The 72,089-nt window shown below is 33.3% G+C and overlaps 2 long non-coding RNA genes across 3 annotated transcripts; one reads left to right on the top strand and one right to left on the bottom strand.

The window, feature by feature from the left end:
- Nucleotides 1-22,895: 22,895 nt before the first annotated feature.
- On the top strand, nucleotides 22,896-42,531 carry LOC119877924. Of its 2 annotated transcripts, none has more exons than XR_005385692.1 (3): nucleotides 22,896-22,986; nucleotides 32,099-32,187; nucleotides 42,422-42,531. It is a non-coding gene; the product is annotated as an uncharacterized LOC119877924 (long non-coding RNA). The 2 variants fall into 2 exon arrangements; XR_005385693.1 differs by lacking the exon at nucleotides 42,422-42,531 and adding an exon at nucleotides 33,722-33,779.
- On the bottom strand, nucleotides 35,639-50,233 carry LOC102155451. Its single transcript, XR_005385691.1, has 3 exons — nucleotides 49,963-50,233; nucleotides 43,073-43,153; nucleotides 35,639-36,619 (listed from the first exon to the last, which is right to left on the bottom strand). It is a non-coding gene; the product is annotated as an uncharacterized LOC102155451 (long non-coding RNA).
- Nucleotides 50,234-72,089: the final 21,856 nt, after the last annotated feature.

Below are 72,089 nucleotides of genomic sequence, written 5' to 3'. Positions count from 1 at the left end.
TGCTTAAAAATTCATAGTTGCAGATATGACAAAGTAAGCAGACTCTCTCTCCCATTGAATATAGCAATAAAATGTGAAAAGAATGCATGGAGCTATCTGAAGATTCTGAAAAAAAAAATAGCAGGATGATTGAGGGAGAAGATTAATACTAAAAATACCACAGAACTTTTAATATTTTTTCATCTGATATTCCTGATATGATATAATTGTGATATAATCTATGAATAGATAGCTTTATCTCTTACTTTCCAATCTGGATGCCTTTTACTTATTTTTCTTACCTAATTACCCTGGTTGGAGACTCTGGTGAAATGATAAATAGGAGCGGTGAGAGAAGGCATCCACTTCCTGTCCCAGAATTTAGAGGGAAACATTGATTTCTTTTACCATTAACTATAATATTTTCTATGAATTTTCCAACGGAAAACACAGTTTTTTTTTAATTGAGTTGAGGAAGTTCCACTCTATTCCAAGTTTGTTGATTGTTCTTATCTTGAAGCAATGTTTGCTTGTTTCAAATATTTTCTTCTGTATCCAACATAATGATTATGTGCTTTTTTTGTTTTCTATTCTATAATTTATTACATTGATTTTTGATATGAAGCTAACTTTGCATTCCTAGGATAAATCCCACTTGGTCATGGTTTATAACACTTTTTAAGTGTCATTTTAATCTGTTTCCTAGTATTCTGTTGCCAAATTTTGTGTCCACATGGATAGATAGTATTGGTCTATAGATTTCTTTTCTCACGATGCCTTCTCTGGTTTTGTTACCCAGGTAATATGAGCTTCATGAGGGAAAGTATTCCCTCTTCTTCTATCTTTCTGAAGCCTGTGAAGAATTGGTGTTAATTATTCTTTAAATGTTTGGTAGAATTTACTAATGAAGTAATCTGGCCTTAAGCTTTCCCTTATATTTTAACGACTAATTAAATCTCTTTACTTGTTATACTATTGTCTATTCACATGGTCTATTTTTTTCTTCAGTCAGTTTTTGTTGTTTGCATCTTTCTAGAAATTTTTACACTTTATTTGTATAATTTCGTCATACAATTTTCATAGCATTTCTTCAGAATCCTTATTTCTCTAAGCTGGTAGTAATATCCTTTCATTTCTGATTTTGTTAATTTGAATTTTGTCTCTTTTATTCTCAATGTAGCTAGAGGTTTGTCGATTTTAATTTCTTCAAAGATCTAGCTTTTGGTTATATTGTTCTTTTTTTCTACTCTTTTTCTCTTCTCTGTTTCCTGTGTTTGAGGATTTATTCATTTTCTTCATTCTTTTTTCTTTCCTCTTTGGATTGTATAATTTCTATAAGTTTCAATTTAATGTCAATAGTTCTTTCTCTGTTTCAGTTATTGTTAAGGTGCTCTAGTGAATTATCATTTCAGTTATTGTAGTTTTTGACTTCCGAAGTTCCATTTATACTTTTTTATAATTTATCTCTTTATTGAAATTATCTATTTATGACATATTGTCATCATACCATTCTTTCCTTCTTCATTCAGAATTCAGAATTTCCTTTAGTTCTTTGAATATATTCATAATGGCTACTAATTTTTGTTGAAAGCTAGATGTCTTATATATTGATTAGGTGAGTTATTTTAGTGAAATCTATTTTCCCACTATAGCGCAAAGCATGTGCCATTATTCCTCAGTGGGCACAACCTTGAGTATATCCATAATTGCCCTATGATACCAGTGGTTTTGGCTAGGCTCTCTGACTAATTCTTTTCCTGGCCCTTCATAGCTATTAAGCTTCACTAATTGCTGGCTAATTCTTCTCATTTTCTACAATGCTCTGCCTCGTAAATTGCTTCATGGAGATACTCAACTACATTTGGGCTTTTTGGAAAGACTGTTTCCTGGGATTGGTGTTTAAGAATTGTTCTGGCCAAAGCAAGGTGATTTTAAGTTATTCTTTCTCCATTTCTCTCTAGTAAACTAGTTTACAGTTTATCATCCATTTTTCCTCATTCTTTTTTAATAGCTTTTTACCATAGCTTCCACTGTTGGTAAGCATACAATTAGGCTTGAACTTCTCTATACCCTGTGGCACATGAACTGAGTCCTTTTGGGGAAGGATTGGAGCTCTCTTCTAAGGCCTAACTCACACTTGAATCCACATATCTGAACCACTACTTTGGTGTCAAAGTGAGTACAATGGTACAGTTCTGACTGACACCCCTATGTTAGGAGCTGAGAGTTTGGTGGATAAGGGGCAGTAGTACCCTCAGGTCTCCTTGACTTGCCTCTTGGTGTGGAACCTTCACCTCACATGCCAAGACAAGGTGATTTGGGCTCATATTCTCAGCAGCATAACATAGTTTTGGAACAAGTGGAAACTGTGCAAAAGATGAGAACTCTTACTTCTTGGCTGAAGTAAACAGAATGTAATATCAATACCAGGTAGCTGGGTCCAGGATGAGAAATGTTGTCCTGCCCCACCCAGGATGTAGTCCTCTGACCAGGACCTGAGCATATAAGGAGCCTTGGCTTCTTGGTTGTATCATTCTAGACTGGAGTTTCTGTCTGACTGTGATGGGGGAAGGAGATGGGTTGGTGGATACAGGTATTGATTCAAATACAACAGAATATAAGGAATCACTTAGGAGTGATGAAAATACTCTAAAACCGGATTGTAGTCAATTATATATTTATAATGGGTGAATTTTTATGTTAAGTCAATTAAACATCAATAATGATGTTAAAAAGTTAACTTTGCAATATTTCAACACCATATGGCTCTAGATTTTATGAAGCAAATAATCCAGAATAGGGAAATAACCACTGACAATCTTCCAAATAGTTTTTGCGGAAGGAGTTTGGTATTATGCCTTTCTTTCATATCCTCAAAAGTGACTTTACAGACTTAATACAAAAAGCTTGAATCCTCAAAAGAGAATATTAACATTACAGATATATTCTATGCTACGGTCTCTCTTATTGCTCTCTCATCCTCAGGTGTCAGATTTAATAAGCCAAAATTTTGAAGAAAATAACAAACTTCAAATCCCAATCTTTAAAAGTTTACTTTCGGTTCACTTCATTCAGTTTCTAAATTTCCAAATGGCATTCAACTATAATAAAACTAAATGCCTCTGTCAGCAAATAAATATTTTAAAAACTGGTATTTCCAAGTAGTTTGAAACTTAGTAGACATTCTTTATAAAATGCATTTATTTATATATAATAAAATCATGTGGTATTTATTTCATCTTTCTTGTGGCCTTGTATTATTCTATTAGATTAGAAGAATAATATACAGTATTTCTTATAAAAGTTTACTGGTTTAGGGGATTCTATTTATGCTAAAGTCTTTTTTTTAATTGAAGATTTTATTTATTTACTTGAGAGAGTGCATGTAATAGAGAGAGAGAGAGCACAGCAGGGGGAGCAGTGAGGGAGAGGGGAAAGCAGACTCCCCACTGAGCAGGGAACTCAACATGGGACTTGATCCCAGGACCCTGGGATCATGACCTGAGCAAAAGGCAGATGCTTAACCTACTGAGCCACCCAGGTACCCTATTTATACTAGTTTCCAGATCTACTTGGATTCAATAAGTATAATATATCTCACTGATTGTCAATACTTATGTATAATCTTGCTAGCCTAAGCATTTTCATTTTTAAAATAAACATTGTTAGACTAGTTTACTTATTTCCTCAGAATTAACTAATTTTTTTTTCAAAAAAAAAAAGAAGTGCAATTTCTAAGTATATAAGCTTGGACAATATATCCTAAAATCCTACCCTATTGTGATGATTAAATAAAATATAGTTAATATATCTAGCCTAATACCTGGAAAAATTGTAATTACTCAATGAGTATTTAGCTTTTTTTTTTTGGTTTGCATTTTCTTTCTGAAGGTTCTAGCTGTACCTAGAAAATAACCCATATTTTTAAAATATGTTCTTTTAATGATACTGCTGAAATTAGATATTTTAAAATAGGTGAACTTTTAAATTTGAGGTTAGTTGAATCCATCACGAGCATTGCTCTTGTGATAAAGCTAAAGAGAAAGTATTTACTCAAAGACAACATGAATCAGTCTATAGTTTAGAGAGACCATGAAATCAACTTGAAGGAAAGTTATGGCCAGATGCAGAAAAAGAGAATTTCCTTTTTACCACTCCTGTGTGATGAATAGGTGCCAGAAATAAAAGAATTATGAAATTGGGTCAAAACCAACAAACAATACGGAACAATCTTTTAGGACTATTGCCATAACTGTGAGAAAATCTGGGGATGCACTTTGTTAAAAATTTATTGCCCAATATGTTATAATACAAACAAGTAATACCACTAAATTACTCATGGACTAAATAGACTCATTTTTCAGACCCGTGGGGAACTTAATAACTTCCCAAACTGTCTTTGCTTATTCATTCATTTTGCCTTCTATTTCTAATCGTCCAGATCCACATATCAGAATATACTTTGATACTAAAGCTTCCCTCATCGGATAAGCTCTCAACCTACACTGACTTCTGTACCAGCACTGTCTCCAACACTCCCAAATTTGGAGCGCTCACTATTTCTAAACTGAATAATGAGATATTCTTATTTTTGTTTGTAGTTTCTTTCTTATCTACACTTTTCCACATTACACAATGTCACAAAGTCTGGAATTTATGGTAAAAGATAAAAGTTCAAGTGATCAGTGTTTATATTTTGTGTTTGTAAATTAACTATAAATTTCATATTCAGAAGCTTCTTTCTAGAGTTTGATAAGGTAATATTACTTAAATTCTGACTAAAGGAACCTTTGTTTACATTAAGCATATTTAAAATGATTTATCATTAGATTGAATAGCAGTGTTCATGTTTTACAGTTGATTAAAGATTATTTCCAACCTCTACACTGCGATGAGTGGAGGGTACAATCTTTATTTTTTATTTTTTTAAATATTGTATTTATTTATGAGAAACACAGAGAGAGAGAGAGACAGACAGACAGACACAGGCAAAGGGAGAAGCAGGCTCCATGCAGGGAGCCCGATGCAGGACTTGATCCCAGGTCTCCAGGATCAGGCTCTGGGCTGAAGGTGGCACCAAACCACTGAGCCACTGGGGCTGCCTGAGGGTACAATCTTTAGATTGCATTTTATGTTTGATCTTCCTTTCAGGCTTTTAAGGATTTTGTCACCTGATCTGCCTAGGAACATGGTTAATTCTGCTATCAGAATATGTTGCATTTGTCTTAAAATGAACCTTCAGGTAAAATCTTGAAATAGCGAAGAAGAAGAAGGAGAAGGAGAAGGAGAAGGAGAAGGAAGAAGGAAGAAGGAAGAAGGAAGAAGGAGAAGAAGAAAGGAGGAGGAGGAGGAGAAGGAGGAAGGAGGACGAGGAGGAGAAGGGGGGAGGGGGAGAAGAGAGAGACAAAAATCTTTGTAAAAGTTAATAAACAGTCTGTATAACCTTTTGAGGCAAATTTTGGTCTGATACTTGTATTTACCATAATATGTCACTAAGCAAATCTAAAATTTCATTTACCCTTAATCATCTGAGACTACCAAATTGGTTTAAGTCAATGTAAACTTCATAAATGGCAATTTAGACCCTTCATCAAAGATATAAATAATATTTTTTGCATAAGTTCCATAATGTTCAAGGTTCTCCACACTTATATTTTGTCTAAATTGTTTGCTTCCTACCTCTCAGTTCACTATTAGGAAAACCTTTGAATAAAATTATTAATATGCTGATCACAATTTAAATTAGAACAGCTTAATGATGGGCACCTGGATGGTTCAGTGGTTGAGTGTCTGCCTTTGGCTCAGGGTTTGATCCCCTGGTCCTGGGATTGAGGCCTGCATCAGGCTCCCTGCAAGGGGTCTACTCCTCCCTCTGCCTGTGTGTCTGCCTCTCTCTGTGTCTCTCATGAATAAATAGATAAAATATATGAAAATAAAACAGTTAAAGGGTTTGGGGACATATCTACTCCATCCACAAAACTCCATATTTAAAGTTTGATTCCTCTGAAGAAATTTTCAGGCTAACTATAGCAGAACTCAATAGGACACTATGAACTGTCTTCATTCCCCTCACACATATATGTTCCTCTTCTTTTCTATCAACTATGGAAGAAAAATTATATATTAACCAAGCACAGGTAATTCTGTGTCAACTTTATCATTTCTACTGAAGATTATTTTTAATATACTATGTTCTATCATCTGTTTTATCTTCTATGTCTCTTTCCAAATTTAACTCTTGTTTTATAAACTAACAAAAAGTTATCTCTGTGAATGTTATTTCACTATTTTGTTTAACAAAATGATGGTGATAATAAAAATGATGGTGATGCTGATAGTAATAATTACTATAGGTAAAATACAGGTATACTATAATACATATAGTTTTATATGACTTGGTTATAAAATTTCTGTCTCAGAACTTTTGTCACTTCTGCTTTCCCTTAATTAGATCTGACTTCTTCCTCTGAACAGCCATAAAAATTGTATTTCTCTTGCAACACTTGATATATTACTTTAAATTTTTCATTATTCACATTCTTGTCACCATCGTAATATTTCCACCTCTTTAACATACATTCATGAAACATAATAAGTTCCCTTGTGTCAGTAACTGTAAAAAGCGCCCTTGGGAGCTTAGTCCTAATTAAAAATTTCATACCAGATATGGCAAATAGAAAAATTGAAGTAGGCACAGATACTCTCTTGCCTGAGGGTAAATTGTGGTTTCAAGATTGCATGGTCATAGAAGAAAGTTTTTTTTTTTTTTTTTTTTTTTTTTTTTCTATATAGATAGAATCAGGAAGAGTTAAATACATGGTTGTCAGTGGAGACAGGTAGGATACTATTTGCTATAACATGCTAGAGAGTGCCAGAACAGTTGGACAAATATATTCAGACCTAACAGTATAGACATTTATCAGTAAGTGGAAGGACTTAAGTCACATGTCATTAGTTCTGAGTTTTCCAGAGATAGTCAGGAACACTTTAGGTAGAACTGGTCCCTCAGTAAATTTTTTTTTCCCCCTCAGTAAATTTTAAGAGTAAGAATTTTTTTTAAAGATTTTATTTATTTATTCATGAGAGACAGAGAGAGAAGCAGAGACACAGGCAGAGGGAGAAGCAGGGTCCCTGCAGGGAGCCCATGTGGGACTCAATCCCGGGTCTCCAGGATCACGCCTTGGGCTGAAGGCAGCGCTAAACCACTGAGCCACCCAGGCTGCCCTAAGAGTAAGAATTTAAATGAAGTCTTCTCTTGGGATGCCTGGGTGGCTCAGCAGCTGAGCATCTGCCTTTCGCTCAGGACATAATCCCAGGTCCGGGGATTAGGTCTCACACTGAGGTCCCTGCTACTCCCTCTGCCTATGTCTCTGTGTCTCTCATGAATAAATAAATAAAATCTTTAAAAAATGAAGTCTTCTCTTATACCATTAAAGGACTAATAACAAAACAAGGCCTAAGACCGATTATTACAATCAGAGTAGACAGATGGTTCCTGAACATCAGCAAGAATGACTATTTCACCTGAGGTAACTTAATACTTCTTAATTTCTTCTGACTTAAGTCAACTGTGAGTCAAGGCAGTCTTCCAGAGCCTAAGGGATGGTCTGACTCTGGAGTGCCTAATAAAGACTCAACTGGTAGTACAGAAAAGCTTTGAGAGGTAGAATCGGTCAGATGTCTTTAAAATAAATCCTTTTGAAAAGGTCTATCAAGCTTTTATCCCTGTAATTCTTTAAAATGGCACCTGGGATATGGCAAAGTTTTTTTTTTTTTTTTTTTTTTTTGAAGGTTGAATTGCATTAACTTGAATAAAAAAAAAAGTAGGTATCATTGAAGATAAGCTTGCAAGAATATCTTTCCTTTTATTACAATTCCTTTCTAATGCATTTTTTTCTTTCACATTTTATTAAATATGAGTTTGCAGTAAAATACTTTTTGATCTTCACTTCTTATGCTTTTGAACACCTCAATTCTACTTCATCTTCCCCCTAAGGTTCCAGCCTGAATTTTTCTCACATATTAAGCAAAGTGAAATTGACATTAAAGCCAGGGAAACACATCTTGTCTCATTTATACTTAGTATTTCTATTCTTAAAGTCAGGGGAAAATGTACAGGAATGAAAGCATCTTCTTTTATTTTCTAATGCATCCACTAAAGTTATTGTAATTTCTTTTACATATTGAACAAGATTATAAGACTTTTTAACTTAAACTCTTATTTTAATTTCTATTTGTATTTTTAAGTAGTCTGGAGAATATGTCTAATGAAACTTCTAACTATGTGCTTTAATATATAGAAATTATGAACTTTGCACCTTCAGAGACAAGACTAACAGGAAGGAGGGCATAGAAGGATGGTTAAAGTTTGCTGATTTTTAAAATATAACACCAAGTTAACCTATATACAACTATTCATGAGATTAATATTAATCCCTTTATTTATCAAACCACTAAAACATTCACTTTTTAAAAAATTTATTTATTTATTTATTCATGAGAGACACACACAGAGAGAGAGGCAGAGACACAGGCAGAGGGAGAAGCAGGTTCCATGCAGGGAGCCTGACGTGGGACTCGATCCCGGGACTCCAGGATGATGCCCTGGGCCAAAGGCAGGTGCTCAAAGGCTGAACCACCCAGGCATCCCCAAACATTCACATTTTAAACAGGGTAATTTGAGTAAGAACCCAAAAAAGAAGAATTTATTGATTTCAAATAACTTCAACAATTCTTTGTAATAATTCTATGTTAATATTTGGTATCTGTTGCTTTATTGTTTTATCAAGACACTCATTTTTCAAAATTAATCCTGATGACTGCAATGTTTTTGAGTTAATTTTCATCATTTTGGCTTTATTATTTATTGTAATCAAAATTTCTAAGTTAAATTTAAATTTATTCACATTCAAAATGTTATTTTACTGTATTGTAAAAGTTAGTGACAACAAAACTAAGAATAAGATAACTTTGCTGATTATGTATTGGCTAGTATAAATTAGGAAACTTTAATTTTATCTACCGAATAGGTAAGATTCATTCTAAGATTATGTAATTTTAGAGTTTGCAGGACTTAGATTTTCTTAATTTCAACCCATTTCTTTTTATGGGTGAAATCCAGCCTATTGAAATTTCATCAAGTTTGAGAAAATTGCGCCAAATCAGTTAGTTAATTATCTGATTATATGAAAAATTGAGTTGAGGAACTTTTCATTTAATTAAAGCCCTAAAAATCATTACATTTTGTAAGTGTGGGAAGAGGTGAAATATGTCTTTTAATATTTGGAATAAAGACACTCTTCATAAGGAACAATACTGTGAAGAATGTATTACTAAGTAGCTCAGGGATGTAGTTGAAAGCCCAGAGTGTATTTGGGTAAGAAATGAAGCATCAGAACACACACACACACACACACACACACATGCACGCATGCACACACACGCATGCACCCAGGCACACACACAACCTCTATATCGATATAGATATAGTTACAGATATAGATACAGTAGTTAAGTTGCTCTATAAGACAGAGTTTGAAGAATTTGTAGAGTTTGGTATTCTGTTGTTTTGATTTGAACTGATGAAATAAATGAGGTAAGTCTGTTGTGGCAGACAAAGGAAAACAAGAAAAGAGATGGTATAGATCTGAGGCTTCTGTGAAACGAAAGGCTCAAGGAATGCTCTGTGTCGAGATGGTGAAAAAGAATTTTAATAACGTTGATATTGAGTTCCAAATTTAAATGCATGCTTAGATAATTAAGCCCTTCCTACACACACATGCATATAATCGTTTTATAAAAAGGACTTACAAGTGACCATAAAGAGTATTATGGCCATCAAAGTCCTCAGTTTACCTGGAGAGCTCCTGCACTCAGGTCCTTGGACATTACAGACCTTCACCCCTAGCCTTTGGCTTCTGATGTCTTTATGATGAATCTGAGGTGTTGCCGTGGAAAACAATCTGACCTGTGTGTACCAAATCCAGGCTGTTTTTAGGTCTGAGGCTGACTGATGCATACTATCTTGTGGCTAGGCTTTGCTATAACCATATTCAGAGATTCACAACACATACCTCATATATACAACATGAAATGTCAAATTAAATGGGAAACAGCTCCTGATGATATTATATGATTTTGCCCCACTCACTTGCTATTTTGATAAAATATGAGATTTGAAATTTAGAAATATTAACAAAGACTCTCCTGCTTTTTCCTACATCCTATTGCAGTACAGTCAACATTATATACTGAGAAGCTAGAAGAAACAAATAAGAAAAAGGAATTTTAAAGAAGGAAAACTATGGTTTAAAATAAAGATTCTAAAAGTGCCTGGGTGGCTGTTTGGTTAAGCATCTGACTTCAGCTCAGATCATAATCTTACCCTGGGATTGAATCTCACATCAGGGTCCCTGCTCAGCGAGGGGTCTGCTTCTCCCTCTCCCTTTGCCCCTCCTCCCTGCTTGTGCACGCTCTCTCTCAAATAAATAAATAAAAGATCTTAAAAAAAAAAAAAGTACAGATTCTATTCCAGTAATCGACCAAAGATCCATACGAGGACACAGATAATAATATAAAGGAATACACAATGATTTTAAGACAGTATCTTCTGCAGCTCCATAGATGAATATTTCAAAAATATTAAATTGGGCAAAAGAAGCCTCAAATAAAAGAATGCCCTATGTAGTTCCACTTATATGAAGTTCAAAATTAATTTGGTTTTGAATGAAAAAATTCAGAATTGCGGTTGCCTAAGGCAGGATGATTAAGTGGATTAATTTAAGGACCATGAAAGCATCTTTTGGAGTGATCAAATACTTTGTACCTTGATTTTGGAGGTGGTTACATGTCAGCAGTGGGCTGAGCATGGCTCCCATTATTCCAAGAGTCAGTTCTTATTTAATCAAGATAATTTTATGAGCCGCTCGTTAAACCATCGCTAGCTTGAAATCAGCTATGGTGGCAGTATTTAAACCATGAAAATCATTAAATGTTATATATCAGGCTGTTTTTTTTTTTTTTCTTCCAGAGAGCCAGTTTACCAGCACATCCCTGAATACATTTGTCAAATTCCATCACAGCATACACTTAAGATTCATGAAGTTTCCTGTGTATAAATTATGCTTTAATAAAACACTAGCAGCAAAAAAGAGGGGAAAAGGCATTGATACTCAGGAATGGGACCTGTAAATGTGGTGCTTGGGTTTCCTTGATTTTATAATACAGGAATGTAAAATAGCCAAAAAAACACACTGTTAAAGGGCCTGTGATTTAAATAAGACTGCCCAGGTTCAAATTCCTTTCCCATTTACATGATCTTCGAAAGTTATTTAACCACAGCTTAGCTTCCTCCTCTGCAAAGTGGGAATAAATTATTATAGATTAAAATAATCATGCATGTAAAGTGCTTTAGTATTTCCTGGCACACACTTAACCCTCAACAAATGTTATTTTATTTTTAAAGCCTGATTTCTCATGCTAGCTCAACCTGGAGTAGAACAGATCTAGCATGCATGTAAACAAAAGCCACATGTAGGCCTCACTCCCCTCTAGATTCAGGGAATTCACTAAGTTCTAATAAAGTCTTTGGGCCCATAACAATCAAGAATGCTGTCTTTTTTCCAAGGGGTAGAGAAAACTAGCCCAATGAATCACTCAGAAATTATTTTTTGTAATGTGAAAAAGTGTGAGTGTCAGGTATTCAAGTGTACCACCAATCAATAGGGTGAAAATTTCTGTGATATAAATGGATGTTAACTTCTATAGAAGCAGCTTAATGATTACCTGATTTTGGAATCAATATTATCTAATCAACAAATACATTCAATTTTATATAATGTATATTCAATTTTCATTTCAATATGTATACTAATTATATTATATATTAATTATATCATATATGATATTATATATTACTGCATATTAATTCTATATTTAATGTTTCATATCAACATTAAGAGACCTGAAATATAAGACTCAGTTCTATTAATTTGATTTATAATATTGATGTTACTGAAAATTCACTGAATAATGATATAATGCTAATAACTGTGGTAGACACTATAATATGCCAATCAAATTCTGTCAACAAAGAGCTTATCTCACTTGCACAGATGGCTCTTGTAAGTCATTCTTCTGCTCTCTGAGATGCCTCAGCTGCCCAAAGCTACCTTGCCAAGACCATTCCCCTTCCCAGGCAAACCACATCTCATAAGTACTTGAGGATGAGTAAAGCCTGACTTGGGACAACTCTAAAGGGCCAGTTTGGCTCTAGAACTCCTACTAAGATTGCAGAGGTTGACACTAAACCTATATTACAGCTCAACTTCATCCTGTACCCACTCCTTTCCACTTACCCTCAGTTCCATAGAGGTTAGGTCCAAGAGCATTCTTTTTAAAAATATTTATTTATTTATTTGAGAGAGCGTGAGAAGGGGCAGAGAGGAGAGGGAGAGAGAGAATCTCAAGCTGACTCCCCTCAGAGCACAGAGCCCAATGTGGGGCCCCATCCCAGGACTCTGAGGTCACGACCTGAGCTGAAATCCAGAGCTGAAGATTAATCGACTGAGCCATTTAGGTGCCCCAATCCAAGAGCATTGTTAAGGAATCATGCTTAATGCTGAACTTCTCAGACTGCTTCCTGGGAAATGCAACCTGCTAAAACAGCTTTAGTAAGAGCAATTATAAATCCTTGTATTTACCAAATGATGATCATGTACCAGATACCTTGCTATTCACTGTAAATTTTATTTCTAAATCAATGCCCAGAGAAACCATACCCTGTTTGGTTGGGAATGAGTATAATACTCATTTTGTAGATGGGAAAAATGAGGATTAAAAGGATTAAGCAATTTTTCTAAACAACTTAGATACATACCTAAGTAGTCTGAAATCAGCATATGGATTCTTAAGCTATTTTTATTATTTGTAAATGTTGCCTTTTAAAAGTAGAAAAACTTGGGGCACCTGGGTAGCTCAGTCAATTAAGCAACTGACTGTTAGTTTCAGTTCAGGTCATGATCTCAGGATTGTCCAGCTCCACACTCAGTGTGGAGTCTGCTTGAAGGTTCTCTATCGTCCCCCCATTCATGTGTGCAGACTCTCTGCCCCCTCTCTAAAATAAATAAATCTTTACAAAATTAAAAGAAAAAATAAAAGAAAAACTTTTCTTCAAAAAGCGTTTTACTCATATAAAGACAGAGTAATTTATGCTGTAGAATACATGAATAATTTGGCACAGTATTACCATCTGATGAGAGCTTTTCAGATGTAGATTATTAAAGTATGCAGAATTTGATTCTATTCATTTTATGCAAATCTAAATGTATAGCTTTGAGACCATAAATGAGAGCATAAATATTCCCTTTACATTTTTATAAATAATTTTTAACATGATATATTTAACATTTTCTTCACACCTTGGTTTTGGATTTACAAAACAACATGAATATTTTTTGAAAGCTGGCAAGCTTTTATGTTAAATGATGTTAGTGGCCTGTGGTCTTAAATTTTGACGTGAATATTTGAGGCTTATACAATAGCAGATGGATTAGCGACCACTGCACTAAAACTCATTAGTTTAAAAATAAAGGGAAAAACAATAGAAAAAAGAGGAAGAAATCTTCAGCTTACTGTTAAGACTGTTTGTTTATTTTTGTCAATGTGAAAATGCAACATTTTTTTCTCTTTTTTTTCTTTCATAAACCACCAGATTGTGGAAAGAATAATAGCCCCTCCTGGGATTGCTATCCTTATTAACTAGATCTCTAGTATTATTATAATGACTTTAAATTTCATAATCACAAATAATTTTCTAAATTTATTAGTTTATTGACAAATGTCATGCAAAACAAAGAAGGAAAATGTAAAAACTATCTTTTGATTATAAAATTGAGTTCAATTGCCATCTGTGTTGAAAAAAAAATCCTTTCCAATTGCATACATTTCTAATGCTAAACTTATTGTAAGATGCACTCGTGTTCTACAATTCATTATTATTAATCTTTAAATTAAAATTTCCAAATAAAAACACTTAGCAAAGATTTGTGATTAATTTCTTGAAATGATATTTTCCAGGTTCTTATAATTCATTTTAATTCTTTATTATTTATGTATGTTTTCAGATTCTTGTTTCTATTTATGTTCTCGTTCAAGAGGAATTGAGTACTGGACCAGTGGAAATTCATTTGCATAAGAACAACCTAAATCCTCAAGAAGAAAGTGATGAGGAGAGATTTTGGCCTGTCAGTTAAACCTTTAAAGTACCAGTATCAAGTGGCTTACAAAGCCAAAATAGAAAACACTACAAACAAAACTGATAACTGGGGATCCAAGACACTTCAAGAAAGTATGGAGATTATCCTGTATTGTGTACAAAGTAATAATAGATCTGGAAGTAAGAAAGAAAAGTTAATATTCCTATTAGACAATTTTCTCTATATTTAGTACATGCCTTAACCTGCATGACGAAGACACTAATATTTAACGAGACAACTCCTTTCTAATTGCCAGGTAGAGAAATGGGTGTTTTACATTCTTTACCTTGAATAAATGTGGTCATCCTGACAGGATAACCTTGTTTTAATTCACTAATCCTCCCCACAGGGGATCAGGAACATACATAAAAACCTAGCTTTAGGTATCCTAGTTGAGATTTAAACATGGGTCATTGTGAATTCAAAGTTTAGGGTATTTCCTTTGTAGCACATAGCACCATGTAACTAGATTGTCCTCAAAATAATAAGCACAATGAAAAGAAAAGCAATGAAAATCATTAAAGTTGTTTTGCTTAGATCATAGTCTGGGGTCTGATTACTGGGCTATTGATCATGCAGTAATTTCATACCCTGTTTGGTTGGGAACATGAGACACCATTAATGAGTACACAGTTTTGATTGACTTGTTATGTTTCCCATAGATTTGCCTTTGTCAAAACCATAAATCCTAGTTAGCATTTTCTTGCTTCTTATGTATGCTCCACTATAATTTTGATCTTACACTTTTTTTTACAAATAATAAACGTTTGCTAAAAATGACAATTATAATGATCTTTATGGTAAATTTATGACCTGTCAGAAAATACAGTTAAGAACAATTCTAGAAAAGGATAAGAGCAAAGAAAATACCAAACACTGATCAGATTCCTTTGATTTGTACGCTGTTTCAGAATGAAATGATCCCATGTTATTTTCCCTCTCACAAATTTTCTAAGCAAAAACCAAGTAAAAAATTTACTTCTACCTGAAATTTAATTCTACCTGATATATTCTGTAACCAACCCTCTTCTTGCTCTCTTTATATATATGTGTGTATATAACTATTATATATAGTATATATAATTTCACCAGCTTTATGTATCTTTCTGCAGCTGTAAGCTTCACTCATCTACTTGTGAAGATTCTATTTCTTTGGATATTTTCCCTAAACAAAATGAGCCAGATGAGTTAAGAATATCTTGAGGGTTTTTCTTAAGAAAAAGAAAATCATATCATGGCAGCAATAACTTCTTAAAATTATGAGTCTAGAAGGAAGATCTATAGGAATTGAAACCCTAATCTGAAATGATGTTCAATCTTATATTTAAAGAATTTCCAAAGCCAAAAAAAAAAAATAGTGTAAAATCTTGCTTCAGAATTCAGGATTCAGCTAGCGGCTTTTGGTCTTAGACCATAAGATTTATAAAAGATAGTTGACTTCATTATTTATTAACTCAGATAGGAAAAAAATGTTTAAATAAAACAAGTTAGGATATACAATTATACCCCAGCCATGCCTAATTTAAAAAATCTTCATAGCACGAGAAAAAATAATAAATACACAGCATAAAGACATTTCAGAAGCTTTTATCTAAGGGTAAACTGGTTAAGTTTCAAAATTACAATAAAACAGATAAATCAGTAAGAGTCTTCAATATTAGACTCTGAGAAACTATAGTACAATATTTTGCTGCATAAAATACTGATAAGATAAAAGAGGAATTTCTGGTCTTTTTTTTTTTTTTTTTGGAAATACCTTCAGGCTTGAAATAAGGGATTTAGTCAGGAAAAGTAATAAATATATTGGAAAAGGAAATCACACAATTAGAAGGTCTCCTCTATGTGCTAAACACTTTCAAATAGCCCTAAACAGTAAATGTTATTGTTTAAAATCAACTAATCATCTTTACATAAAACACCTACTTCTCCATCCAAAATATCTGAAGGTTCTCTTTTCTCTAAGCATTGGAAAAGAACAAATGAATCATAGACTATGTAAATATTGCAAGTATACTCCAAAGATTTACTGAAATTCAGGGATACGTTTCATAAACCTAAAACTAGAATTTTATGGATTTGCAGTATCCTTGTGGGGGTACTCTGTTAAAATACATAGAAATCCTCTCTTAATGTTGTATTAATATGGATAAATCTAAAATCAGTTCTGGTATTCATTTCCTATTGTTGTTATAACAATGGCCACAAATTTGGTTTATAAAGGTACACGTTTATTCTCACAGTTTGGGAGGTTAGAGAGTCCAAAATCAGTCTCACTGGGCTGCATTTGAAGTGTCCTCAAGGGCTTGTTACTTTCAGAGACTCCAGGAGAATTCATTTTCTGCCTTTTCCAGCATCTACCACTTGGATTCCTTGTCTCATAATTACCTCTTCCATCCTCAAAGTATATTACTCCTCCCTGCTTCCAGCACCACTTCTCTCCTCTGGATTGTGACCCTCTTATAAGAACTCTTATTATTTTATTAGGACTACCTAGATGGTCTTCAGGAATCTTCACATCTCAGGGTCCTTAATTTAATCACATTTGTGAAATCCATCTTGCTATGTAAAATAACCTATTTCTGGAGATTAGGATGTAGATATCTTTGGATAACATCATTCTATCTACCACAATTCTATACATTTATTTTCTGATCAGTCTGAAAAGTGACACAAAGCTTCTATGTAAAGCAATAATTATATTATCTTGCCCATGATTTGTTAAGTGAAAGATGAGTATTATCTAAGGATTGGGGTACCTAGGTGGCTCAGTTGGTTAAATGTCCGACTCTTGTTTTTGGCTCAGATTATGATCTCATGGATTGTGAGATTGAGCTCTGCATTGGGATCTATGCTCAACAGGGAGTCTGCTTAAAGTTTCCCTCCTTCTGTTCTCCCCTCAATTCACATGCATCCTCAGGTCTCAAACTAGAATTACTAAATGTGGTATATTTCCTACTGATGCTTCAAAGTACCTAATATCTATCTCTCTGAAAGATAATTAACTCATCACTGTTACATATTTTTCTCATTTTTCTATCCACTGACTCTGATTCCAAAAATACTTTTATGAATACACAAGGAGGAAGAAACTCATGATAAAACATATTATTGAGAATAGATCTTTTGGATACTATTATAGTTAAGTAAATCCTGCGTTAGTTTCATTTCTTGATGGGTCTTATCTTAAAAATAATGGACAGTTTTAGTCTGGTTTTGTAATAACTAATTCAGACTTCTTTAAATCTAGGTTAGTACAAATTCCAGGTATTCAAACTTGTGGTCTTCCCTGGGACTCTACAAATTGTTAAAAGTGCGAGGCTAAAAATATATCCTCATATTCATTATGCTTTTGATACAGTTCATAGAGTGCTTTAGAAACAAAATTTTTTAATTAACCTCTTCAGGTACTATGCTATAAAAATGGACAATAAATATATGAAATGCTTATTGTCTTTCATTAGTCAGAAAAATATTGTCCACTTCAGAATAATAGCACTGGCTCTGTATGAAAGAGGTAATATAGGAGTAGGAGAAAAAGCTTTAGCAAATCATTAGGCTAAATAAATTGATCTACCTAAGGTTTTTTGCAAAGCCAAATCCATGAAGACCTTTATAGGTTTCACGTTAGGTGCATAATCTCTGAGTCTGAAAAAATATCTTGGAAAAATCAAGGTTGTCAGATCAAAGAGGAAATAATCTGAGAAAGCTAGGTAACTGTGCATTGGAATCAGATAACCTTAAGTGGGCACTTGCTAAAGTACTCCATTAGACAACATTTTTTAAAATAGAGTTGAACACTGATGGATTTTTGCAGTAACAATTCATAACTCACTTATAACCAAATGTTGCTGGAAAAGGTGGAAAAGTGGCACCTGAACAGTAATCAGATCCTAGGGAAGATTTGAGCATCTCTAAATGAATTTGATATTACTATCTCCCATTACAGGTTATGAAAATGCATCACTGAATATATACTGAGTTCCTGTGTAAGTCTAAAGAATTGACTACTTAACAAAAGCCATGACACTCACAGTATCTTGAGAAAACCACAAAAATGCCTGGACCATTCTGATTTACTTCCTCAGTAATGAAGAAATACATTTTACTAGGACAGTTAGATGTAGATGACTCAAAGGCATTGCCCTTTATTCAGGAAACTGATTGTACTGATTATGCCCAATAATATGGAAAAGAAGAAAGAGCAAATGAAAAAAGAAAAATACATGAAGAACAAATGATGTAAAACATAAATTAGTTAAATTATCAAACAACTTTGAAATTCATGTTTTAAAGTAATTTCCTTAGCTGTCATGGCCTTACATGATTACCTTTAATAAAGTCATAGAGATAGAACCCATCACAAATAGGCTCATGCACTAGAAGTATCTGTATTTATAACTTACTCCAATCTTTTACATTTCAATCTATCTATATGTTGTGAAAAATGTAAGAAGTATGATCATTCCTATCATTCCTATATTCATTAATGGTACAGGCTACCTTTACTCTCCCAACTGTCTAATCATCCCCTGCATGACTGTGATGTATACTTGACCAGAGATAGATTGCTCTTGATTTTCAATGCAAAATATCTCATGGGGCTCTCCTAATTAACAGTTAAACAACATTTATCTTTGGATGCAGACTTAATAACTGAAATGACATCAGCCATCTTAAAATGACAAGAATTAGTAAGATACAACCATTAAATATCTTAGTTAGGAAACCTCGAGAAGCAACTATCACATTGAAGTTGACTGCTGATCCAACAACCATGGAAAAGCAAATAGCTTAATAAAGTAGATAACTCTCACTTAAATGCATGAAAAAAAGATTTTTTTTCTGGATACTTGGAAACAGTGATTATTACATTCTTTCTTTAAAACTTTTGCTATATATAATTTTGATTATATTTTTACCTTTACTGATTTATTGAAAAGATTATATATTCATAACTTTATTTTTTGTATTTATATATTTGTCATAACTATCATTTTGCTTGTTACGTTACTACTACTAAAAATTTCCCATTCTTTTTAATGTACCTTTTTTTTTCTCCTTTCAAGATCCCATTAGGATACCACATTACATTAAATTGTCATGTCTCCTTAGGCTCCTCTTGACTGTGACAGTTTCTTAGACTTTCCTTTTTATTTATTTTCTTTTTGACAACCTGGACAGTTTTGCATTGTAATGGTCAGGTGTTTGTAGAATGTTTCTTAATTGGGGTTAGTATAATGCTTTTACATTATTAGATGAGGTTATGTATTTGAGGGGAGTAAGATCCCAGAGAAAAAGTGTTATTCTCATCATATCCCATCAAAGGTAGATATTATTAACCTGATGGGTCACTGTTGATCCTCTTGGACACTTGGCTGAACACTTGGCTAGGGTAATGTTTGTCAACTTTTTCCAGTTTCAATGTATTATTTTCTCCCCTACCTATACCATAAACTTTGGTAGGAAATGACTTCGTGCAACCTACGCTTCCAGGGTGGGGAATTATGACCCATGTCCTTGAGGGCAGAGTATCTACATAAATTATTAGGAATTCTATTGGATGTGAGTTTTAGTTGTTTGTTCTCTGTCATTTATTTATCTAATTTTTATAAATGTTTATCAGTGTGGACCTATGCATGGTAATTTTAAAACTGGATTATGAACTGATACCACTTTATTATTTTTTTTTTGTCAAATAATTCCAGTTTTGGATATTGGTCTTCTTTCAGTTTCATTCTATTTACTTTTGACATACCCCCACAGTTGCAAGATTTTTGTTATTGTTGCTATTGTTATTACTTAATTATTTTTTAACATACACGTTGCTTCAAGCTAATCTTGTGTATTTTCTGCTTCAGTCCTAGATTCAGCTTTCTCTCTGAGGAGACTTGGTTCCTTTTATTGGTAAATGGTGTAAGAGAGCAATATCTTGGTGTTCAGTGTGTTTGCTTGAATGTCAGTGCTTCTAGAATCTCTCAGATAACAGAGTAAATAAGGGGTTATGTATTTGTAAACTAATCCTTATACATGCACATATCTATAAATACTTCTCCATATCTGTATCCACAGTAAGATAAATACTATGTCCATACTGATGCTTCAAATCTAATTAAGTTTCATTTAAATCATTCTGGTATTTCCTCCTTGCTAATTTGTAATGACCCACTCTAACAGTAAGAATATTGGTTCCCAGCACCTGCCATCCATTTACTTAATTATTCAATTTCAGTATGCAAAAAAAAAAAAAAACTATGTCAGAATTTATAATCCATACCCCTGTAGGATACAACTTTATCAAAGAGAGTAAAGTACTTATGTAAAGATTTTCCCTTTAGTCTTATAGATTTCTCTTATTTCCAAAGTTACTTAGGTTACCAAATTTTCCCTCACCCTGTTCATTAAGAATTTTCAAACATCGGGATAAGTTAGTCTTTTGTTATAGTCTGCATTCTATCCTGAGACTCCATGAACTCTTAAATGATTTTTCAAAATTTGCCTACAGTGAAGCTCACTCTTTGTGCTGTAAAGTTCTATAGGTTTTGATAAATGAATGTCATAGGTCCATCATTATAATATCATAGAGAAGAGATTCACCACCCTGATAAATGCCTTGTGCTTCATCTGTTCAACCATCCTCCACCCTTACCTCTGTCCCACTTCTGATTTGTTAGACATCTCAAGTTCTGCCTTTTTTTTTTTTTTTTTGCCTTTTCAATAATGGCATAAAAATGGAATGTTTGGTCTTTTTAGATGCCTTCTTTCAATCAGCAGTATACATTTAAGATTGATTTATGTATTTTTATGGCTTGATAACTCATTTTCTTGTTGAATCATATTCCACTTTATGGATGTAGTATAGTCATTTTTACCCATTCACCTACTTTAAAAAAAAAAAGATTTATTTATTTATTTGAGATAGAAAGAGCAAGAGAGAGAGCAGGGAGCAGAGGAAGAGGGAGAAGCAGACTCCCTGTTGAGAAGGGAGCCCAACACGATGCTTAATCCCAGGACCTTAGGATCATGACCTGAGCTGAAAAAAGATGCTTATCACCATTCAGGAGCCCCTCCATTCACCTATTGAAGAACATCTTGGTTGGTTCAATTTGGAGCAATTATGAATAATGCTGCTATAAACATTTTCATGCAGGTTTTTGTGTGGACATAAATTTTCGAAGTCAATAGAGTAAATACAGTTTGATACCTGGATCATATGTCAACACTATGTTCAGTTTTATAAAAGATTGCTAACCTTGGAAGTGGCTGAACAACATGAATTCCCAATGGCAATTAATAAAAATTTTATTCCTCCATATATTTGTAAGTCATTAATTTTTTCATATGTTTACATTTTAGCCATTTAATAGGCGTGTAATTGTACCTCATCACTGTCTTAATTGGCATTTCTCTAATGTAAATGATATTCAGTGTATCTTTTTTTTAAGATTTTATCCATTTATTAATGAGAGAGAGAGAGAGAGAGAGAGAGGCAGAGACATAGGCAGAGGGAGAAGGAGGCTCCATGTGAGGAGCCTGACATGGGACTCCATCCATGGTCCCCAGGATCAGGTCCCGGGCTGAAGGCGGAACTAAACGGCTGAGCCACCGGGGCTGCCCCCAGTGTATCTTTTCTCATGTTTATTTGCTCTTTGTATACCTTCCTGGTAAGGTGTCTGGTGATATCTTGTACCCATTTTATTTTTTTTTTAAATTTGGGATGTTTGATTTCTTATTGTTCATTGCATTTTGGGTTACAACTCCTTTATCAGATTAGTGTTTTCCAAATATTTTCTCATAGTTTGTGACCTGTGTTCATTGTTTTAACAGTGTCTTTCATAAAGCCTAAGTTTTTTACTTTAATAAAGTTCAACTTAGCAGTGTTTCTCTCAGGGACAGTGTTTTTGTTATTGAAGCTAAAACTCATGTTCAACCTAAGGTCATATAGATTTTTCTCCTAAACCTTTCTTCTGGAAGGTTTATAGTTTTGTGTTTATGTTTAGGTCATTGATCCATTTTGAGTTACTTTTTGTCAAGGTATAATGTTCACGTCTAAGTGCACCTTTTGTTTTTCTTTTTGTTTTGTTTTGCATATGGACATCAAATTGCTCTAGCTGCCTTTTGAAAGACTGTTTTTCTCCACTTGAACTTCCTTTGTGTAAAAGGCACAACAGTTGCCTTTGTTGTAAAGCAGTTGATTATAATTTTTGGTGTGGCTTCCTGAGCTCTTCCAATTATGACCATAGGATAATTCTCTTTTTATTTAGATCTTCTTTTTTTTTTTTTTTTTTTTTTTTTTTTTTTTTATTTAGATCTTCTTTTATTTTTTCACTACAGTTTTGTGGTTTTCTTCTTCTTGATTCTGGAAATATTTTTTCCTTACCTTTATGCCTTAGTATTTATTTGGGAGCAATCTTAAATGCTTTTGCTTTTTAAAAAATGTCAAATTCTAACTGTTTATGGCTAGTTTATACAAGATCAATTGATATTAGTTTATTGATGTTCTACATTGGGAACTTGCTATACTCACTTTAAAGGTACAATATTTGTGGTAGATTATTTGGATAGATTACTTATTTCTACATAGACAATTATGAGAAGAGCAGTTTTGTTTCTTCCTTTCCATCCATATTTATTTTATTTCCTTTTCTTATCTTACTGCACTAGCTAGAATTTCCATTATAATGTTGAGTAGAAGAGGTAAGAAAGCACAACTTTACCTTGTTCCTATTATCAGAGTGGAAGCTTCTAGTCACTAGTAAGTATGATGTTTGCTTAAGATTTCTTTTATATATGTTCTTTATCAGTTAAGTAAACTCCATTGTATTTTTATTTTTTATTTATTTATTTATTTATTTTTTAAATTTATTTATTTATGATAGTCACAGAGAGAGAGAGAGAGGCAGAGACACAGGCAGAGGGAGAAGCAGGCTCCATGCACTGGGAGCCTGATGTGGGATTCGATCCCGGGTCTCCAGGATCGCGCCCTGGGCCAAAGGCAGGCGCCAAACCACTGCACCACCCAGGGATCCCCTCCATTGTATTTTTAATGTGTGGGAGTTTTTTAGCATGAATGTATGTTTGATTTTGTCAAATATGTCTGCATTAATTGATAAGGATTTATTTATCTCATGGATGGAATATAATTTTAGGAAGACTCCAAAAAATTAAACTCTTCCAGGAGGTAAATCTAAAAGCAAAAAACTATGATGCCAATCATGGGAGTATGATTAATCAGTGGCCTCTTCAAAAGTGGATTCCTCTTTAGAGCTGACTTAATATTTAAAAAAGAGCTCATGTCCTTGAGTCTAAAAAAAAAAAATTTAAAAACTTTAGACAAAATAGCTATGTATAATAGAATATAAGCAGAATTTAATTTGGCCACATAGGGTATCTGAACCATTGTTAAAAATTAATTTAGATTAATACCATAAGTGAAATAATACTATCTATATCTAAGCTGAAGAAAAGGAAGCGTGGTTATTTAAGGTAGACTAAGGTGATCTTAGGGACCTTCTTTTATGGTCACTCAGGGAAATCTTGGGACATAGTTCAAGACCACCTTTCTGTCAGTTCTGCTAGAAATTTATCCATTTTTGTGTCTTATGTGTCTTATGAAGACTATGACCCAGAGATTGAAATGTTTCTGGGAAGCCACTCTTCTGAAAGATGATGCAACACGTCATTAAAAAAAATAAAGTCTGGGCAGCCCAGGTGGCTCAGTGGTTTAGCGCCGCCTTTAGCCCAGGGTGTGATCCTGGAGTCCTGTGATTGACTCCCACATCAGGCTCCCTGCATGGAGCCTACTCTCCCTCTGCCTGTGTCTCGGCCTCTCTCCGTCTCTCTCTCTCTCTCTCTCTCTCTCTGTGTGTGTGTGTGTGTGTGTGTGTGATGAATAAATAAATAAAATCTTAAAAAAAAAAGTCTGATGAAATCAATCTGATAAACACTGAAACCAAAAATCAATCCTCTTCAAATTAAACCTCTTCCATGAGAATCAAATGAAATGATGAAATTCTGGAATATCCTTGATTATTATTCTAAAACTTTGGCTAAGGAATGATAAAAAGTGGGGTAAAGGGATCAAGAATAATTGGTAAACATTTTCTAAAATAAAGGAGAATACTAAGTCCAGAGCTCAACTTCTTTGTCCAGAAGTTCAACCATTTGGTATGTAATCAAAGAGATGGTTGGAGAAGGAGAGATAGAAGAGAGGAGGAAGGGGAGAGAGAGAGAGAGAGAGAAAGGATGGGGGAGAGGAAGGGTGAGAAGGAGAGAGAGAGGAAGGGAGGGAGATTTATACTCTTAATAATTAATCAGTAGAATTACTGATTAGTGCATACTTCTGAATATAAACCAATCCGTGACAACCCTCATTTTTTAATGTTAGCCAAGCAACAGCCTTATTTCATTAAATTTATTTCTGTGGTGAATCAGCCAGTTCCTAAACAGTCTTGCTTCTTTCAGTACCTAAATATATTCTTTTCTCAGTGATATATCATTATATGTAATCTTATTTAGTTTCAATCGTACATTGAAATTGCATTTCTCTTTTGCTTAGCAAGCAATAAATTTGTTTACTTCTTTGAGATATAATTAGCAGCCTATGATTTCAGTATGACAAAGAATATCACAATGCTAATAACATTTCCGTATAAAGCAGGCACAATTCTTCATGCAAAGCAGAGATGCCCCTAAGTAACCACAAAGAAAAATGAGTTTATTGAAATAATATGCTTGATCTAGAAGTAAAGCTGAAATGTTAACTGGCTAACTCTGGAGCCAAATTGGCTTTTTTTTCCCTATCATCTATGCTTTATGTTATCATGAACTCTTGGCTTTTCCTGCTTTATTTTCATCTTATTACCAAGTCCTCTACAATTTTTAAATAGTTTTAAATACTTTCCCCATTATTTCATAGATGAGTTTATATATGGCTTGGCTTTTTTTTTTTTTTTTTTGCCATGTGTGTGGTTAAATTTCATGGTATTCATTTACAAAATATCAGTTAAAATCCTAAGTGAATAATCTGTTCAGTCTTCCTATTATAAAATTAAAAAGGCATAATCCTATAACCAAAACATTAGGCTTTTCATTGAGATAATACACAACATGGGATGGTTTAGCTTAAATTAGATATCTATGTATCCTTAAGTAGCCATAATACCTTAGTTAGCCACAATGACTGTGATCTTTTAGAAAGATTATATGACAAACGTGGAATTTTTCAGAAAGATTTTAAAATTTTTCTTCTACATCTTTTAGGAAGCCTATTCTTATAAATGAAATTATAATTAAATTTCATTGTGTAGTTCTCTTATAAGGAGACTTTGACATGTCACTTAAATATAAGGTTATTCATAAACAAAATGTATGGTCTGCTTGTTTTGGGGTAGTCTCAGTTTGCATGTATTTTCCAGAGTTTTTTCTTCCTTTTTTTTATTTTAAGAATTTATTTACTTGAGAGATACAGAGATAGCAAGAGAAAGCACAAGTGGGGAGAAAAGAGATAAGCAGGCTCCCCACTGAGCAGGGAACCTGATATGGGGCTCAATCCCAGGACCCCAGGATCATGACCTGAGCCAAATGCAGATGCTTAACCAACTGAGCTATCCAGGCACCCTCTAGAATTTTTTCTAGTAGTTAAATTCTGCCCCCACCGCCACTCCAAATATTTCCATTGAAAACTTCTATTTTGAGTTATGAAAAAGATGATTCTGGACTTCTTTCCTGAAATAAGTGATGAGAAAGCTGGGTTAAATATATCATACAACTATTTCTGGAAGTGGATAATAGCACAAAACCATGATACCTGAAAAAAATATGGAAAGAACAAGACTAATCCTACAGTGACAATTTGCTCATTACTGTGCAGAGATAAGAAACTCAGGCAGAACATGTCTTTTTCAATGAGCCAATGGAAGGGGGATCAGAATTTGGAAGGGTGATGTGGCTGAATTTGCAGCAAATTAATAGAAGTTAGAGTGCTACACAGAGAAAGAACAATGATCTTAATAGAGCTTCCCTTAATTAAATTGTTCAGTATTAAGCCATGACTACATGGGTGAAAATCTAATTGCTTTCTTTAGATAAATTTTAAAAAATAGATATATTGATAATAAAATGGCAGTCATTAAAAATGAAAAAGTTCCATTCTTAGTATTAAAAACTTAAGGAATTCTGTGGGATTTTTAAAATAAATTTGGGGGCACAAATTCATAGTTATACTTATCAGATGCCAATGAAAAAATACATAGGGGTCTCTGGGTGGCTTAGTCAGTTAATTGTAACTCTTGTTTTCAGCTCAGTCATGATCTCAGAGCTGTGGGAAGAAGCCCAATTTTGTGCTCCACGCTCAGCAGGGAGTCTGCTTGAGATTCTCTCCCTCCCCCCCCCCCATATAAGTATGTGCACACGTCCCCTCTTTCTCTCTCAAATAAATACAGTCTTAGGAAAAAAAGATACATAAATAAGTAGATTTTCTTAAATGCAATTTGAAAACAATATTGGTTGAATTTCAAGTTTAATCCAGAAAAATCATTCAAAGTATTATTGAAATATGGTGCAATTGATATTTTTCACTAAGGAAAAATATGGCTTAATAAAAGTGTCTACAGGGGCATCTGAGTGGTTCATCTGGTTAAGTGTCTGACTTGGCTCATAATCTCAGGATCCTGGAATTGAGCCCCACATTGGGTTCCCTGCTCAGTGGAAAGTCTGCTTGTCTCTGTCAAATAAATAAACAGAATCTTTTTGATAAATCCACAATAATTATTATAATCCAATCTGTAATTATATCAAAGATGACTATTTTCTAAGAGTTGTTCTTTTTAGTAATTCATTTGTCAAAGTTTCAACTTTTTCTATATTTTTAGAACAAAACTGCATGCATATGAGGTGAAAATTATTGAAACTCATTTGCTTCCATTAATATTTGTAAATTACAACAATATTACAAGCAAAACATACAGATTGCTATATTCATAAACTATTTCCACAACTACTAAGAAGTGGAAACATTATTTGTTTACTAGGGTTAACTTTCTAAAGCAAATTAGTGAACACAATTAAAGTAGGTCTTTTTTATGTAAACAGTACTATGTAAGTGGTTGATTCAGAGAATCAGATATTTAGAAGAAATCCATTGCTTGAGTAATGATAAGACAAAATTTGTACAATTTCCATCTTTCCTAAAGTGATGGAAACCCTACAGAACTCAATGGCCTTGGTCACATATGTTTTATCACTATTTAGAGAATAATCTCAGCAGGAAGCTAGAAGAAACACTAGAAAAAGTTCTTAACTACATTCTTTATTCAATAAGAAGTTGGTTATGAGTCTCACAGTTGCAATTAGGAACAAAAAATAAGACAGGAAAACAGAGGCATTCAAAATCTATGCTAAGCAAAAGAAGACAAATTGTTCTTCAAATGTTTCTGTTTTTCTTATTTTATTTTACTTGTTTTGTTGTTGTTTTGTTTTGTTTCTAATAAACTGATGACTTAGAGACAATCTTATGAAGGGAAACAAAATAAGTTAATGCATTATAAAACCACATACATAAAAACAGAGACAACATGTAAAATAATTGTAACTAAAATAGAAATTAATTAATACAATTTGGTATTAAAAATTCTGTATAATGAACATTCCAAATATGCCCCTTTGTATTCTATTTTTCAATAAAAACAAAAAATAAGACATCAATCTCTCCCTGCTTTTAAAAATAAAAGTGCATTACTTCTGCTTTTGTTTTCTTCCTGTAGCTTCCTATATGTATGTTGAAGTAAAGTTTAACATAGTTAAATCCCTTCAAGCATCATAAATCACCTGCCCTTTAAATTCTCATGTAGCTTCTTCTCAATACAGGCTGACCCGCTGGCTTCACTCTCATGTGTGATTTTTATTAATATGAAATCTTTCGCTTTCCAGTTTAACCATATCCTACAAATACACATCAAGTCAAGGTCATGCAGAAGTGGGAAAAATTCCCTCAGCAAAAATGCTGCCCCAGCTAAAATGATCAGATTTTAATTCTCTCCAATTCTAATTATAGCTCTCTTGTTATTTCTACGACATCTGAAGGTACTTCCTCCTGAAGTCTTGACCCCTCAAAGTTATCCATAAGGGTTGGAATCAACTTCTTCCAAATTCCTGCTGTTGTTGATCTTTTGATTTCTTTCCATGAATCACAAATGTTCTAAATGGCATCTAGAAAGGAGAATCCTTTCCAGAAGGTTTTCAATTTACCTTGTCCGGATCCCTCAGGGACACCACTATCTGTGCCAGCTAAATCCTTACAAAATGTATTTCTTAAATAAGAAGACTTGAAAGTCAAAATGACTCCTGATCTATGGGCTGCAGAATAGGCATTGTGTTAATGGCATGAAAATTATATATTTTTTTTGTTTTGTTTTGTTTTTATGAAAATTATATTAATCTCATTGTACATCTCCATCAGAGCTCTTGGGTGGCCGGGTACCTTGTCAATGAGCAGTCAGATTTTTAAACAAATCTCCTTTCTCACTAGTAGATCACAACAGTGGGCTTAAAATAGTAAACCATGCTGTAAATAGATATGCTGTCATCCAGGCTTGGTGGTTCCATTCATAGGGCACAGGCTGAGTAGATTTAACACAATTCTTAAGGATCCTAGGATTTTGGGAATGTTAAATAAGTATTGACTTCAATTTAAAGTCACCAGCTGCATTAGCCCCTACCAAGAAAGCCAGCTGGTCCTTTAAAATTTTGAAGCCAGGAAAAAAAAAAAAAAAAAAAAAAAATTGAAGCCAGGCATTGACCTCTCTCTAGCTATGTAGGCCCCGGACGACATCCTTCTCCAATATAAGGCTGTTCACCTACATTGGAAATCTGTTGTTTAGTATAGATATCTTCATTAATTATCTTAACTAATTCTTCTGGATCACTCACCGCAGCCTCTAAATCAGTACTTGCTGCTTCACCTTGTACTTTTGTGTGATGAAAATGGCTTATTTCCTCAAACCTCATGAACCAACCTCTGTTAGCTTCAAACCTTTTTTTTTCTGCAGCTTCCTTACCTCTTATCATCTTAATAGAATCGAAGAGAGTTAGTTAGGGCTTTGCTTTGAATTAGGATTTAGTTTAAGGGAATATTGTGGCTGGCTTAATCTTCTATGCAGACCACTAGAACTTTTTCCGATCAGCAATAAGGCTATTTCTTATCATTTATGCATTTGTTGGAGTAACACGTTTAATTTTCTTTGGGAAATTTCTTTTGCATTCACCATTTGGCTAACTGGTGCAAGAGGCCTAGCTTTCAGCATTTCTTGACTTTTGACATGCCTTCCTCATCAAGCTTAATCATTTCTAGTTTTGGCCTATTGATTTAAAGTGAAAGACATGTGATTCTCCATTTCATTTGAACACTTAGATGCCATTGTAGGGTAATTAACTGGACTAATTTCAGCACCGTGTCTTAGAGAATAGGGAGGCTTGAGGAGACAGGAGGAGAAAGGAAATGGCTAGTCTGTGGAACAGTGAGAACACGCTTAGCCTTTACTGATTAATTTTTCTGCCTTATATGAGCATGGTTCAGTGTGTTCCCCAAAACCATTGCAATAGTGACATCAAAGATCACTAATCACATGTCACCATAACAAATATAATTGTAATATTTGAAATATTAAGGGAATTAACAAAATGTGACACAGAGACATGAAGTGAACAAATGCTTTTGGGAAAATGGCACTGATAGATTTAATACAGAGCTGCCACAAACCCACAATTTGTAAAAAATACATCTGCAAAGTGCAATAAGGCCAAGTGCAATAAAACTTGATATGCCTTATAATGCATATTATATAACATGTATGTAATATTTTTCCTAGTTTCTTTTTTCTCTTTTTTTTTTTGCGATTTTATTTTTTAAAATAATTGCCATGCCCCATATGGAGCTCAACCTCACAACCCCAAGATGAAGAGTTACAGGCTTTACTGACTGAGCCATCCACACACCCTTGTTTTTTTCTTTTACAGAGCAGATGTTTCTTTTTTAAATGATGGCCAAAGTTTTATTTCTTTTTGATTATTACTTTTTGTGTTTCATATAAAATCTTCATCTACCCTGAGAGTGTTCTTCTCACAGCTTTATAGTTTTAGTCTTAGTTTTTAAAGATGTACTTATTTTAGGGGGGAGGGCAGAGGGAGAAAGAAAGAGAGAAGGTAGGGCTCAATCTCATGATCCTTAGATCGTGACCTGAGCCCACACCAAGAGTCAGACACTCAACAGACTGAATTGCCGTGGTGCCCGTATAGTTTAGTTTTAAACTTACTCATATAATAAATTCCATACTAATTTTTATATATGGTATGTGGTGAAGAAATACTTAAATTACCCAAAATGATCTACATATTCAATGCAATCTCTACCAAATTCCAAGGGCATTCTTCACAAAAATAGAAAAAATAATACTAAATTTGTATGAAATAACAAAAACTCCTGAATAACTAAAGCAGTCTTGAACAAATAGAACAAAGCCATAGCTATTGTTTTCTTATTACAAACTATATTACAAAACTATAGCAATCAAAACAAAACAACGTAATGCTGGCATAAAAATAGACAGAGAGATCAGTGGTACAGAATAGACAGCCTAGAAATAAACCCATACACCTACAATGTCCTAATTTTTGACAGGGGCATAAGAATACACAATGGAGAAAGCATACTCTCTTCAATACATGGTGTTGGGAAAATTGTATTCACACTTAACAGAATAAAATTTGATGTTTGGCTTACATCATTTTCTTATGCACAAAAATCAATTCCAAATTTATTAAAGATGTAAGCGTGAGACCTGAAACTGTTAAATTCCTAGAAGGAAATGGAGGGAAAGCTTTTGGTTAGAATACAAAAGTACAGGCAACAGAAGCAAAAGTAGACAGGCTAAAAAGCTGAAAAACGATATACAGCAAAGAAAAACATCAGTACAGTGAAAATGCAACTTACAGGATGGGAGAAAATATTTACAAACTGCATATCTGATAAGAACCTATATCCAAAATACATAAGGGATTCTTATAAGTGATTATATTTGGAAAATGTTAATTATGCATTATCCACAATCATAAGACTTTCAAATGTACCTAAATCCATAGAAGTCTAAATGATGCCTGTATATTGAGGAGCATAGAGCATAGGTTGAAAAAAATATGTTTTTTTAGCACTAATATACACAGGGTTTGATAAACTTAATTCCTTAAAGAGAGTTATTTCAATTGGAAAATGAATTATTTACTTTTGCTTTATTTGGCATAGTGAACAACGGGAACATTTTGTGTTGTGCGTGTGTGTGTGTGTGTGTGTGGAGTGCTCAGAATCCAGCATTTTAAAGACAGAAATTCCAAGGTCTTATGTATATTTACAACACTGCAATCCTTCAGACCTCCTAGAAATGTTTTTAAAATGAACTATTAGTATATTAGGATTGGTATGAAGGAACACTTGTTTTTCTTTTTTCTAATTCATAACCAGCTTCCATCATACAATCGATTTTTGTGGGAGAAGTTCACTGCTGAGTAAGCCAACTTTGATATAATGGAACAGTTTGAACACTGTTCTCCAGCTCAATCCAATTTGCAATACACATTTTCCACTGCATGGGGAATTCAAGTTTTTGTATTAATTTTTCAAGCAAGACAAAGGTTGTGATATTTAAAACATTTTACATTTAGAGCTAAATAATTACTTTAAAAGTTAAATGATAAGTTGAAGCATATGCACATTTTTTGCAGCATTAACTAATCATAGAGAGTGATATGAGATGACAATGATTCACAAATTATTCTACTAACAGCTTGTTTCTTAATAAATTTCTCCCTGATACCAGAAGAGCTGTTGAAAAATGAACTCACTCTACATTCTTTGCATTTGACATAATCAATTCTAAGAAATGACTGGACATAGTTATGTTCCCAGGTAATTAATATTTTTTATTATTCTATTGTTTAGAGTAATAGCATAGAACAACATATGTCGTAATTATATGAGGTTTAAGCAAATTAAAAAATGTTAATAGCAAAAATTAGTCCATAATGCTTGTTTTTTGAATTTTATTTATTTATTTGAGAGAGAATGAGCAAGCATGAGTTGGGGGAGGAGCAGAGGGAGAGGGAGAAGCAGACTCTTCGCTGAATAAGGAGTTCAGGCAGGGCTGGATCCAAGGACCCCGAGATCATGACTTGAGCTGAAGGCAGACATTTAACTGCCTGAGCCACCTAGGCACACCCATAATGTTTTTAAAAGTATTTAAGTTTTTAACCATTAACAGGGCATTTTTAAGTATTTTCTCTGTACAATGAAATAGGAAAACAATCATGAATAACTTCATTGTTATAAAAAAATAAACTTTGCAAATTTAGGATTTAAAAAAATATAACATGAATATGGATAAATACAAACGTATTGCAAATAATCCCGTTTATTGTAAAAAAAAATTAAACCTTGATTTAAATAATTAATTTTATATAAATTTATATATAGTTCTGTTAAGGTCAGAAAGCAAAAATTATAAGTAAAATGAAGAGAGGTGATGAAAGTTCTTTATTAAGCTGAGGTTATTTTCTTAAATATTTAATATATTTATCTGAACTTTTGCACTTATTTTCCTGTTGTTATTATCCCATTGCAAGCATATTTTTCTTTATTTTAACTTACAATTATAATACCTAGCCATTTAAAAAATGTTTCATGTATTTGAGCTTTTCAAATTTATTCTATTTTATATCATTTTCAGCCATTGTCTCTTCATAGAATCATTCCCGTTAAGTTATATTCATGTTAGATCTTCTCCTAATCATATATTCAAAAATTATATCTCTAAAATTCACAAAATTTTAGATCTGTCTTATCAAGATGTGATACATAATTTCAAATTTACTTCATAGTTAAGAAAAATAGGAAATTTATGGTATTAAAGTGTATTGAACAAAACTACATTCTGGATCAGTTATGTTTCTTGGTTAAATTCAATAGTTATTTCCTCTGAAAAACTACATTATATACATGCAAGGAACTAAGCTAGATGATGTTTTTGGACTTTCGGTTTGGAGTTAGGCAGGAAGCTTCTCATGTGTAAGGAACAGGAAATAGAACAGGCCAGTTGGTGATGTTACACTCTGGTCACTTCACTTCTACTGCAATTAATGACCTACATTTCTCCTTAATGTCCTTGTGCTATTAGCACAAGCTATAAAGTCCCCAGAGAGAGAGTCATCTTGGCCAAGCAAGCAAAAGTCAATGCAACTCACCTGTATTAGGAATCCTGAAGAAAAGAAAAGTTGACCCCATAAGTCAGAGTTATTTTCTCACCAATACTGCACATAATGGAGTAGAGGAAGTCCCCCCAAAAGGAAATTGGTAAATGTACAAGATACAATCTAAACATGTCACAAGTAGAAATTCAGACAGTTGAATAACATTATTTTTCTTTTTCTTTTTTTTTTTTTTTTAGATTTTATTCATTTATTCATGAGACACAGAGACAGAGGAAGAGACACAGGCAAAAGGAGAAGCAGGCTCCATGCAGGGAGCCCAATGTGGGACTCGATCCTGGGATTCCAGGATCATGCCCTGAGCCAAAGGCAGGAACCCAACCACTGAACCACCCAGGCGATCTCAGTTGAATAAAATTCAATCACATTTACAAATGTGCAAATTACACATTATAAATTTTGGAAAATTGAAATATCTTTAAGAAGTACCAGTATATAAGTATTCAAGGCAGTGCAGGTTTAAACATATTAAATTTGAGTTCAGGTATTAGTCAAGTGGGGTATTTTTCTTCACTAAAAGAGAAATAAAGTGAATATTTAGGAGAAAGTTACAGTATTCTTGATAGGTTAATTTTAATTTTGGAGCTGTCTCTACAACTGCAACCAGATTAGCTTTATCGAAGCACTGCCTAAATTTGGGTGTTTAACTTCATGTTACAAGCGGATGGACTGCATGAGTAGAGTCACTGGGTCCCTCCTGAGTGGTGCCATCAGATAGACAAGTAGCAAAATGAAAATATTATTCTACCCAATCTGATTTTGACATGTGTGAGTAGGTCTGGTGTTCATTACACAGATAAGATTGGGAATTGATAGATGAAGTGGAGAGTTGAAATGATATCTTGAAAATTTCTATAGAAATAGAATGCTAAATTAGATTAGGAACTAAAACCTAATTTACAGCTGAAAACAGTGGAATTGAAAATCTGTTTTGTTTGTGTGCATCAGATGATTATAAAATGTTCCCTTCACTTATGGTCACACTCATTTTTTCCTCCACTTTTAATTTAATGGCATCAATATATGGCAAAATGCATTTTTTGATAAAGCATCTTAGAGTGAACCAAACACTTATTCTTTTTTTTAAGATTTTTTTTTAAATTTATTTATTCATAGAGACACGGAGAGAGACAGAGAGAGGCAGAGACACAGACAAAGGGAGAAGCAGGCACCATGCAGAGAGCCTGACGTGGGACTCGATCCAGGATCTCCAGGATCACACCCTAGGCTGCAGGTGGCGCTAACGCTGCGCCACCAGGGCAGCCCCCAAACACTTATTCTTCATGGAGTGCACAGCAACATATTAGGACCTGGAGGAGGGTTTCCAGCAAGGGAAGATGCGAAACATGAATAGAGGTAGTGAACAAAAGTTTCCTCATAATTCATCATCGAAAATTAGATACTAATTTCAGAATACAGAATATTTATGAGTGATAACTACTAATACAAACATTTTGGGTGATATTGTCTTCCTAAAAGCAATGTGTTTGCTCTTTAGGGAGCCTTTACTGGCAAATGATCTGTGCCATGAAGTGTGACAGTACAGAAATGCGAAAGTTTGAATGTTGCCTTCCAGAACCACAATGTTAGTTATCTATATATGTTAGTTATGTATGTTAGTTATCTATAGCTGTTAGTTATCAATTAGTTATCAGTTAGTTATTATCCAGAATCACAATGTTGTGTGCCAAGACAAAAGTCAATTAAAAACATAGATACAGATACCTATTATGTGCTCAGTTAAAAGTCCACACACAAAAAAAGACAAAAACAATTTTGAAAAAAAAAAAAACATTTAATGAGAACCAAATGTAGAGAGTCTATATTCTTTATATTTTTAGGAAAGTTGAGGTATTTAGTCCCACTTAAAAAGAGCAATAAAAGAATTAGTAAAAAGATAAAACCTAGTGCATCCTTGTGAGTTCATTCAATAAAGGGATAATAAAAAAGATAAAGATAAAAAAAGATAAAACAAGTATGCATTCTTGTGAATTCATTCAACAAACACATTCTTTCATCTATAATTTTCTTCCAAACTATTGCTTGTATGATGGGTAAACTCAAAGCAGATAAAAGATTGCTTACAAAGCCCCACATAGAAAAAAAAATAGGTTCATTCATCTCTGTCTGCAATTTGAGAAAGTATTATGGATGTTGTGTATTATGCAATGGCTATGTTTATTTTTCACTAGCTTCTAGGAACCTATTGTAAGGAAATTTGTAATAAGCCAAAAAGATTATAGGGTGTCTCCAAAGAAAAACTGCATTTTGTTTAGAGCAGAACGTTCTGGTAGGTACTATCTGATTCTACCCTGTTAGGACATTTTTTTAAAAATTTACTTGCTAAATGAGAAATATTCTGTTAGGTTTTGTTTTGTTCTCTCTTTTAAAGAACTCATTCATTTTGTAAATTGAATCCTAATTGAGATATTTGTGATCCAACTATTTTTGCATTTTAGTTGTCAGCTTGGGATTTCCCTGGGTTCTCATAGATATTGGACCAGGAAGATTAGAAATAGCTTCACTGAAACACACTAACTCTCTTGATTTCAATATTTGTTCCACTTCCTCTACAGTAGTTCAATGACCTGAAGACTATGCTTAAATACGTCTGTTTTTTCAAACTAGCATGGATATTTTATTTATATTTGTTACACATGATTTTGTTTTATATTTTATGTTGTTCAAATGATCACATGGACACTTTATAGGTTTGTCTATATTGTTTCTAAAGAATGCCGGGATACCTGCTATCATGTATGTTAGTTATCTATAGCTGTTAGTTATCAATAGCTGTATAAAAATTACTTTACATGTTAGTGGCTCAAAATAAGATACATTTATTATCTCATAGCTTCTGTGGGTCAGGAGTTCAGGCAAGGACCACCCACAAGGCTGTACCCTAAGGGTCAGCTGGGCCAAGGTCATTCCAAAACTCCACTAAAGAAGGCTCCATTTTTAATTTCACTGAAGTGGCTGTTGAGGGCCTCGGGTCATTTCTTGCTGTTTGATGAAGATATCACTTCTTTGCCCAGCTTGTCTCCACATCATTGCTTCTGCAGTAACATGGCAGCTTGCTTCCCCCAGAGACAGAGAAAAGGAGAGAGGTTAGGGAGATAGAGGGGGTTAAGCAAAAGGAAAGCCAGAGTGTTTTAAAATCTAATTTCAAAAGTGACACTTTGTTACTTTTGCCATATTCTCTTGATGAGAGGCAAGTCACCAAATCCAGCCCACAGTCAAGAAGTTACATCACAGAAGTCTGTGGATTAAGAGTAGGCAGGGGTCATTGTGAGATTGTCATTGTCATTACAAGCTGTCCATCACACCACGGGAGCACAACAACAAAAACCATGCACTTTCGACAGAATTATGTGAACCGATGTCATACACTTACATGGATTTTAGGCATCAGCATCTCATACCTAAACCTACTGGCCAACAAGGGTAGCTTAAAACATAATAAAAGGATAATAAAAAATGACTAGCTAGGAAGTTAATAAATCATCAGGCTATGCTCTTCCCTGTGAAGAGTGTCTACCAGTTATTACTGATGATAAATAGCTTGATTTCTTAGGTCTTCAGCAATTAGGTGTTTTTCCCCCCTACAATTTAACATCCATCTCAAGGAGGAGGTTGTTTCATACCCTCAAATCCTGATGATTAAGAGAAATGAGAAATCTTCTAAGCATAAAAGTGTTGGTTGTACAAACTATATAAATGTCAGGAACACTGGATTGATTTAATAGGTTTACAGACTCATAACAGAATTCTGCTTCAGTCTCATTACATGAAGTTTCTGAACATCTCTGATCACAGAACTTGCTAAATTCTGAGACATGAATATTTTAGAATCAGTCTCTTGCACATTCCCCAACACAAACCATCTTAACATCCTGATATTTAAATGTACAGTTTCTCCCATGTCTTCATTATTGAGTTAAATGTACCATGATATTATTTTTATATGCATTTCATCTTTGAAGATTTATAGAATATTAAAAAGTCATAGGTAGGGAAATGGACATACTAATAATGCATGGTTAGTAGGACTCTGGGCTAATGTCTGTGTACTGACTTGAAATGGTTTCCTAGGTACATTTTTTCATGAAAGAATTAAGGTGTAGAACTGCCTTTTAACTATTTTATCATTTTTTGTATATGAATATTTATATATATACATATGTATATGTAAAAATTTATCTGCATAAATCTACAAAATAATACAGAAATAGTTGCTTTGGAAATAAGAGCATCAAGTTTCAAGTAGAGCATCATTTTTCACCAAATACTCTTGCATTTAAAAAAAATTATAAAAAAATAAAAAATAAATAAATAAAAATAAAAAAAATTTATAGCTTTCTTGTAATAAAAAAATTCAAAGGAAAAAACAGTAATACAATTAATATAAAATAAACAATTACATGATTATTGCAGAAATAAAATGTTAACTATGATTTGGCAAAAGTTGCTTTTATATTAAAATAAACATTAACAATTATGATAACAGCTATTAAAGAAATAGGCTGGTTAGTTATTTTATATGTCTAAAAGGTAATTATTTCTGTGTATATTTGCTATAATAACTAATTCATGATTACACTGAATATATTTTTATTAAAATATTTGTTAACTGATAAAAATATTTTTAATAGTTACACATACCTGTAAAAATTAACCACTTGAAAATATACTTTATTTTTCATATGCAAATCTATATAAGTGAAAAATTGCTTATTTTTTAATAGCCATTCAAATATCATATATCTTTATTATATTTTGCTCATAGCAATTTTGATATATTTTCTAACCTTTAACAGAAATATTTCTTTATGTGAATTCCAGAGCATTACATTTCATGGTCTCATAACAACCTCATTAGAAAATATTATTCATTCTTTATGTCCTGCAGACATAAAGGAGAGTTTTCTACCTTTCTTGGCTATTCAGTAACAGATTTTCCTCTTAAAAATCTAAAAATGTATAACATGGGATGTGTGCAAGAATTATCTGAAAGCCATATTGTATCATCCTAATCCAAGAAAGTTTAACTGCTTTTAATTTTTTTAGGTTATGGCTTTGTTTTCTTATTTAAAATAATATCAAGCTGCCTGACTGGCTTAGTTGGTAGAGAGTGCTACTCTTGATCTTGGGTTTGTGAGTTCAAGGCCCATATTGGGTATAGAGAGTACTTAAAAATAAAATCTTAAAAAAAAATTGTATCCTTTTAATATCCATATCTATCTTTGTTAAAGATATTTTTTTTTCACTTAGCAGAACTAAGATAACTAATTTTAGAAGACTTAGATAAAAATCCATTTTGTTTTATTCAGCAAGTTTCTTTAATTTGTCTCTAATGTTGAGTGGTAGATGGCATTAATAGCCTCATATCTTCAACTATTTTCTATGCTGTTCACTTTCTTTCTCCTCCATTTGACTTTGGGCTGTTACATGATTTAATTTGGGCAATAAAGTAAGATGGAAATGACAGCTTGTCAGTCCTGTGCCTAGGTCAAAAATGATATAGTTTCTGTTTTCCTTCTCACTATTTGGTCATCTCCAAGGGAAGCACATGTCTAGACAAGCCAGATGGTCTTAGAAGGAAGAATTCTCATTGCTATTATCTTGGTGATATCGTTAGCGGTGATATATTATATATAAGTAGGACAGAGTAAACTATCACCAAAAAAATGAAAACTTTGATGCTTTTTGTGAAAGGACTCTGGTACAATGAGAATGTATTTCCTTCAGAGAAAATTCATGACTGAATGAAATAAAAATGGTAGAAATAGAGATTTTTAAAAATATTTTTACGGTAAGTGCAACTATAATGTTAGAAATGTAATATACAGGGGAGCCTGGGTGGCTCAGTCAGTTGATCTCTTGATTCTTGATTTTGGCTTTCAGTTCTTGATCTCATGGTGGCAGTTCAAGCTCCACATTGGGCTCCATGTGGGGTATGGAGCCTACTTATAAAATAAAATAAAATAAAATAAAATAAAATAAAATAAAATAAAATGTAATAAATTTAAATTCAAAATAAATGTAATGTATAATAGAAAACCACCTTTGAACATTTTTCTAATCATGTACTTATTCATGAGGAGTTGTCTTTGTCTGTGGGAACATTGTTCCTATGTTGACAATATATATCTTCAGAATAAATATTTGGGGCAAATTGCTTTTGAAAATAGTTGTTTTTAAAAATGTGAACTCTTTCTTTGAACTTGTATATTCTATGGGTTTTGATAAATATACGAAAGAATTTTGAGTTAATTTTTGTAAAACATGTAAGGTCTGTTTGTAAGGTAGAAATAAAAAATTTAAATAAAACATATCAATAAATTGTGTAGTTAATTACTAATGATAAAAAATTCATCTAGGAGAAAGTTTATAAGGTAAATCATCGATCTGTTGAGCAAGTGTGCCGTGATAGATCTTGAGTATTTGTTGAGACCTTTTTTTTTTTTTTTTTTTCTTTTTTGGCTAATATGATTGAAAAAGATCTTGACTCTGAGTTAAAGGTTCAATGAAGTTCGGTATGGACCAGCCTCCAAGACACTAAAGATGAGCTACACAAGTCATTTCTGCCACCACTACTTCTAAGATTTTTATTTTAAGCCAAAAAATATTATGAACTAATGTTGGTGTCCTGAGAGGTCACTGGGAGAAGCCAAAGTGCCACGTTATCAGTTTATTCATCCAGCCTATGGAGATAATTGAGTGATGAGGAACCAACACTTGCCAATACCCACATGTATGAGTTTGGAAGAAGATTATTCAGGCCTGATGAAGGTTGAGATAAGCCAGCCCCCCAATGAAAGACCCTGAACAGAATCATTTAGCTAATTTGTTCCTGGATTCCTGACCCACCAAAAACTGTGAGATAAAAATGTTCATTTTTTAAAGCTGTTAAGCTGTTAAGTGTTGTAGTGATTTGTTTTTTTAACAGTGGTAATGAATGTGCTAATTTGAAATTAGCGGTTTGGCGCCTGCCTTTGGCCCAGGGCGTGATCCTGGAGACCCGGGATCGAATCCCAAGTCGGGCTCCCAGTGCATGGAGCCTGCTTCTCCCTCTGCCTGTGTCTCTGCCTCTCTCTCTCTCTCTCTCTCTCTGTGTGTGTGTGTGTGTGACTCTCATAAATAAATAAAAAAAAAAAAAAATTAAAAAAAAAAGAAAAAAAATTTTCTCATTTCATTGCTAACCTATCATTTACTTGATATACTTGTTCAAAATGCTCAAAATTATACCCCAAAAGTGTAGACTATTTTTGATTCATAAGTTAATTGATCAAATGCAAGTTTAGGGCAGCCCCAGTGATGGAGTGGTTTAGCGCCGCCTGCAGCCGGGGGTGTGATCCTGGTGACCCGGGATCAAGTCCCACGTCCGGCTCCCTGCATGGAGCCTGTTTCTCCCTCTGCCTGTGTCTCTGCCTCTCTCTCTCTCTCTCTCTCTCTCTCTCTGTATGTGTCTTTATGAATAAATAAATAAAATCTTTAAAAAACAAATGAAAGTTTAGTGGGATTGATTTATATGCTACATATAATTCTGTAAGAAAAAAAAAAACAGCATGCTCGTTTCTTATGTTCAATCTCCTACCTAATGTATAAGCATCAGTGAGTTAAAAGTATACCACCTATTACTTTGAAATCTCTTTCAAAATATAGAATAGAACCTGTAGAGAGTAGATGGCTACAAAAATTTTTTCAAAGGACAGATTTTTTTAAATTATAAAAGAAGCATGATTTTTAAAATGTTGACTAAACCAAAGAAAACTATTAGAACTTTCATGAATGTTTTTAATTCCTAGGCTTTGTTTTCCAAAATATTTCATTAATTATTACACTATGTATAACCTTTAAACCAATACATCTCAAATGGCACTAACATAATTCACTACATCTAATCTTCATATTATTTTAAATCCTTCTAATAATTTGAAGAATCTTGTTTCTAGTCCTCTCTTTTCCTAGTGTTCTAGTATATTTGAAGTTTTGAAATTCTACCATTTTCCATTCAATAGACAGTGAAGTTATTGAATGGTTATCTTTCTAATTTAGTAAAACAGAATATATACACACAAACAGAAGGATAACGTGAAGTGTTAACACTGGCTGCCTCTAGCTATGGGTATGTATAATACACATATACATACATATATAATTTCCAAGGCCATTCACAAAATTCAGTAAATTCCAGTCTTAACCATTTTCTTATTCCATGTTAACACCACTGCTACTACATAACCTCACCTTTTATATGCACCTCATTCCAGTTTATCACCAATGAAAACATTGATAATTATGAAGGTACTGGGATGCCTGGGTGGCTCAGCGGTTGAGCGTCTGCCTTTGGCCCAGGGTGTGATCCTGGAGTCCCTGGATCGAGTCCCACATCGGGCTCCCTGGATGGAGCCTGCTTCTCCCTCTGCCTGTGTTTCTCTGCCTCTCTCTGTGTGTCTCTCATGAATAAATAATTAAAATCTTAAAAAAATTATGAAGGTACTGTACATTAGGAGTTTCACCCATCCAATTTATGATTAGCAATGGTTATATAATCACTGTTTGGGCTCTGATTGGTCTAGCTCCAGAATGTCATGATTAGAGTCTGCATTCTAGAAGTTATATTAACTTGGTTTCCTCCCTAAAACCTTAGTCTTAGAAACAAGCCATTCACATGATCTTGGCATGTGATCTCTGGAAACAAGAGCAAACAGATGGTAAGATAAAAGAAGAGGAAAAGAAGAATGACCACCCTGTCATCAATAGTAGCAACTGGATCTCGAGCAAGGGACTCATTAAGGAGCCATGTTGAATGTATTTTATTATTTTTGAGAAACAGAAAATATATGTGCACTAACTCCTAAATATTATTTTACAAGGTTTACCCCGTAGGATGTTAAATACTTCACATTTCCTAATTTGTACATTCATCAGAACATCAGAATATGTATATTCTACATCATTTCATATGGTGATGAAATATAACTTTTAGGTAAGAAACAGAGAATATACGCTAATCTTAGGCAAGGGGGGATATTGTCGGCATACATGTATTTACCATAGTAACAAACAGTTGTCTTGAAAAGATGAGTTGAAGCACAAGGGTTGTTCAGTTCTATTTCAGCTACCATAAAAGACCTAGACTTTTAAGATATAGGGAAGAAAAAATGTTTTCTAAAATAACCTCAAGAGGTGACCAACACTTTAAAGTGTTTAATGAAATTTACACTGACTCTTTCTGATCATATTACCAAAACATTTTGAAGAAAAATACTAGAGATATTAAAGTTTTAGAATTTATTAAAAGGACAAAAAATATTGTCTTAACAAATGAATGTTTTTAACTTTACTGATACTCAGCATAAAATTTGCTCTCAGACTAAAAAATCACAAACACTGATGGCAAGAGTTTTACTGTAGAACAACTAATTGTTTACACTTATTTATTCTGACATTGAATCCCAGGATATTGTGATGAAGAAAAGGGAAAACACATACACCACAGTGCCTAAATGCAGACAAATATTTACCAAAGCCACTTAGGGGACATTTTCTGTATTACAGAGAAGACCTTGTACCAGCCCTCTCAGTAGCAAATGAAGAACATATACCTGAAAGAAAACAAGACAAATATAACAATTACTGAATAATTAAGTAGACAGTAAAATATTAATCTCATTATTATATTCTAAACATCACAATGATGCCTTATCCTGAACGGGAAATGCATTGTTTTGTTCTAAAACAATTCACATTATATAATAGAGATTTTTTTTTTGCCTTAGAAACCCTGATTATTCCATTGTGAACTGTAGAATTTTCAAAAGATAAATACTAGAAAATATTTTAAAAACCTAGATTTAAATGTATGTGACATCATAAAAAAATTCCATGCCATAAAATACATAGGAAAAAAGGGGTGAAATTGCTGTTTGCAGGAGTAAAATAGTAGCATTTTATGAGTTGGGGAAGTTTTATGATACTGCCTAATGATTTTCTTTGTTTGGCCAGTGTACAAATGTGTCACATCCATAGTTTGCCATGCCTAAATTGCTACTCTGCTCGTATGCATGGCTTTCCTCCAGTTATTTTATGAACGTCGAGCTTATTAGATTTCATTGTTGAAAACGCCGTTTCCTCAGATTTAAGGTGGGCTGCATCACCTCCATGGTGGATTTCTTCCACAGTGCACTTGTATTTAATGACAGTGTCTATACATCACAAAGTAAAGTGGTGACTTGACAACTACATATGTGGCCCATTTTATTTATGGATCAAGAAAGGAACAGGAATGTCTAACTTTACCACAACCAAAGTTTCTTAAAGATAAGAAAACTGAGAGCCAGGGAATTTAAAAAGTTTCTCTAAGGTCTCCTTGCTCTCTGCTAAATGTAGTTTGCCTTACTCCAAGATACAGTGGGTAAATTCAAAATTAGAATTAATATATGTGAGATTCCAAATCATCTTGATTGACCACATTAAATCAAAAAAGCATGTTAAGAGTCTAATAATGTCAACTTTTAAAATCCCCAAATTCATTGAAATGGGAAGAAGATGTAGAACCAATCATTTCAAAAACTTCATTCTTAGAAGTAGAAACAAAACCTAGGAGTGTGAAGCGAGTGATCCAGGATCACACAGCTGACAGAAATTATAGAATTATAAACATATGTTCACATAAATTTGTTCTTTTTTGTATCATGGCATAATAGGACTTTTGAATTCAATGCCCTGAGTTTCTAAATTTTTCTAGTAGCAGCTCTGTGATAATTACATATCTAAATATAAAGAAAAAGAACTATTATTCCTTTACGAATCTATGGCATTTTTTTCCAAAAAAAAGAGATAAAGATAATCTATACTTTGATTATAGACGAAATGTTACATTTTCTTTATATGCTTTTTTTCAAAGAGAAAAATTGGGAAAAGTACTGACAAATTCTAAGAAATGAAATATTAACTTTAAACATATTTGTTTAAATGTCAAAGTATTAACTTTAAATTTTTCTCTACAGTTTAACTTAGCAATGTATAAATCATGTAATGCATTTTTGTTGTGATTTTAACATGGCAAAAAATTACTAGCAGGTTCACAGATATGGAGGACATGATCACTTAGTGTGATTATGTTGAAAATTGCTCCACATATCTTGTGTTTTAACCAGAAAATCTCCCAGTAATCATCTAAGACCTCACATTGAGATCCACATACACAAAAATATATATAAAGCTATCCCAAATTCCTGCCAAAAAAGGAGAATTTATATGATCCAAATAACAACACAGAGGTAACAGGATATAACAACAGAAGACACTAATTGAAATAATAACAAGGCAGAGGGATATGGAAGGATCCTAGAAAATATGAATCTTGGCTAATTTTCAATTTATGAATTAGACATTTTCAGGAATTACTGAACTAAGAAATTGTATTATTTCTATACAATTTCCAGCCAACCCTGGATACATTTTTAATATTTATTTTCAATTATACTCTTATTAATTGTTCTTTTTGTCTCTTTTTATTCTTTTATTTTTTCCTTCTTTCTTTCCAACCTTCTTTCATTCCTTCTTTTTTCCTTCCTTCTTTCCTGTTTTCTACTTCCCCTTTCATTACTTTTTTCCTTTCATTATTCCTTTTCTTACCTTCTTTTTCATTTTTTGAATACCCTTATTTGGAAAGATTCAGTAATTTTTACCACTGTAAAAAGTTTTGCCCATGTAAAAACTACTACCAAGTTCTCTTACATGGATAATATCCAACAGTGGTTAGTCTTCAAATTCTGAGCATGCCAATTTAGTTGTATTCTTCTTAGGGTTGGTAGATAAAATACAGGATGACAGTTAATTTTGAATTACAAATAAACAACAAATTGATTTTTAGTGCAGATACATTTCTTGGGATATAACAAGGCATCTGTATTTTTATTTGTTAATCTGGCAATCTCTCTTTTTTTTTAATATGGCAATCTTTGTTTATTCTATTAACCTCATGTGAAATGATAATAAGAATTCTCAGATACAGTCACATGGATTTTTTTTTTTAGCTCCACACTTCTGAGTTTTCTGAAATAGTATAAATTAAGAACATGAGCTTTAAAGCCAGGTAGTTCTGAGCTTGAATCATAATTGCATAAATCTGATCAAATCACTTTACCTCTCCAGACTCATTTGTTGTTGCTGTTGTTGTTTCATTTAAATAAATAGTAGAAATGATAGTAAAAGCTTCAGAAACTGTTGTGAAAATTAAATGATAATATGTAAAGTAACTGGCAGACAGTTTTCCCTTATAAAATACTTATTTCAAAAATAAAATAAAATAAAAATTTAAAACTTCATCATGACACTAAAATAAAAGCTTTCTATCTCTTTTGAAAATGCACCCATTTATCTCTAATTCAGAGAAAATAATATAAGTCTCTTCATTATTTTGTTTATATATGAACTATAGCCATCAATTAAAAAAGAAGTGAGGAGGTCAAGATGGAGTCTACAAAATTGCAAGTCAGAATTCGGAAGACTATGACATGTTTTGAAAATATACTGTAGTAAAATAGATAAGTTAGTAAATACAGACACTGTGAACTTTGGACTAAAGAAAGCTGGGTTTAATTCCTATTGCCTTCCACATGATCTGTGAATTTGTCTTTACCTAGAAAATTGGAATACAAGTTTCTTGTCTATTTGATGTCCTATTAAAAGGACTATTAAATTTAAAATAATTGAGCATAATGAAGATACTAATACTACCACTCATATCTGACAGTTCTGTATCTTTTTATTTTAATCTTGTTTTTATAACTGTTTTTATTATCAGTTTTTTTTTCATATTTTCTCTTTATGCCTTGTAAAACTTGTCTCTATTTTCCTTCGTCTTCTCCAATTAAACAGTTTTCTTTTTATATCTTAAAAAATTAGATTTATAGATGCTCCTCTCATTTTGTGATCGATAAAAAAATTTTCTCAAGTGTTAAAATGTATGAGATATGAAATCTTGGATGAAATGTGTAAATGCTGCCTCTCACCTTAACCTGATGAGTAACTAAAGTTATGAACAGCTCATGATTGAAAATGAGAAGTTAATGACTACATTGCCTAAGGACAAAGAAAGGTAATTTGATAGATAAGAAATTTACTGTGTTTTCAAAAAGAGATCCTTTCTAACAATCAGTTATGCTTTTACAAGTACTTTAAATATGTGAGTTAAAAATTGGATAATAGAGTAGTATAGACAGAAAAATTGACTTCTCAGTCAATATGGAGAGATTTTGTGTCCCCCAGGAAACTTTCCTTAACAATGAAAAATGGATGAATTGGAGGCAGGAAGATGAGGCAAGAAAGAAGTTATTACTCATAATTTATCAGAATACATGTTAACAGAAGTTTTAAATTATTATTCAATAAATTAAGGAGAACAAATTATTAGGTTTAAAGTTTTTTTTAAAACTTAGTTTCCAAAAATATAATAAGCAGCCAAAGAAGAAATAATATATGAGCAAAGATCCATGGACTACACAACTCAAGGGCCAAATTACAGGACATTTTTAAAAGGTTGTAAAAAAGAATAAGAAGACACAGAAGCAGCAGCCAAGACCATGAAGGGTTTATAAATCCTAAAATATTTACTTTACAAAAAAGGTTTCAGATCTTTGACATATGGCATATATCTTAATTATTATATTAACTTGTTTTTCTCCCCTGAAGTAAATTTTATCAGTGAGATATAACTCAGTTTCCTTTTGGTTTAGTGTGGGAATGAGAATAACAACTGCTTGACTATATTTAAATGTCACTATTGTTTTTAGAATTTAGAGTAGAAGAGAATTACTAGATTTATTTATTTATTTATTTACTTATTATTTATTTATTTATTTATTCATTTACTTATTTAGTATTTAGAAGATTTTATTTATTTATTTAACAGCACAAGCAGGGGAAGCAGCAGGCACATGGAAACAGAGAAGCAGGCTTCCCACTGAGCAGGGAGCTCCTGGGGTCTCTCTTAGGGCTTGACCCCAGGACTCTGGGATCATGACCTGAGCTGAAGGCAGACACCCAACCACTGAGCCACACAGGCACTCCAGAGAATTATCAGTTTAAGCTTGAGACAGAAGAAGTAAGTTAAAGGCAAGAACCTAGCTGAGTTAAAAAAAAAAAAAAAAAAAAAGAACCTAGCTGAGTTGGACTCAAGAACTATAAGTAGTGAAATTCAATATTGAGTGGAAGTGTCCAGAAAGATACCAAGATTTCCTCATTTACTAGATTCCTGGGGTAATAAGTTACCAAAATTGCATATCAATTACATGTGCATACATAACCAGAATCAAACAATAAGAATAGGTGCTAAATACATAGGGTTTTTAATTTTTTTTTATTTTTTTAAAAAATATTTACTTATTTATTCATTAGAGACACAGAGAGAGAGAGGCAGAGACAGAGGCAGAGGGAGGAGCAGGCTCCATGCAGGGAGCCCCATGTTGGACTGGATCCAAGGACCGTGGGATCACACCCTGAGCCAAAGGCAGATGCTCAGCCACTGAGTCACTCAGGCATCCCAAAATACATAGTTCTTAAACAAATATCACCATTTTATACATTGCAATTTAGAAAACAGGTAGTAAGTGGTGTATGTTTGGGTTCAATTAAAGCCAATGATGTATGTAACTTGCTGTAATAAGAGAAATATGGGCAGCCCTGGTGGCTCACCGGTTTAGCGCCGCCTTCAGCCCAGGGCCTGATCCTGGAGACTCAGGATCAAGTCCCACGTCAGGCTACCTGCATGGAGCCTGCCTCTTTATCTCTCCCCCTCTCTGTGTCTCTCATGAATAAATAAATAAAATCTTAAAAAAAAGAAAAATATAATGACATATCATTAAAATCAGTTAATATATTTGTGACAGTTACCTGAATTACTATAAATTTATTTTTGGTATCTAAATTATTGGGAAATAATTCTGGGTAATGTGTTCTTTAACATGAATTATTTGCAAAACAGAAACCAGCAACCGGTGAGTTTGCACTCAGAACCCTCGGAGGATGCAATTTCAATTGTGATGAACAGGTAGCAAATGGAGGAATGTGTGGTAACAATAAACACAATAAGAGTGTTCCTTGTGTCTAGGCCAGTCCTAAGTGTATTACATGGATTATACAAGAGCTTTGTATAGATTATCATTGGTTGAACAAAAGACAGCTTTACCTGTCACAAGGCACAGACCATGATTGCAAAAAATATTATATAGGAAGATCATTTTTGCAAGAAATCCAAAAGACTCTTCATTAAGTGCTCTTATGTTGGAGATGCTTATTGTGGAAAACAGACTTTAGGCTGCTGTATTTTCTCTGAGTAATGTCAAATGCCAATTTTAAATCATTTTCTCTTAAGAGTATTGTGACAGATGAGCTTTCAATGAATGAGTTACTGTTCGCTTTTTGATATCAATTTCCCAAACTATGTCACTCAAATCTATTCTGAGCCACTTATGCCAATGGCAATTCCAAAAGAAGTTTTACAAATAGGTTCTTGTGCCAGGTATTATAGTAATGTTGTTCTAACAGTTTATCCTCAAAAGAATTATAAAATATTGATAAAATATAAATACTTCAGATTTTGGAAAGATTAATTCCAATAATATTTTTAGTACAAATAGATACTTTAAGATGAATTCATCCTAAATATACTTCTTCATTGACATTTTCCCTGGAGTCAAATATATTTCATAATGTCATAAATCCATAGGAAATTTTATATGATCGCCTGTATTCTTATATCAAACGGAGGGAGGAATATATTATCATGAAATACTACTCAATATGATACTTTTAAATAGTCATTAGTTGGCAGAGCCATGGCATTTGTAGTCTAGTAGTGCATAAAATTCATTAGGAAGTTCTTAAAGAAACTCAGGGCATTTTTTTTAAGTATTTATTTATTCATGAGAGACACAGAGAGAGAGGCAGAGACATAGGCAGAGGGAGAAGCAGGCTCCATGTGGGGAGCCCGATGTGGGACATGATCCCACGACCCTGAGATCACACCTTGAGCCAAAGGCAGACGCTCAACCACTGAACCACCCAGGCATCCTTAGGCCCTTTTCATATTTAACTAACATATTTCACTAATAAATTATATAATTATATAATTATATATATATATTTATATTTATATATATTTGCTCACTTGTTGAAAATGAGAAAAATATTTTAAATAAGGACGTATTATATTTTTGGACTATTAATAAATTAGTTGTCTGTACCAGTTAGCATTACTATCTGTCAGGCCATAAAACTGATTCTTCTTAGCTTGGCCTGTGATGTTTGGGTTTAGACTCTGCTCATCACATTTTTCTGTCAGTGAGCAGGTGTGTTTAGGAGAACTAGAGAAGTGTTCTAGAAATCTGAGAGGAAGAGGAAGTCTTACCCTTTCCTAGTGTCGTCTTAATCCTGCCAACATGAACTTAACAATGGCTCTTTGCCCTGGCATTTAGGTTTAATGTCCAGTTTTCCTCTATTCCCAGAAGCTCCCTTACAGATGGAAGCCCAGTACTCTAATACTCCCCCAACAAGGGTCCCCAAAATGCAGCTGCCTCTTCACTTCTGGGGTATGGCCACCAACTGGCAACACTCTCACTTCAGAGGGCCTGGTCTCAGCTCCACAGAACCTCTTCTCCAAGCTTCTAGGCTCCAGTGACCTAAAGTTTTCCCTTTGTTTGCCAAAGAAGTTCTAGAATCACTTCCTCATGTGTTATTCCATATTCTTCTTTTTGCTTTTCAGTTGTTGACTAACAACTGGTAATGAGATCTTGATATTAACTCTTCCTTATAAATGAATGATGTAGTTTCTGTTTTCTTTATTGAATCATGACTTAATCTTTAAATAAAGATTTTAATTTTTTTAAAGATCTATTTATTCATGAGAGATACACAGAGAGTGGCAGAGACATAGGCAGAGGGAGAAGCGAGTTTCCCACAGGGAGTCCCATGTGGGACTCCATCTGGGGACCCCAGGATGATGACCTAAGACAAAGACAGACTCTTAACCACTGAGCTACCTGGGCAAGATTTAAAGGTTTGACTTCTCCTATCAAATGTCTGAAGAAGTATTTTTTATGCTAAATAAATTTTAAGCAGGAAGAAAAATATTTTATTTTTCTTAATTCCTTATCCCCTGTATTCTATAATGGATTTTAAATTATTAGTGAATAGAAAAAGAAAAAAAATTAAAATATTACTGAATAGAAAAGGGAAAAAAAAGGAAAATAAGGACCTACTTTATTTCTGGCTGTTCCTCAGTCTTAAAACATGTTTGTATCAAATTGTTGTGTATTAACATCTGCCTTATAAGACATAAATAATATATGAACATGCTGGTCAGTATTAGTCAAGTATTAAGCAATCATTATGACATAATGCCTAGAATGCAGTACCTGTTCATACAGGAAATAGAAAACAATAAAATGGATCCATGCAAAAGAATACAATGTCTGTTAAGATGTTCTGTTTGGGGGCAATATGTACATAATGAAGACACATAAGAAACAAAATATTGTAAATAAAGACATCCAGTGAGTCATACAGTGTTTACAAAACACATTCGATGTATGTCTCTCCACCTGATCTAGAAAAAGAACAGAAAATTTTGAGCTTTTAGTTTTTTTTCTAAGTGATTTGTCAAGGTGACCAGTGCTAAGAACATTAGGCCTCTATATGGCAGGTCATGTGAGTGTAGGTTTTTGATGTCTCAAAGACAGTGGCTAAAGATTGGCTCTGCTCTCCTAAGTTAGTAATTTTTAGGAGTATTGGGGTTTAGACAACTCTTGTTAGAATAAAAATAAATTCCAATATATAGTTCCTTATCAATGTGGCTTCAGATTAATATGTCTGTAATATAAAAGGATGATGAGGAGGAGAGGTAAAAGAGGGGTTTATTATGTTTCCATTTTTTGATGATTGCATTCTTGCGCTTTTTAATTCCATTTGATCAGTCTCATACAAATTGGAAATTAAATTAGGTGTCTGAGCAGTTGCTGAGAGTCTAAGCAATATTTCTGTAATGCAGATCTGATTATTTGTCACAGCCACTGTAAGGTGGTTTCTGTCCTGAAGTCCTTAATGTTTAAAAAATATTAACAAAACAAAACTATTAGTCAATTGGTTGTGGTCAAAATCAATCGACGAATCAATCAGTTAATTAATCAAGATACTGTCTTCTCTAGGTTTTCTATGAAATTTTCACAGAAAAAAGTATTGTCTAAAAATGCATAAGTCAACAGCTAAAATCAATCTCAAAAGGGTTCACACTTAGATCATTTACCTTGTATATTTGTTCAGCAATTTAACTTTGCATAAAGTCTCTAAATATTTCTTGTTGACAAATGGAGATTTTAGAATGATTGTTTTCTGACACTGTGTGAGTGATATTGGAATAGTGCAAATTTATGTCCTAGAGGTGCAACATCAGAATTTAGGTGTGTCTTGGGTGAGAGGGAGTACTTTGTTCAAATTGTTTGAAGAATGTAAAGACTAGATGATACATATGGCCAACTGAAGATTATGGCAATAATCCTGCAGCAGATGGTAAACCTCTGGACTGAACTGGGGGATGAAATTTATCATAGGAGAATGAAACTAGGATACTGGAGGGAAGTAGCGAGAACAAACAGTGCAAAATCTAACAGGATTTTTTACTTAAAGAGGCAAATGGCAGAAGTAGGGATTTAGCAAGGGAACTCGTTTTGAGAAAAATGATATTAATGTGGCCATTGGTATATCCTGAGATAAGGAGAAATAAAATGAGGTAGTTGGGTTCTGAGCAGAATTTTGAATTACATATATGTAGGTGCAGGCACATGTTCCCTAATTTCCAGCTAAATCTCCTCATATACTTAATTTTAAAAAGAGATAATGGTTAGACCATTAAGAAATAAAATGCTTTGTTTTTAAGGAGCAGGCATTTGTTTAAATGTTAATGATATAACTGGTATTTAGAGAAATAAATTCCAAAAGATTAGGGAAAAAAATTTAAGACTCTTTTTAGGCAAATTCTATACCTTATGACATTTATAGCTGGATCCCATTTACACTTTTGAGCTTCATTTAAAAATAACTACATGCCACATAATTCCAAATGGCCTTTCTCATCACAGTATGGTTATTTTAAAAATTCAATTTGCATTAGCATAATTCTAACTGACATTTAAACTGTCAGTCTGTACATTTCTCACAGAGTGTTAATTTTATCCAAAAATGATAGAGTATATCACCATTAAGTCAATGATTGGATATGGAAATAAATTCAATTAAATTTCAAAACAAAATACCACACAAATATCAAGATAATTAAATAAGTGTGGTAGATGTGAATTTGAGATGTCTGTTATTTCAAATGCTTTGAATAAATTAAAGTTGCATATACATATATAGGTATAGATATAAATATATAGATAGATGCACACACACATTTATGCCAGATTTTTGTCATGACAAGTCCAGTCAGTCAAATGTGCATTATACACAGACGTATCAAATCAAAATTAGTTATACGTATTCAAGCTAATTTGACATTTTCTGGTAAAAACACCCATGCTAGTTAGTCAAAATAATTTATAATTTGAATATACATGGAATCTGAGAAAATATAATATTATAGTATGAAGTATTTGGATTTAAATGTGAAGGCGGATCAATTGATTTATTAATTTTTAAATATTTTGAAATAGGAATGCATGAATTTAACAATGTAAGGCATTATCAATGCACATTTTTTCAAACAATGTGTGACTAATAAATGAGCTTTTTAATTTTAACACTGATAAAATAATTTAGATTATAAAATTTTGTATGTGATCCAGCTGTCTATACCTCACCACTTGTTTTGCTTTGCTTTTCAATGGATAACAAAAAAAGAAAGAAGCGAAAAGAAACAAAATTTGGAACAATTCTAAAAAGATGGCATCTTGATATTAATTCTTTGAGGCCTTTAACATATCAACTTTCATTCAAGATGTCTCTGGAATATACAAAGTCAGTGTAGGTAAACTGGGAATGTCTAAATCGTGAATTCTACTGAGATATGAAGAAAAAGAAAAGCTGGTTGTTTTTGTGACATAAGAGATCTGGCTTGTTCTTATATATGGAATGTGGGCTCAAATTTTTTAAGTAAGGACCTAAAAATACATTTGAGTTGTCTCAGGAAAGGGTTGTACCACCATACTTGTATGTGATAATAAGAAAGGCCTCCTGACTCTGATGTTTGAGAACAATCTGAATTTATAGATTAGATTGTTCCAGATGAAATTAGTTGGGACAGGATTCTGCATCTGCAGTAATCTGGCTAGCAGGAATAATCAACAAGTACTATCCCATTTAATGATTTTTTTCATCTAGCACCTCAAGTGAGATTAACACTTTGGGCTATAAAGGGTATATGATATCATAAAGAGAAAAAAATAAAAATAAATCAGGAATCAAAGGTTCATGACAGCACTAAACAGTCTGGAATATGTGCTTCTTACTGAAGTGAAACTAATAGACATGTCAAGAGAGTGATCAACAAAATAATGAAATTCTTCAAAGATTTAATTGACGCACACACATAAACACAAGTACACCATAAAGACTAAAGAATTTTAGAAGCAAAAACAACATTTCAAATATAAAAATTTATTAAGGAACATTGGAAATAGTAATATCTACTTTTGAAAACAATTGCTTGGAAGATGAAGAAATATATAAAATCATTGAAAATAAGATAAAAGAATGAAAATATCTAAAACAATATAAAGGAAAGACTCAGAAGATATAATGTGAATAATAAGAATTCCAGAAGAAAATGGGCAGATATGTAGAAAGAGCAAAACCCATGATAGACGGAGGCCTGGCTGACTCAGTTGGTTAAGCATCTGCTTTTGGGTCAGGTCATGACCCCAGAATCCAGAGACCCTACTTTTCCCTCTCTCTCTGCCTGCCACTCCATTTGCTTTTGCTCTCTTTCTCTCTGTCAAATAAATAAATACAATCTTAAACAACAACAATAGAGCAGAATTTCTCTGATCTGAACAAAGATCTGCCCAATGAAAGGCTCATGATAATCTGGGAAAGATATTTCTTTTAAAAAAATTAGACAAATATTCACAACATACTTAGACTCTAAGTGGAAAAGAAATTTTACAGAAAAATATTACAAAGTTACAAAAATGTTACAAGTCTACTACATAAAGACAATTTGCTCTGAAACTTCCTCTTATCTAGAAATCAACATGCAGTGTCTAAGTAAAAAATCACATGTGCTAAAAGAATCTTGAAATTTACCATGTTGGCTAGTGTTTAACAGCCATGAAAAACAGGTATAAAATATTGCATGGAAATATGTATCTTTTAATATTCAGCATACAAAAATGCTCAAAACAATAAAAGGACACAAATCTGAACAATTAAAAGATTGTTCAACTATCCTCTTTGCTCACATTGAATATAAGGGCCTTGAGTTGGTGCCCATATTATGGATCTTCTTTCTCAATTCATAGAAAAAAATAAATGTTAATAAGAAAGATATTATAAATAATTTTATTGAGTTATAATTAAGATTTCTTAAGGAATTTTTAAAAACTGACAATTCATAGAAGGATTTATCCATATGACAAATAAGCTTGTGAAATGAAAACCCAAACATCTCTAGTTCTCAAGAATGTGCAAATTAAATATTGCTTTTTATTCTCTAGACTGGGAATAATTAAACACAGTGGGAATTTCAGGGCTTGTTAAGATGGAAAATAGTGGATATTCTTATGAATTCCTGGTGGGAATGTGTTTTGCCACACTGCATTTTGTAGAACAACCAAAAAATAATTATAAACACTTGCAAGCAAGAATATAGTTGCAAGCATATCAATAGGTCTATAGTAGCAGAGTCACATTTTATGCTTGGTACTGATGATTATGGTAACACATATTACTTGGCGCCTTCAATGGGCCAGGCCCTTTTCCTACACATTTTTATAGATGGAATAATTGAAGCAAAGATTATTTAAAAAGCATATCTAAGGTCATATAAATAGGAAGTGGGGAGATTGGTTGAAACTGTAAGCAATCTATTTCTGAAGTCTATGTTCTCAAGCACACTAGGTATTTAACATATGATTCAAAATTTGGACACAGTTTAAAAAGAATGACCTAGATCTACATTATATATTTGGAAGACTGCTCATGATTTATTTTTAAGTAAGAAAAGCAAGTTGGAAATGGGAATATTGATCTTATATTGATCTTATTTATCTTATATTGCCTGCAACAACTAGATCACTAACACAAAAACTATTTTTGGTGCACAAACTTTTTGTTTAATTAAATTGAATTAATTTGGAAACACCTACATGTTTCTGGACAAAGCATATGATGTACTTCTGATATTTTCCCAATTTTTATAGTCTGAATGATTCTAGTTTCAATTTAGTTATATAAAAACAACTAAAGGTGAGAGCTTAGGAAAGTCTACATACAGAAGCAAATTAAGCACTGCATTAGGCTGTTGTGTCTTAGCCCATAATACTTTGAAAACAAATCAATTAAGTAATAAATCTTTCCATTATTTCAACACATCAGAAACAAAAGTTATTGTCCCCAAATATCCCTTTGTCCAAATAACTTGCATTATCAAACTGTTGATAAAACTCTTATGGTTCTGTTTAAATGACTTCTTATATATTTCCTTATATAAATGACATATAAGTAATTCCTGGCCTCAGTGAATTTTCAAATATTATTCAAATTGTATCAAATTTTTGTACTTTCAAAATAAATATGTTCCAGAAGTGGTTATATGCTGAGTACAGGTCCTGCATGTCCATATTGCAAGTAAAAAAATAAAATCCACTGGAGTGCCATAGAATGACTTTGAAGTCTACCTTTTAAAAAAACGATTCTTTGTAAATTGAACATGCTTATAGATAAAATGGAAGGGTCCATGAAATGACTTTGAATAGGAGGATGAGTTAAAGAATGACGGTGAACAATCTCTTTTATTTGCTACCAAAGAAACCTGAACAAAATTTCCTCCTAGTTTGACTTTATTTTCAATGTACTTCCAATAAATAGAACCACTTGCAGTTCCTCAACTCTGTTTTTGGTTTGCAGGCATTTGTGCTACCTGCTTCTTAACTACTCATACCTGTGTATAGCCTACTCTGATACATGGTAAAATCCTCAATATATATATATATATATATATATATATATATATATATATATATATTTTTTTTTACATTTTCCCAGGAGTTTTCTAGTCTAGTTCTAGACCCAGGCATTGTTTTCTATTTCTGCCATGCATACAAGTATTTCTCACATCTCACACCAAATTGTAAATTATCTTTTTATTTCAGCATTATCTAAGGAATTTACAACCTGTTTGAAGACACAAAGTGGTCTGGTCATCTTATATTCTTAGCACTTTGTACAGTATTTGATGCATATGAGACACCCAGATGAAAGATGAGGGAGACAACCAGGCTTAATTTACTAAAACAGAGAGACTCCAGAAATTTTCCTTCGTATTCATCATGAGAGAATGCTGTGAGCAAAATAAACCAGCAGAGAGTCAATCACCTCCATGAAACTCTGTAATTAAGAATGTGCTTATATAACATTAGATTGAACTCTTTGGGATTATATTCTGTGCTTTATTGAAAGTCAAGTCCTTTCAATTCTATTATTTTTATTTATCTGATTTTCATACCAAAAAAGGAAAGTCATTGGAATTTAAAATATATATTTGGCATTTTTTAAAAAATCAACTTTAGTTTCAATCAATAGATACTCAAGTACTAATCCCCATAATTTAAGTAATTAGAAATGTTATAAATTTAGTGTTTGATTGACATTTTTCATCAGTAACACCTGATTTTAATTTTAAATGTTGAACTTATATAATTATTTTCTAAATATAAATAGATACCAGGTAGAATTTGTTGCCCTGCCTAGTTGTGCCGTATGTAAACTCTGTCTATAAATAAATACAAATATATGTATATATGATATATGCATCATATATTCACATACATACACTGAAGGGGAGCAGAATATGCCACCTCAAAATATGTATTTTGACATATTGTTTGTTTTAAATTATAGTTACTTGAAAAGCCAGCGCAAGAAGGACATTGACCTTCCTTGTCCCCCTGAAAGCAGGAAATATATCTCCCATGTGAAGGGTACTTTGCTTATACCAGGAGGGGAGAAGGCATTCTTAACACCAGAAAGAGAATTCAGTGCTGAGAAAGCTGAACAAACTTTGTTTCTTCCTTACTAATTTAACATCCTAAGGCCTAAATTCTTTTCTCTTGTCAATTCTTTACAGATTGATTGTTTCATTGCCTAAAAGATATAAGAGCATAAAAGCTGTCTGCTTTGGTCATTTCTTTGAGTCTCTCGCTCTCTCCTTTTTTTTTTTTTTTTTTTTTAATGGAGTTCCTATCTGTATGAACTTAAATTAGTTTTTCTCCTATTAATCTGTCTCATGTCAACTTAATATTAGTCAAGCCAAGGAACCTAAAAGGGAAGAAAAGTTTTCCATTCCTATAACACCCATAATTAGTAGGCCTATTTCAACAAGGAATCTTAATATATTTTGATTGGAAAGAAACTTAAAAAAAATCATCCAATTATTTTTGTTCATCTTGAAACCTGTAAACTTTAACAATGAAATAGCATTTCAAAGGACAATTTTTAGCAACAAAATACAATGAAATATTTTTAGCAATGAACTAGCACTCCAAAGGGAAGGGATACTTTGCAAGTCAAAAATTAATCTACATTCTATATTGTATACGCTTATATTTGTCTATTATTATTTCAAATCCTTTTGCTAACAATAATCTAAGGTTGTCTACACTTTATCAATCTATCTATCCATCCATCATATATCTATTTATATAAGATTACTTGCCACAGCCAAAAAAATAGCTTCTTACCTTTCCATTTCATTATCCAACCTCTCTTGAGAGCTCTTGAACCATTTCCCACATTTGACATGGGTGATTTTCTCTCTGGGTTAGCTTCATGGTCCCCGAATTTAGGATAACTTGCATATGACAAAGAGACATATGACACCCAGCCTTACATTTTATGATCTATGTCCCCGAATGGAAGAGTGATGTTTATGAGAACAAATCTGAAAATGTGCAGGAAAAGTAATCTATGTCTAACTCTTTATTAGAGTCCTTGTCATGAACTGACAAATTAAGAAAAAAATTAATGACAGAATGAATAAATATTCATAGATGTGGCTACATGCCCTTTCTTTGGCCTGGAGATTTCTTTTTTGGACTCTGCTAGAACCAAAAGATGTAAAAATAGGAGTAGGAAATATCCCAAAAGAAGCATTTTGATTCCAAAATGTGGTAAATATGTGCAAAAATAAAGGAATACATGTAGATTAAAATATTTTTTCAAATCACCCTTAATGAAGAACATCACATACCCTAAAAGGCACCCACAAAAATTACACATTTAAATGAGCCATAAATAAACCACCAGCAGTATAGAAACAGAAATCTCAGGCTAACTCAGAAGATTTTCTCCTGTCTCTCCTCAATTTATTTCTTTTACTCTCCTGGCCCCAGGTACCACCCATTCTCTGTCATTATCCACTAGGTTTATCTTTTCTAAGCTTACTTATAAATAGAATCATCTTCTTTCCCATGTAGCTTATTTCACTCAACATAATATCTTCAGTAGTTTGTTAATATTTATTGCTGATTACACCACAGTCTGCCTATCCATTAACTTATTGATAGACTTTTGAGTCTTTTGCAGTTTGTTGCTATAAACAATTATATACAAATCTTTTTTTAAAGGTTTCTATATCTTTGAAATTAATATCTAGACATAGAATTGCTGGGTCATAGGGTAAATTTGTGCTTACACTTAAAAGAAAACAAACACCATACTAATTTCCAAAGTAGTTGCATAATTTTAAATTCCCAGCAGCAATGTGAAAGAATTCCACTTGCATTACCCTTTCACCAACATTTGGAATCATATTTATTGAAAAGAATTATCCTTTTTCCATTGAATTACTGTGTAGTTTTGAAAAATATTAATTGATCATATATATGTGAGTTTATGTGTGCACTGCCCTGTAGTTCAGTCATTTAGATATCTCTCCTTACATCAGAACCATAGAGTTGTCATCATTGTGACTTTAGAGTAAGTCTTAAGATCACAGAATGCAAATCCCCTTCATCCATTCTTGTCTTAAGAAATTATTTGGACTATTCCAAGTCCTATGAATATGCGTAGACATTTTGAATCATCTCAATGTCTACAAAAAATGTAGCCTACACAGCTTTTTGTTTGCATTGCCCTGAATTCATACATCAATCTTAAAATGATGATCAGTTTAATGTATTGAGTTCTTCATTCCAAGAGTATATCCTAGCTTCCCTTTGTTTGGGTCTTTTAAAAGTCTGTATCATTAGTATTTTATAGTTTAAATGTGTAGATTATTTTAATATTACACTATTAAACTGATTTTTTTAAAATGTTTTCAGATTGTAATTGTTATTTATTGCTTATGTAGAGAACTAGATATTTTTTAAATGGATCAAGTGTCCTGTGACCTGCTCGACTCCATGATTAGCTCTGGTCAGTTTTATTTTGGTTTGTTCACTTAGGATTTTCTACATGCATAATCATTTCATCAGCATTTAGAGTGTTACTGCTTTCCAATGTGGATGCTCTTTACTTATCTATCTTTATTGCACTATCTGGAATCTGAAGTATTCAGGTTGTTAACCATATGTGATGTTGAGTTTTGTCAAATGCTTATTCTGGGTACTGTTAGATTATCTTTTTCAATGTGGGTCAATAATCTTTTTTTAAGATTTTATGTATTTATTTATTTAGTCATGAGAGACACAGAAAGAGAAGCAGAGACACAGGCAGAGGGAGAAGCAGGCTCCGAGCAGGGAGCCCAATGTGGAACTCAATCCCGGGACTCCGGGATCACGCCCTGGGCTGAAGGCAGACACTCAGCTGCTGAGCCAGCCAGGTGTCCCTGATGGTCAATAATCTGATGATGATATGCTTTGGAGATTTTTACATTTTTACATTTAAGTTTTGATGATGTTTTATGATTCGGGTTATGGTTATTATTAAGGCTGGAGGTCATTGAGCTTCTTCAATGTATGGCTTCATAGTTTTTGTCCAATTTAGAAAAGTTTTAGCCATTATTTTTCCAAATGTTTACTCTTCCACTATGTCCTTTTGGGACTCGAATTACCTATATCTCATGCTACGTGGTGTGTCTCAGCAGTCAATGAGGCTGAGTTAAATAGTTTTCAGTTTTTTTTTTCTGTGTATCCATCATTTTCAATAGATTCCACTGTGTTATTTACTTTAGTCTTAATTTCTCCATTGTCTCATATGGTAGTATTTTCCATCTAACATATTTTTTTCTTTTAAATCATATTTCACTTATAGAGGTTCAATTTGATCATTTAATAATGTCCATTTTTTCACATTCTGACCATGTTTTCCTTTACATTTCTATATTTCTATTTTTAACCACTTTATTGTGGTATTATTAAGCATACAAAAAAGCTGTACATATTTAACATACTCGATGAATATGGAGATAAGTATACACTTAAAACACCATCAGCACAATCTATGCCAAAAACACATCCATGATCTCCAAAAGTTTCCTCTCTCCCTATTTATTATTATTATTTTGATGAGAATACTTAGCATAATATCTACACTCTTAGCAAAATTTTAAGTATACAAAACAGTATTAGTAAACATAGGCGCTCTATTGTACGACAGATCTCTAGAACTTACTCATCTTGCATAACTGAAATGTACTCTCAACTAATGCTCTTCATTTCTACCTCCCCCAGCCCCTGTCAACCACTGTTCAAATCTCTACTTCTGAGTTACTATTTTAGATTCCTCATGTAAATGGGATTATATAGTATTTGTCTTTCTGTGTCTGGCTGATTTCACTTAGCATAATGTAATATTTATTAGATGTTCAACATTGTGATATTGCATTGTTATATTCATGGATTTTCTTGTATTCCTTTAGAAGGGAGAGAGTTTTGTTTTGGAAGAATTAACATTTCTTCTTGATTATTTTAATCCTTTGTAGGTCTCTTCTTAAGCTTTGCTATTTTGGTTCTAGAATAACTTTCACCGTGTATTAAGTTCATCTCTAGGTCTTCACTAAATATATCTGCTGATCATTGAGCACTATTGCCTGGCTGATTATAGCCCAAATGTGTCTTCTTATTTGAACTCTGAAAATTATTAACTTTATCCCTGCTCCCCATCACCCAATTTGGGGTTTTTGCCTGGATTTGTGGAGTTTCATTCTATGCATATACAGTTTAATAATCAGCTAACACTCAAGGGAATACCTAAACAGATGTCTGGAGCTCTTTCTTTCTTTTTTTTTTTTTTTACTTTTCCATTTGACTTTTTTTTATAACAAATTTATTTTTTATTGGTGTTCAATTTACCAACATACAGAATAACACCCAGTGCTCATCCCGTCAAGTGCCCCCCTCAGTGCCCGTCACCCATTCACCCCCACCCCCCGCCCTCCTCCCCTATGGAGCTCTTTTTCTCTATATTGTATCATCCTTCTTTTCATAACTCTGCTCCACCACTTCCAGGCATCTCAGCTTCTTCATATTCTGATTTCCATCTCTTTACATTGGTAAGACCAAGTGCTCTGTGGATCCTCTCTCTGAAGATTACCTGCAGAGTGAAGACAGGGACAATGGTAATGCTCTCCTAATTTGTTTCCCTATCCTCAGGGATCTCATTCCTCTGCTGGCTGATTATTAAATGTTTTAAAGTCATTTTTCATTTCTTTCATTGAAGTTTTTAGTTTTTACTATTGGTAGTGAAGTCCAGTTTTTATTACTTCATTATATTTGGAAGTGGAACTCCAGGTATTATAAATTTTTAGTCGCTTCCTAATTTGCTTTCAAATTGTTCATTGAATTTTGATTTGTTTAATATGCAGACCTTAAAAATGTTTCCTTACTGGGCAGCCCGGGTGGCTCAGCAGTTTAGGGCCACCTTCAGCTCAGGGCCTGATCCTGGAGACCGGGGATTGAGTCCCACCCTCAGGCTCCCTGTATGGAGCCTGCTCCTCCCTCTGCCTGTGTCTCTGCCTCTCTCTCTCTCTGTGTGTCTCTCATGAATAAATAAATAAAATCTTTAAAAAAAAAAGTTTCCTTACTCAAATTCATAAGTTTTTGCCTTTGTGGTTTACCTTTTGAATTTTTTTAAAGGCTACTTTAAATATTTTTCACTTTACTTTTTGTTTTATTTTATTATTGTTTTTATTTGAGTGTAGTTGATAAGTGATGTTGCATTAGTTTCAGGTCTACCTCATAATAATTCAACAACTCTATATGTTATGTTGCGCTCACCACAAGTATAGTTACCATCTGTCACCATACAACACTATTACCATACCATTGACTATTTTGCTTATGCCTATGATCCCCATGATTTATTCTTTCCATAACTGGAAGCCACTCCCCTTCACCCATTTTACCCATCTTGCCACCTTTCTCCCTTCTGGCAGCCATCATTTTGTTTTCTGTATTTATAGGTCTGTTTCTGCTTTTCATTTGTTTGTTTATCCATTTGTTGTTGTTTTTTTTTTTAATTTTACATATAACTGCAAAGAAAGAACAAGAATTAGCAAAGATGTGGAGAAAAAAAAAAAAACGTGTGCACTGTGGGTGGGATGTAAATTGGTACAACCACTTTGAAAAACAGTATGGAGTTTCCTCAAAATAAGAATAGAAATACCATAGAATTGGGATCCCTGAGTGGCACAGTGGTTTGGTGCCTGCCTTTGGCCCAGGGCGCAATCCTGGAGACCCGGGATCGAATCCCACATCGGGCTCCCGGTGCATGGAGCCTGCTTCTCCCTCTGCCTGTGTCTCTGCCTCTCTCTCTCTCTCTCTTTGTGTGACTATCATAAATAAATAAAAAAAATTAAAAAAAAGAAATACCATAGAATCCAATAGTTCTGCTAATAGATATTTGCCCAAAGAAAACAAAACACTAATTCAAAAAACATATGCATACTTATTACAGCTCTATTTACAATAGTCAAGATATGGAAGCAGTCCAAGTGTCCATTGATAGATGAATGGCTAAATCATATATGTGTATATATATATATATATATATATATATGATTTTTAAATTATTACATATATAATCATTTTATTATAGTAAGTTAACTTCATATTTAAATATGTAATGTGTATATTATTTATTTGATGTTCAATATATGAGATATAAAGGGCCAGTAATTCCTCAAGGTCCATTTCTCTTATCCTCCATTTTCTGCCAAGGATTATGTGTTATAGCTATGATTTGCATCCAGGTTGAATTATGTGACTATTACTCACCAAAATGGAAGCTGAGTTAAAATACTGTATCTTACTTGCAAGCCACAATATTGGGGGATTTGCTGTCTCTCTATTTGCTTGCTGGTGAGAAGGACTTCAAAGTCCTTGTGTATGGCAGAGGTTAGTAGTATAGGTAGAGCCAGGAAGAAAGCTGCTCTCTGATGAGGAAAGATTATATAGGCTATTATATAGGTCATTATATTTTTATTGTATGTTTATTATAGCAGTTAGCAGAGCTAATAATGAATTAATTAAAAATGAGATTATCATTATATTTTTCCAAACAATTAATCACTTGTTTCAATATCATTTATTGAATAATTTATCCATCCACTTAAGTAATAACGAGGTTATCATTTTTCCAAACAATTAGTCACCTGTCACATTACAATTATTGGATGATTCATCTAGCCCTTATTTTGAAATATCATCTTTCCACATAACAAACTTACTTTCCAAATAGTCTATTTCATTACATTTTTATATATTCTGTTTAACCAAAGTTTCTATGTCAGATGCACACTATATTTAACATCATGCATATTTAATAGCCTTTAATATTTGTTAGGGAAAGTTTGCTTTAGCATTTAATTTTCTTGACTATTTTTACTCCTTTATTCTTCCACATGATTTAAGAATTTTTAGCAATTAAAGCATAGTATGTCAATTGAAATTGTGTTTAATTTATAAATTAATTGAGTGGAAATTTTTATCTTTCAAATATTGTATTTCTTTTCAGGAACATATTATGTCTCCCATTAATTTAGGTCTCTTTTTAATTTCCTTAGTGGCAGATACTCATTTGTAAAACTGTATGCAAAATAATTGGAAATGAAAACCAAGACGTTTAGAAAGAACACAGAGAAATATTAATGGCAAAGTAACAGTAATATTGTTTTACACTAGAGTCTTTGTTGGGATAAATACAATAGAGCAAAGAATGTCAAGGGTTCATGTATCTTTTGGAAAAATGGTATCATTATAAGTTCACACTCTTAGGCACAAAGGAAGAAGGGAGAAATTAATTCTTGTATCAGTTAATATAATCGTAATTGTAATAATCAGCCTCAGTGTCTTCTATATGAGCAGAGACCTAAAAACACCATGCATTTCCATTTTGTATTTACTATTATTCAGTGACTTTATATCATAATGAAAGTTATAGGTATAAAGTATTAGAATTCCTGATTTGAATTATACTAACCTGTAGTACTCTACCCAAAAGTACCTCTCTTCACTTTTCCTTCTTTTCCAATATTGAAAGTAGCGCTCTTTCCAACTCATTCCTAATTTATACTCAAATTTTATGTGTCAAATATAGGTTTAAGGGACATGTACAAACTGAGTTTCTAGTTTTGAACTCAGTGGCTATTGGCTTGTATGTCCAAATTTCCTCAACTATGTATTCAAGTTTATGCCCTACAAATACCTCCAAATCCATATTTCAAAGGCAACTCAACCTGATTCACCACAGATACGTTTTTGTCTCCTGGTTGTTTGAAAACAGAATCATCAGCATCTGATGTTATCAGATAAACCATTAAAATTTACTTGTATTTATGCTTCCTTTCTCAGTCTTATCTTTCATAAATGATGCTCAAAACAGTTTCTTTTTTTTTTAAGATTTTATTACTTGAGGGAGTGTGAGGGAGAGAGCATGAGCAGAGGAAGGGGCAGAAGGAGAGGGAGAAGCAGACTCTCCACTGAGCAAGGAACTCAGGTGGGACTCAGTCCCAGGACCCTGGGATCATGACTTGAGCTAAAGACAGGAGCCCCCAAACAATTCCAATTTGATCGTCATCCAAATCTACCCTCCTCCCATTGATTTTGTGCAGGTGTTCACTGACTTATGTGATTTTCTCTAATGGATTCCAACTGGTTCCAGTGATATCCTGCAAACATTTTTTTTTCCTCTGAAACATTACTGTATTTTCAGTGCTTTTATACACTGTTCATGAGATGCTAAACAAGAGAAACTACTTTGAAGAATGATTTGGCATTTCCTTTATAAAGAATAACTTATTCATTGAATTAGCTATTCTACAGTACAGAAATACACAATGGAAATGTCCACATCCACTATGTAAGGACATGTATGTTTATAGCAGTTTGCAAATAGTAGCTCCAAATGAAAACAATATCACTGTCTCAAAGGACCAGGTAGACAAATTGCAGTATTTTCCTAAAATGTAATCCTACTTAAGAGCATAAAGAAATAAATTATTGACACAGGAAAGAAATGACTATCAATATCATTTTGCTTAGTGAGAAATTCTGCCCAGAAAAACATATTCTGTATGATTCCATTTGTATAAAGTTTTAGAATAGGGAAAATAATCTATGCTCAGGTATCAGAACAGAGGTGACTGTGTTTTGACTGAGTACTGACGGGGAAGGAGCATGAGGAAACATTCTTGAATGATAATAATATTCTATGTTAGAGATCTGGAAATTTTTCTGGAAGGGCCAGTAAAAGGGCATGGTCTCTGTGGCAACTATTCAACTTTGCCCTGATAGTGCAAAGTATTGTGAACAATTTGCAAACAAAAGGGCCTAACTGTGTTTTAATAAAACTTAAAAAAATCAAATCAAGGAATGGCTGTATTTGGACCATAGATTATCATTTTTCAGTCCTTGCTCTTTATCTTGATAGGGTATGGGTGCCCTAACTGCATGAATTTACAAAAAAATGATCAAACTGTAACACAAAGTATGTATTTCAGTCTCGGTATGTCTCATGTAAAAAGAAGTGTATTAAAGTTGTGTAAATCTTTAGTTCCAAAGGCCCAGAAACCGGACACTGGTATAAATTCATTATGTTTCTTGCCTCATTTACTGATAATGATGGTAGTAACTGACATTGAGAACTAAAGAGAAAGACCAAAGAAGAGAGAGAGAACCAAAATTGCCTCATATTTTAACAGATTATAAGGACAAACTTCTTTTAAGTTCCAATTGTTTTGTGCAGGGTCCTACAGAGGTCCTTGTCAAAGAAATATAATTAAAAACAAAATCCTACCCCATCCTAAAAAACTTCTCCAAAAAGGTAGCAGAGAAAGAAAAGCCTTGTTCATGAATAAGCATGAAAACAGAATGTGATGTACATCAGAGGCACTGCAGTAGGAGATAGCAAGACAGTAGGAAATCTCGTCCATTTATATAGCCAAGCAGATACAAGTAATTATATACATGATCTGAAGATAGAAAGTAACAGGTCCTCAAGTAAGAGAACCTAACAGCACCATTTGTCACACAGAGTTGAACTTGTTACCTGGTAATCTGGGTGACCATCTGTATTAGCTAAGTGGCTTTATCCATGAAGAAACAAACTTCTTGTATCATTATGACAGGAACTTGGAGCAAAGTACCCACAAAATTAGGCTCCTATCTTCTGAAAGAAACTGAGAAATAGGGGTCCTACCTCCTTTGATGTGGTTATTTCAAAGTCATGATCCCAAGTCTTTGAGAAAATGATCTGGGTCACAAAGCTAACAAAGGATCTATCTAATCTTCCACAGGATTTATATGCATTTAAAAGACATGAAAAAGAATTTACCATAGAAAAAGTAAATGCTCTAAGACAAAGGAGGGGAGGCAGATATTCCCTTATTTTCAGAAAGGAGAATTAAGCCTCTCATTTTAAATTTGTGTTTCTCCTCATATCTTTAAGTAAATAAATAAAGAACATATATTATTTAAGTGTGTGAATATTTTCAATATGAACTGAACTGTCATATTAGGTAAGTAGGAAAGAATACATGATTCAACAAATGGAATCTGAAAAATTGGTTATCCATGTAGGGGAAAAATTGGTCATGAATAGTTTCTTCATGGTGAAAACACAAGAGTCATTGAACTTTAAAATATATTCTATTTCATGGTTATTAGCTGTATTTTTATACCATTTCTCCCATAAGAATTGGAATCTTCCCTCTCCCCTCGAAGAAGAAAATTTATAAAAAAATATGCATCAGAACAGCCATTGTGTGACCTTATGTCTCACCCTCACTGTTTCCATTTCACGGTTTTGGTAGCCAACTGCCTGACTACACAGTGGATTGAAAGATCACATGGAGAAAGAGAAGTCTTAGAGGTTAAGAGCTACGAAAGGAAGAAGGGAAGTCCATCACAGCCAACCATCTCATCTACTGTGTTGACACACTGTCATTCTCGTAAGGCCCTTTTGGGTCCTCCATCTTAGAGTAATTTTTATACTTCAGTGCTCATCTACTTTATATTAATATAACTAAAAATGCAGTAAAATGCTTACATTTTAATATACCGTCATTTCTTTTCTGTGAATCCTGTGTAACTATGATCTGGATTAAGATACAGAACATTGCCCGTCCTCCCAAAGGTTCCAATGTGCTTTGTCCTGGTCCATGAAGTACACTTGGTACAAAGTTAAACACCAGTTGTCCTCTGATGAAGGCCCTTGTGCTTGAACAATATTTTTTCCTCTTTTAATATTAATTGTCTTTTATTAAAGCACATACTCCCATAGCCTCCTCAGAATGGATTATGGCAAGAAAAACAAGGTCTTGGGTATCTCTATGCTATTTTTTCATACCTATAATTGATTTATAATTTGTTTGAGTATAGAAATTAAAATTATAATTCTTCTTTTTTCCCCCTCTTAGAAAACTGATAGCATTACTGGGTTCCCGAGTGGCTCAGTTGGTTGAGCGTATAACTCTTGGTTTCAGCTCAGGTCATGATCTCAGAGTCTTGAGATGGAGCCCCAGTTCAGGCTCCCCACTCAGCAGGGAGTCTGTTTGAGATTATATCTCTCCCTCTGCCCCTCCCTCCACACTCACATTCTCCTCCCTCTATTCTCTTTCTCAAAAAAATAAATAAATTTTTTTAAAAGAAAAAAGAAAAGAAAAGAAAGAAAATTGATAGCATTACTTTACTGATTTATAGGTTTGTTTCTTTTAAGAGTCAAATGGCATTTGGATTTCTGAACATTTGTTTATGAGACTTGTTTCTTCCTTTCCAGATGCTGTGGTAATATATCTCTGTCCCAGTGTTCTGAATTTTAATGTAATGCGCCTTGGTGAGAATTTCTTTTCATTCATTGCTTTAGGCATTGCGTAGGTCTCTCAATTTTGTGTTTTAAATCTATTCTGTGAAATACTCTGGATGAGATATTTGATAATCTACTTCTCCATTTTGTCTTTTATCTATGTCTGAATAAAAGTTTAGATATTGGAATTTTCTGAAATCATTATTTTATATCTAATCTCTCCTTTACTCAGTCTTTCTGCCTATTACAGCATCTGGAAATTATCCTTGACTTTTTTTTTACCATCCCATTGGAGTTTTCATTCCCGAGATCTTTAAGTATCTTTAACTATATCTGTGTCTACATCTGTATTTCCAAAATATCTTTACCTGTTGTTCCTTATTACAGATTCTCTTTCTTTTGGGGGGTAGAAAATTTTCTCTGAGGCTATTACTCACAGATATGTGGGTGTCTTATATATACTCCTTTCTGTCCCTCATATTTCTTCTGGTTTCCATGATTTTTTTTTCTCCTCAAGTATATGATGTATCTTAGCAATCCAATCACTTGTAGCTGTGAGGAACAAAACCCTGAGTGAGTATTCCTTGGTTTTATTCAAAGCATGCCAAGTAATGAGCTTCTCGATCAATGTGTCTGCTCTATTTTTTTCTTTTTTTTTTTGTAGTTTTTATTTATTCATGAGAGACACCGAGAGAGAGGCAGAGACAGGCAGAGGTAGAAGCAGGCTCCCTGTGGGGAACCAGATGCGGGACTCAATTCCAGGATCCTGGGATCAAGACCTGAGCCAAAGGCAGATGCTCAACCACGGAGCCACCCAGGCGTCCCTGCTCTATGTTTTTGAGGGAAGATCTGTTAGCTTTTCATTTCTGGTGGTCATTTTTCCCATGGAAGAATTCTCCAGTGTCCCACTTTGGGAGGTTGTAAGCCTCCTTGTCATTTTTCTCAGACCAACTGGAGATAGGAAGGGTTGTTCTCAGTTCAGGATAGAACATTTCATTTCACGTAAGGTTCATTTTCCAGTGTGATCTCCCTGCTGTGCTATTGTCAGAGTTCCCTGCCTCCCTGGGGCAACCCTTCCAGAGGGTAAATTGAGGCTTTATGCCTTTCATTTGTGCTGTGAGGGAAGAAATCTGAACATTTAAGAGCATTGAAACATACTTGCAAATGTGATTTTGGTCTGTAGACCTATAAACAGCTTCCACTTTCGGAGGTAGTTGGCCCTTCAGAATCCAGCAAGCTGTGCAGAACTCTGCGGCAGGGATCCACTTGCTTCAGCCAAACCCACTACCAGAGTAAACAGTGTGTTCATCAATGGCACTTTGTACATTTTTTCTGTCTTTCAAATTTTGTTGCTGCCATTCACTCTTCTATCTCCATTGTCTTTATGCATATATTCATTAAATATTCTTTTATAATCTTAGAGTGACTCTGTGAGAAGCAGACTGTATAAATATTTGTTTAATCTTTTGTATTTACTAGAAGTACACGAACTCCTTCCACAAAGTAAAGCAAAAAAGACAACAGTTGCCGGCAATGCACTCAGGACACTATACAATACCTTTGATGTTTTCATGTTTGTTTTTTCTTTTATTCCTCAGAGTTATACATTTCCTTGAAGAAATGTTGTATCTAAGATATCAGATGTATTCCAAGTTGTTGAATTGTCTAATTTGCATTTGGAATGTGTGTTCACTAAAAATGAGGCCATTGATATCTGTCAGAGATGCAAACCTTTGGAATAAACATGAACTACTTTAGCATAAAACTCTTGATAAAAAAAGTTATTTTATCTTTGTATAGTCTGTATGATCCAAGTTTAATATTTTGTAAAATCATGCTTTAATGTACTAAAAATCAGAAAATGCAATGTTATCAATCAACTATGGAATTTTAGTGACTTATTGCTGTACATTTCTGCACCTATGGAATTGAAGCTATCATTTTCACAAAGAATTCTGAAGATGATGGTGTTGTGAGGTCAAAAGGAGGCAAATTTAAACTTGAGAGACAGATATTGTGTAAATACAACTGTTTTATTCATAAAGCACCTCAGTTTTGTTAATTATTATTTATTTTAAATGTAAATGCTTCCTCTAGGCATGTATTGTGATTCATCTTTATTGCTAAAAGAAAAATCATGTATCTTAGACAACTCTTTAAGCATTTTTTTTCTATTTATGTGCTATTTGTTAACAGATCATTGATAATCTTTTTATAGAGATTTTCGGTTAACTCTGTAAGTAGGACAAGAGAAACCTGGTATGGTTAGAACAGTCAAGCTAACTCCGTAAGATTTTTAAAAATTGGAAATGATAGTAGCACCTATATAGTGAAAATAAAAAACTGAAGTAATATTGTTATTTCTACTTAGCAATGGCAAAATAATTAAACAACTCTGTGCACCCAGAAGGGACAATACGATTCAACCGGTACAGTTTCGCTTTGACAGTGATCCTTAGCAGTACATTTAAAATTTGATTTGTCTTATCCTCTTCCTAGTGGGTCTAAAAAGTGTATTTACATATATCACAGACCTAAATGGAATGATTTAGTTCAGACTTAGAGGACATAAAGCTGCTACTACAGTAAAACACACTGTTTTCATGCTAGAGTCTGAAACTGGAAAAGTCAGTTTTCCAGTTAATTAACTTAGTATTTTTCTAAAAGCATTTCTCCCAAATAATGGTGTATTTTTAGCTACTTTAGTAATAATTATTTAAATAAGTTCACAAGTTGAGGCATCTGGGTGGCTCAGTCCCTTAGGCATCCGACTTAAGCTCAATCCAGCCCTGGGCTCCCTGCTCCTTGGGGCATCTACTTCTCCCTCTGCCCCTCTCCCTGTTAGTTCTCTGTCTCTCTCTCTCAAATAAATAAATATATATATTTTAAAATAAGTAATTTCACAAATCTTCATCATGTATGAACAACCAGAAAACAGTGTTTTAGTTTATAGATGATTCAAAGAAAATTGAATATTTTACCTGAAAGTATTACAGATTGCCCATAGAACTCATGTGTTAATTTCCAGCTGAAGGTCCAGCTCCCACAATTAATTACACTTGTCTGAGCATCAATTTCCTCTTT

This window comes from Canis lupus, chromosome 38 (genome assembly GCF_011100685.1).
Source record: "Canis lupus familiaris isolate Mischka breed German Shepherd chromosome 38, alternate assembly UU_Cfam_GSD_1.0, whole genome shotgun sequence".
Lineage (NCBI taxonomy): Eukaryota > Metazoa > Chordata > Mammalia > Carnivora > Canidae > Canis > Canis lupus.
This window is presented reverse-complemented; position numbering and strand designations above follow the sequence as displayed.